General features: G+C 35.6%; 1 protein-coding gene and 1 long non-coding RNA gene across 2 annotated transcripts; one reads left to right on the plus strand and one right to left on the minus strand.

Annotated features, from left to right (window-relative positions):
* Positions 1-8144: 8144 nt before the first annotated feature.
* Positions 8145-10298, minus strand: LOC114381057. The gene is made up of 3 exons (XR_003659931.1): positions 10100-10298; positions 8988-9063; positions 8145-8461 (listed from the first exon to the last, which is right to left on the minus strand). It is a non-coding gene; the product is annotated as an uncharacterized LOC114381057 (long non-coding RNA).
* A 22812-nt stretch (positions 10299-33110) lies between these two features.
* LOC114382485 lies at positions 33111-60576 on the plus strand. Its single transcript, XM_028341950.1, has 9 exons — positions 33111-33548; positions 34299-34440; positions 34519-34800; positions 34889-35036; positions 35530-36501; positions 36635-36873; positions 36972-37045; positions 59711-59819; positions 60226-60576. Exons 1-9 carry the CDS (start codon positions 33493-33495, stop codon positions 60247-60249), a joined length of 2046 nt encoding a protein of 681 aa, XP_028197751.1. The 5' UTR covers positions 33111-33492; the 3' UTR covers positions 60250-60576.
* The last annotated feature ends 372 nt before the right edge of the window (positions 60577-60948 follow it).

Genomic DNA, 60948 nt, shown 5'->3' on the forward strand with positions numbered 1-60948 from the left:
AAATTAACAATAGTAACAAACTTATGTCTTGTAGAACTAAGACAAAACCAATGTGAATGTCCATCATATATGGGCTACAATCTTGACCTTCTATGATTGTATGTTTCATGGTGGCATCAATAATCCCTATAGGATCCTAAGATTAAAACTCTCATGAATGAATATTCAAAAAATAACAATGTAATCCTTAGAAAGCTAATTAAAGTCAACTACCTTATGCGTAACTCTCATGTCACCAAAATTGTTTGGGGTCTAACTTTTGACAATGACAACCATTAAAGGGACACGATCAAAAGTATAATCAATGGACCCTAATAGTGTCTTATGAGGTGTGTCATCAAGATTTACCAATCCTACAATTATACAAATTTAATAATCAATTGAATGTTTAGGTGTATCAAATACAATAAATGTTTTATGGTAGTTGACCTTGTGATCAAATGAAATCTAAAGCATATAACCATAGATTTCTGTTAAATTCACATTGTGTTACTTGGTGGGCACACATTATGAATTCTTGAGTTGGGAATGGCTCCCTATTGTCGATTCATCATGGCCGCTTGTATGGCCCCAGCCGGAGTAGGAATTAGTCCTGTTGGACTGGAGGATGAGTAATTAGTTAGGCGAACAAAGGATGGGAGGTCTGAGTCATCAATGTTAAGAAGCTTCCATGGATTGTTGTCCATTATGAATTATACTTTGTGAGAAAAATAAATGCTTTGAGGATGATGAGATAGGGTGAGTAGCAAACAAAGGTGTTGAGTTGTAGCTATCCCTCCTACTCTATTTATAATAGGTGATGTATTGTTTTCACGTGATTGATACCAACGGCTAAGATCGCACCGATAATATAAACAGTTTAGATTAAGTCTTAATTAATTACATTTGTTTTGTGCTATTCAAAAAAATTAGTATTTAGTCTAATCGTCTTGTAGAAAGCATTGTTTAGTTACATCGTCTCAAAACAAGCAATGTGAGATAAAAATCGTAAGGGGAAAAGCAACGTGTGGTCAGATCGTTTTTCTGGCACAAAGCTATGCAGGATTCATGACAAGTAAACAGTAACCTCATTTACGTGAATGCGTTATGGGTCATTGATTGTCGTTTGTGCAATCTCTACCACTTCTTTTCTGGCACAAAGGACAAAGCTCTGTAAGATTCCTAACTCGTGAATAATAACCTCGTTTGTGTGAATGTGTTATGGGTCGTTGATCGTTGTTGGTGCTATCTCGGCCACTTCTTTTCTGTCCCAGAAGACAAAGCTCTATAGGATTCCTAATTGGTGAACAATAATCTCATTTACGTGAATGCATTATAGGTCGTTGATTATCGTCGGTGCAATCTCGGTCACTCATTTTGTGGCACAGTGGACAAAGCTCTGTAGGATTCTTGACAAGTAAAATCTTCAAGTGTTACTAATTTTGTCTTGTTTTTGGACACTTTGTTTTAAATTATTTACTTTTTGGTTGATATATATTTATTTATAGCAAGGTATAATTTATGCCGAATTTTTTTATAGAAAAATGCATATATTTGAATACTTAATATAAATATAATTTAGTTAAATATTTTTCAAAAATACATATATTTAAGTGATCTAATTATTTTACCGAAACAAATTAAATAAATAGAATAAGTTCAATTTTGATAGTATGCATTAATTCATGTAAAACTATTATTACTTAAATAGTATTTTTTTTTAAAAAAAATAAATAATCATTAAATGAAACCAAATTTATCTAGTTTGAAGAATACAAATAAAAAAAAAAGTTATATAAATGGTGTAGATTAAATCTTAATTTATTACATTTGATTTATGCTATTCAAAAAATCAGTGTGTAGTGAAATCGTTGTTTGGAAAGCATTATGCAATCACATCATTTCAATACAAGCAACGTGGGGTCAAATTGTCTCAAAGAAATAAATTTGGAGGCAATTCATATGAAAAAAATTTAGTGCTTAGTCAATTAATTCTTGTTTATTGTTCATTCAATCAATAAGGGCAAACTGACAACAAACATATTAGGACATAATTAACCAGGGCAAGCAATTAATTTCGTCTATGTCCACCAATTCCATATATGGGTGGTTGTCTATTTCTTTTCAGTTGTCAACGTACTCAACCATGTTATTGTGGTTCAACTTGTTCATCGGCTACAACAGTTGGTTCTTCCTGCACGAAGTCATTAGCATAATAACTCTCGACAATACTTTGGTGAAAGGATGCAAATGAAGGTATGGGCATAACTCTATGTTTTGAGGTCAAAACTCATTTTTGAGGTCAAAACATTAATAAAAATAGTCCGTACTTCTATAACTTTCATTCCAAATTCGTGATAGATTTTTCATTTTACTAAAGGTTCTTAAACTTGTTTTATTTGTAACTTTTGCTAGGAAACTCCGGTTTAAGTGAAATTTAAGGCTAACTTTATGTTTTAACATGCAAATAAATCATTTTTGCATCAAAAACTCAAGGAAAACAACTTAGCACACAGATTCAGGACATGACAACAAGCTCAAAAATTTCAAAGCAACAACATGTTCAAGGAAGTTCAACAACAAGCATATGGTTCAAGAGTTGGAGAGATCCCCTTACCTCTTGTAGGCTGCACAAAATTTAGAAGGAAAAATGAGGGAGTTTAGATTCAAGTTTCCAACCTTCAATAATGAAAATAAGGTTTTGAAACTACAAGTGAAAATAGGGGAAGAAAATGAAGTGAAAATCAAGCTTATAGTTGAAAATGAAGGTCACTTACCTAAGCTTGATGGAAGAAGGGCTCAAGAACACTGATAAAACTTGGAAGAAAAAGATGGTCTTCTTTTTCTCCAAAAGCTTTAACAAAATGTGAGAACTAGCCTAGGCTTTGGCTTTTAAAAGACAACACTTATTGTAGGTGAAATGCTTGGACCAATGGAATTGCAAGGCCTAATCTTGATCTTCTTAATCTAAGCACTTTGAATGACCATTAATATGACTAATTGGAAACTTGGACAGCCCTTGATGTGCTCTCCATGAGCTCAAGCATGCCTTATATGGCTTCTTGCACTTTTCCAAAACTAACTATAAAAGGATAAAGTAGAGTTTTGCCAAAAATGGTCAAAATTGCTTTTGCTAAAACGGGTAAATTTTATCTTAATCTTCTAGATTAGTGTGATAACCTCCATTGGGATATGTGTACTTAGAGTGAACCTTGCACAGAGTCCACTCACACAGAGACAAATTACACTGCGACTCAATGCACAATGCAATCCTTGCACAGATGCAAATCTAGCTTAGACAATTTATATTTTTTTATCAAGCTTTACTAAATCAATCACACAAGCGCGCGCACACACACACACATACATAGCAAAAAATTCTATGATTAAAAACATATAACTATTGAAATTAAATTCATACATGCACAAATGACAAAACACAAAGTTTCTTCTGTCAATCGGAGTTGTAATTTTTCAGGGTGTTACAGCTCTAACTTATTTTAATTATTCTACATCATATAATTATACACTTTAATTAGTCACCAATTAATAAAACTAAAATTCTATTTTTAAACTAGTTATATAGTCATTTATGAAAATGCCCTCCACTTTAAACTCTTATGGCTTAATTATCCCTTTCTAATTCTATGGAATCTAGATCACCATTAATCAACCTTAATTATCCCCACTTAATTTCTAACTTTACTTACAGTAATTACTAATTTTCTTTCAAGCTTCTAATTCCTATTTCTAGACCAAAATCCAATTATTAACATCTAGGTCATTAATAAGTTGACCATTATTTGACTAGAGAATTTTCTTTGAATTATTCTTATTCTTTTTAGACTTTAGCTTAAAATCTTAAGAGTTTAACCATGCCTCGGTATCCTATGGTGACATCTCATTTTTTTTTTACCATTTCAATAGTCTAAAAATACTACTCAATCGCATAACAAAGCATTAACATAGTCTACCACACGCACACATGGAAAATTGGGATGTTATATTCAATTTTTCCCAGAACTAGCGAGTCGCCCGTGCCGATGCACGGGCTCATACTAATATTTGAGATTTCATAAATATAAATTATTACTACATGTACACACTTATATAATTTTGTTTATTTGGATAATAATAATGTTTAAGTATTGATAGAAAAAAAATACATTAAATAAAATATAAATTTGAAACTAATATTGAGTTACATGTAGGTAATAAAACATAATTTTAAGGTAATGTGTAAATATTATATATTGTTTGATATTGTTTGGAATAAAAGAAAAGATGTATAGTAAAAATATGTGAATCAAACGATTACATGATTGAATAATATGTACCTCATTAAGTTATGAAACATCAACAACACTAAGTCATGAAACATCAAGGAGCAGGAAAAAGAAATGATAAAAATATAAGCCAACGAAATAAATTCAGAATGAATTAAAGCAAACCATAAATTGTTCAGTTAAAATTAAAATGGAATTGAAAAATTGTTCGATACCCAAAGGTATTGAACTTACAACATTAATAAAAGTATGAGAAAAAGGCACATGAAAGAACCTTTGGAATGCACATAACTAAAATCAGACATTAGTAGTGTTAGCCCGTACCTTCAAATTGTTGGATGTATTTCTTTTTTTTTTTTTATTGAAGAACGTTTGGAATGCACATAATTAAAATAAGATATTAGTAGTGTTAGCTCATGCCTTAAAATTGTTGACTGTATTTTTTTGTCTTTTTTTATTGAAGAATATTTGGGATAGACATGACTAAAAATAGATATTAGTAGTGTTAGCCCGTGCCTTGAAATTGTTGGCTGTATTTTTTCCCTCTTTTTGATTAGAGGACCTTTGAGATGCACATAACTAAAATCAGGTATTAGTAGTGTTAGCCTGTGCCTTTAAATTGTTGACTGCATTTTTTTTTCTTCTTTTTAATTGAATCTCCTCTACCATAAATTAAAGAAAGTAATACACACACAAAAATTACAGAGCATAAATCTTTCGTCCACGTTTAATCTACAATTAAAATTCATAGAACATAACAGATGGTAACTGAAATAAGACCACACAAAGAAAAGAATGGAGATCTCATCTGGAAATACGTTTGGTTGAATAGTATGGGTTATTATAAGTCATCTTATATTGTTTTTAATTACTAAAGATAAAACAAAATAAAAAAGCAATAAGTCAACATTAAAATTGATAGTGTAATATTTAAAATTGATTGTTTAGTTCAAACTAATTAGGAATAAGTCAATGTCTAAATTATCATTATTTTGATATCCTAACAGAACATGCTTATTAAAATTGATCAAACTTTTATAAAGTTCTGGTTTTAATAATTGGTTAAAATTGATATGGTAATATTTAAAATTTATTGTTAAGAACCTACTAATTAGGAATAACTTAACTGCTAAATTATTATGTTTATTAATTAGAAAATCATGAATATTTTAATATACTAACTGAATATTTAAAACTGATTGTTAAGGACCCATTAATGGAAATGTTTAAATTGTGATTATTTACATATCTAAACAGAATATGTTTAGTAATTTGAAAATCATGATTATTTTCATATACTAACAGGAGATTTAAAATTGATTGTTAAGTACCTATTAATGGAAAGGTATTTTAGATTTTTCTAACGTTTTGTTTAATTTTTAAATTCATAAAACTAAATTTTAAATATAATTGATTGTTGAATTTGATTTATTTTGATGGTGATTGACATTAAATTATATTTATTAATTATTTATTGATTTTTCGTTTGAAACATTAATCTGATGTTAATATTAATCTTATTTTTTTAACTAACTGTATCACAATAATAATTTTTTTCACTTCCCGTGCTAGACTTTTATTATTTATTATGAATATAATGATAATCTTTTTCACTTCTAGTGCTAGACTTTTATTATGAAAATACTGTTATATATTTATCAATAGTGTTAAAATTCATTATGGAATGACTGAAAATTTAGTTTATAATAATGTTTAAGTATTGGCAGAAAAAATACATTAAATAAAATATGAATTTGAAACATGCGCCAAGGTGTAGACTTGTTAATAGTATTTTAAATGAAGTCGTTCCAATTAGTTTGAATGGTCATGGAGAATCAGAAGGAGACATACTCATTCTTGGCAATAAATGTTGATTGACATTGATGAATTTGATTTATTTTGATGATGATTGACATTAAATTATATTTATTAATTATTTATTGATTTTTCATTTGAAACATTACTCTGATGTTAACATTAATCTTATTTTTTTAACTAACTGTATCACAATGATAATTTTTTTCACTCCCCGTGCTAGACTTTTATTATTTATTATGAATATAATGATAATCTTTTTTACTTCCCGTGCTAGACTTTTATTATGAAAATATTGTTGTATATTTATCAATAGTGTTAAAATTCATTATGGAATGACTGAAAATTTAGTTTATTTGGATAATAATAATGTTTAAGTATTGATAGAAAAAAAATACATTAAATAAAATATGAATTTGAAACATGCACCAAGGTGTAGACTTGTTAATAGTATTTCAAATGAAGTTGTTCCAATTAGTTTGAATGGTCATGGAGAATCAGAAGGAAACATATTCTTGGCAATAAATGTTGATTGACATTGATGAATTTGATTTATTTTGATGATGATTGACATTAAATTATATTTATTAATTATTTATTGATTTTTCGTTTGAAACATTAATCTGATGTTAACATTAATCTTATTTTTTTAACTAACATAATTAAAATATCTAACTCTTCAATAAAAATTTGAAATATTTGCTCTTTGATTCAAGTATGAAACTTATTTTTGATTAAAAAAAACTAACTACACTTAAAGATTTTTTTTTAAATATAAATTATTTTACTCTATTAGTGTGAGTTATTCAACACTTAAAGATTTTTAATATTATAACTTATAAAAGAAATTACATGTAATTTTTCTATTAAATATTTTGACGATGTCATATGCTATTGAACTGTTAAAGTGATTGTGACACCATCAATTAACTTGTTACTCTTCAATTCACTTGTTACTCCATATTAAAGACTAAAGTTATTAGAAAAAGGAAAAATATAAGAACCAAAGATGCTAAAAAAATTGTTTATGATATAAAAGTGAAATTTGCAAAGCATAATTTTATAAAAAAAATTAAACGTAAACAAATAGTAAGTAAATATAAAAGCAATATACTGTCTATTAATTATACAAAAATTAAATCATATTAAAATTTTATAAACTCAAACTTATTGAAAAAATATTCAATATAATAGTTAGTAAATAAAAGTTAACACATATATTACCGGAGGTCGTGAAATTAATGTATGCACATTATCGTTTTTATCATGTTTTTCTTATGATATACTGATTTAATTTGAAATGAAAATAAACAAAAATAAGAAAAAAAATATTTTTATTAATTAAACATTAATTAATTGACAATAATTACGAAAAAAACAAATACAAAATTGAAGTTGGTTTTAACAATATGTTAAAATTGATACTGTGATATTTAAAATTGATTGTTAAGTACCTACTAATTATGAATAAATAATTATGATTATTTCCATATCCTAACAGAATATGGTTATTAATTTGAAAATTATGATTATTTCTATATCCTAACATAATATTTAAAATTGATTTTTAAGTATCTATTAATTTGAAAAGAAAAATAATAAATGTTAATTGACATTGACGAATTTGATTTATTTTGATGATGAATAAAGGAGAAAGAGAAAACAAAAATAGGTACAATGAAGGCTTATGATTAAAATGATAAGAGTGACTAACACATAATAATATAATATATTTTATAAAAATGGTGTGAGGTCTCAGTGCCTCCACTCAACAGGAATGTCTTGTCGAAATTTTTTGTCATTTTAATTATTTGTTTTATGTGAATAAATTAAATTTTAAAAGTTTAATTTTAATCTTCTATATTTTTAAATTATATTTATTAATTATTTATTCATTATTCGTTTCAAACATTAATGTTATGTTAACATTTAAATTTTAAAATCATTAATTTATTATAATAATGACTAAAAGCACCATGACAGGAAAGCGCATTGAAAAGGCAAGTCTTGGGAACATAAAAACGCATTGGAAAGACAAAGAAAAACGCATTGGAAAGCCAAGTCTTAGGAACAGAAAAATGCATTGGAAAGGCAAACGTCTTGGGAATAGAATACAAATAATTAATTGTTACATATTTACATTTACAATGGAAATAAATGAATAAACACATCCGGAGCAAAAGCAACACAAAAGACAAAAAGAATTAAATGCACAATAAAATTAAAATTAATAAAAAGTATTAATATTAATTAATTAATTAGTAAAAATAATAAATGGAGGTTGACACCGATGTTTCTGGGCGGAAATGAAGGCTCTTGACATTGCCAAACGTAAGCACGGTCCACATCAGCATTGTGAGCAAAGAAAACGAAGCTTTCTCCTGCAAAGAAAATGAAGCATGGTGAAAAATGTTCAAGAACACCAAAAAGGTCAACATGGTTCAGGAACAACAAAAAATTAAATCTTTTTCACTGCGAGAACAACAAAACAAAACAAAGGCAGAACAAAAGAAACACGAAATGCAAAGGAAGAACAATACTCAACTACAGTCAAATAAGACTGAGAAAAAAAAATCAATATTTTGTACTATCAGAACCCAAAAATCAAAGCTTTTTGGAGAAAAAAATCGTAGCTTTAGAAGAAACAATGAACATGTAGTGAAAAAACAAAAAACCGAAATAAAAAACGCATACAAATGCCAAAAGAGGTAAAAAGAAAACACAGAAGAAGACGGGGAGGGAAAACGAACTTGTAATCTATCCAACATACCATGATCTGTGGCTTTTGTCTTGCAAAGGAAGAAGAATACTCAACCACGGTCAAATAAGATTGAGGAACACAAAAAAATAATCTTTTGTACAAACAGAACCCAGAAATCAAAAGGAGAAATGAAATACATCACAAACCTGTCCTCCAAATGCCAGAGACTATTTGTTGTCTTCGTTATTGTTGTCGGTCACAAAGATACTCAATGCTACAGATCTGAACCCAAAATGCATGAAAATGAAGAGAAAGCAACGTCAAAGAAGGCTCAGGAACACAAAAATATTTAACCTTTGATAGAGAAAGCAAGAAAACGAACCTGTGTTGATAGAGTTTGGAGATAAAAATCGAAACTTTTTGAGATAAAAATGACAACTTTAGAAGAAACAATGAACATGCAATGAAAAAACAAAAAACCAAAAAAAAAAAACGCATACAAATACAAATAGAGGTAAAAAAAAGAAAACGTAGAAGAAGACGGGGAGGGAAAACGAAGCACATCAAAACCACATCAAGAGGGATAAAGGCAAAAATCGAAGTTTTTTGAGATAAAGCAAGAAAACGAACTTGTGTTCATGGAGTTTGGAGATAAAAATCGAAGCTTTGAGATAAAAATGATAGCTTTAGAAGAAACAATGAACATGCAGTGAAAAAACAAAAAATCGGAAAAAAAAACGCATACAAAATCGAAGCTTTTTGGAGAAATGAGATACATCACAAATGTTTAACCTTTGACAAAGAAAGCAAAAAAACGAACGTGTGTTCATGGAGTTTGGAGATAAAAATCGAAACTTTTTGAGATAAAAATGGCAACTTTAGAAGAAACAACGAACATGCAGTGAAAAAAATCGAAAAAAAGCACATGGAGAGGGAAACCGAAGCACATTCATGGAGTTTGGAGATAAAAATCGAAGCTTTTTGAGATAAAAATGGTAGCTTTAGAAGAAACAATGAACATGCTGTGAAAAAAAATCGAAAAAAAGCACATGGAGAGGGAAACCGAAGCACATTCATGGAGTTTGAAAATAAAAATCGAAGCTTTTTGAGATAAAAATGGTAGCTTTAGAAGAAACAATGAACATGTGAAAAAAATCGAAAAAAAGCACATGGAGAGGGAAAACGAAGCACATTCATAGAGTTTGGAGATAAAAATCGAAGCTTTTTGAGATAAAAATGATAGCTTTAAAAGAAACAATGAACATGCTGTGAAAAAAAATCGAAAAAAAGCACATAGAGAGGGAAAACGAAACATAACCTTTGAGTTTTTCGTTCGGCATCTCCGTCATTTCCGTCCTGCATTTGGAGAACAACAGCACCAAGGCATCGTCTTCGAATGGTGGTAGGAAAAAAAAAGAGAATGAAAGAGAGAATGAGAATGAGAAAGGGTGGAGAGAGTGAAGTAGAGAGAACGGTGGTAGGAAAAAAAAAGAGAGAATGAGAATGGGAAACGGTGGAGAGAGAATTGGAATTAATTACGGGTTTGACACTGTAGCATGAGGTGACATTTTTGGGCGGGAATTGAAACAACCACAGCTTGACACGTGTCCCTGACAGCCAATGTCAGGGCCTTGTTTGTATCATGATAGATGATTGGTTGGCCGATTAACACATATTTGTGTATGTCCTTTCAAATTTCAATCTGTCGTTGATGTTTCTCTGCCCAATTTGTGTCACTATGGCCTCTCATGTCAGTATAATTGACTTTGTCAAGATTATGCGATGGATCTAGTATATCTTGACAAAGTCCAAATTGGAGCATGACCTTGTCAGTTTGATATCATATTACCACTGGAAAATAGATTAAAGGTACTCAAGCATTCTATATTTTGGAATCTTTGTATGCATTTTCTGGTAGAAATGATTCAAAACTTCTGTAAGGCATCTAGTGGAATTGAAATATTAATTGGCATTAGTAATTTTAAAAACAATAAAATTGACGTTTGAATAAAAAAATAAAAAAAAAGGGTTCAATCTCCTCGTTACGTATGTTGTCAAATCTTGACTTGTAGTTGATGACATCACAGCATGGGATTCCAGAAAGTTGTAGGCCTCTACTTCTCCATCTAGGTTAATGTGATATGTTAATGTCAAATACATTACTGAAAAATTAGCTTTGTTTGAGTTATAATTTTTCATTTACCTATTTACAAGTGGATATGATGGCTGGCGCTCGACCTTTGCTTGAATGAACGACATGCGATACCATGCCCAAGACTGTAACAACAATGTACATCCTCCCATTTTTTGGATATGGGATAAATAGCCCTACACATTTCTCTGTACAAATGTGCTAAACATGCCGAACCCCAATTGTACCGGTCAGCCCGATCAAAATCTCCTGACAAGGGTAGATACATCAAGTGAACTCTATCCGCTGACTTGCCTGGCATCAACAACCCACAAATGAGCCCTAAAAGGTATGCCCTACGATGGTCTGCTAGTTTTTGTGGTATGGGTTCTGCTGGGAGAGTCAGCATGTGTTCTTTTAACCACTTTAGTTTAAGTGTTGATCCCACTAGTGAATTCTCTAGGGGAACAACACCTATATATTTTGCACACATTTGTTCCCAATCATAATATGTTCGGCCAGTAATTGGTCTACCATCAATGTGTAAACCTAATTGTAGAGCAACATCTTCCAAGGTGATTATGCATTCACCAACAGGAAGATACATCTTCCAAGGTGATTGTGCATTCATCAACAGGAAGATGAAACGTGTGTGACTCATGTCTCTACCTTTCAACCAAAGCAATCACAAAAGCATCGTTGATTTTAACTTGTTTGAGTTTTGCAACATCTAAAAACCTAGCTTGAACCAACAAAGGTTCAATTTTGGGATCTGGAGAGGGCATTGCTTGAGCATATGACTAGATTACATCATTTGTTACCTAAAGAAATGAAAATAATAACAACAACATCATTTCTAATTTATAACATAATTAACATTCAATTAAATAGAATGTATTACTTACTTCTCTAAATCTATGAAGGTGTTGTCTCCAAAGAAGAGGATCGGTTGTAGATGTAATTGTTTAGGCTTTGGTGTTAACATCGAGAAGAACTTAAATAGGGATATATGAGAACCAGAGAAAGTGAGTCTGTGAGTTAATGTATATGATGGTAATACATGCAATGTATCTATAGGAAAAATCTAACAATAACACAACTCATTCGATGATTGTGGCAAGTACATGACATGCATGTTGCACGATGATGAAGACTATGTTTTCCATGTTCGCAAACATCTCCAAGCTCACATGCCTGGAGTTGTATATTAGTACTACAGACCTTCCCAAATAAACATGTGCACATCCACCACCAATTTCTGCTAGCTCTTTTAGTTTTGAGGGTTTGGATCAATACCTCACTCACATAATGAACCTTGAATCGAGTTATGAAGAAAAAAAAACCCAATTTATTTGATTGCTATTTTATTATTTAATGATTTGTAGGAATCATATGTTTTTCATTTTTTTATTTTTGAGTTGTCATCATCTATGTTTTAATGCCAAAAGTTTGAAGTATTGATTGAAATCTTCAAGTGTTTGCAATTTTTTCTTCATTTTTCCCTATTTGTTGAATGCATTTAAGAGCCAAATCGATACCCGAAAATGTGTTAATGGCTTTGCTGACATCAAAACTAAGGTAATGAAACATTATTTTAACAAAAATAGTTGATACAAATTAAAATCTAAGTGTCAAAACTTGTCCTCATGGATTCAAATGTTCAACTATTAGAAATTTTTATTGTTTTTTGGCCACTTGGTTATTGTGTTTGAGGGTCAAATCGAGACCTGAAAGTTGAATTAATGGTTTTATTAACATGAAAACTATGAGAATGAATCATTATTTTAACCAAAACGCCTGATAAAAATAAAAATCTAAGTGCCCAAAGTTGTCCTCATGGATTCATATCTTGAAGTCTTAGTAATTTTTCTTATCTTTTGCCACTTCATTTGTCGTTTGAGTGTCGAATAAAGGCCCAAAAGGAAATTTATCTTAATGGGTTTATTGACATGAAAAGTATGGGAATGAAACATTATTTTAAGCAAAAAACTTATACAAATAAGAATGTGTTAACCGAATGACAAATATATCAATTTGCACAAATAGTAATTAAAACGATAAGTCTAAGTATCGTGTCCACATGGAATTTGTTTTACTTAGATGTCGTATATTCAGTGTGTAAACATTTTCAACTTTGGTAATAAAAGTAGAGAAACACATTCATGGTTCGATTTTCTTTGATTAATTCTTCTAAACTTAAACAAATGACAAAATAAACACAAAGCTGTAGAATGGAATAAATATCAAAATAAAAGCGTCGGGGAGTATTCTACTGAACTTTCTCTTGTCGTACTAAAAGGTTTTTCTCTATTCAATATTACTCTAATGTTCTTGCACCATCAATTTACTCAGACTAGGATTCCTCACATGAAAAAGCCTAACTCTCTTAGTTTTTGTTCTTGATTCCTCCATAAACACATCCTAAGGGAGCTGCACTATGCACAAGATACAATACATACTAGATTACTGCACTCTATCCTTAGATATACTGACCTCTAGCTGCTCTACCAAGTTCTAAGGATTCTAAGCATTTTCCAACACTCAAAACCTAACCAAGCATACAAATGGATGATCAAGCCACAAGTATGTAAAATAAACACAGATAGAAGCAGAGAACACTAGAAATAATATTAAATAAATAGTTAGAAGTTTTACATTAAGAGTGCTTGGTAGAAAAACTCCCCAACAATGAAGTTTTTACCCTCCATTAGCAAGGAGGACTTAGTACAAAGAGGAAATGGTACTTGAATGAAAGAAAATGGTGAAAGTATGTAGAAAATGTATTTTCTTCAGCCGTTGTGTCGTCTTCCTTTTGTCTCACGTAGTCTGTCCCTTCATCTCCTTTATTCTCAGTGTTTTTAAAGGCTTTTGGGCTTCTCAGCTTATGAAGGCCCACTCAGTGAGCATGTCTTGCTGATCGAGAGTAAGTGGTTGTGCACTAAGCGGGCCTGCACGCGCTAAGCGCGAGAAGAGACAACGTCCTCGTTGGGCGGCCTAGCTGCGCGCTAAGCGCGCTGCTCTCTGACTTAACATCCTCTAGGGTTTTGTGTTCGCTTAGCGAGCTGGCTTCCTCGCTAAGCAGATGAGCCTCGCTTAGCCAATCTGGCTCGCTGAGTGAGCCCTTCAGCAGCATTTCAACTTCTTCTCTTCTTTAGCTTAAAAACCCAATTAGGTCCAACAATAGTCAACAAAAAATGGAGTTTCCACCGTATAAATTCACACAAGAATAAATTATTTACAAATTTCGCAAAAGAAACCATAAATTAGAGGTACATTGCTACTCTTTCTCCTATTTTTAATGCAATTAAAGCTCATGAATAGCAATTAACGGAATGTAAGTGACAAAAGTTCTCTTCATGGATGGAAATCAATTTTTTGTTGTTTTTGGCCACATGGTTTATCCATTTGAGGGTTGAATCAAGACCCCAAAGTTGAATTAATGGCTTTATTGACATGAAAACTATATGAATGAAACATTATTTTAACCAAAACACCTGATACAAATAAAGATCTAAGTGCCCAAAGTTGTCCTTATGAATTGGAATGTTCAACTATTAGCAATTTTTTCTTGTTTTTGGCCACTTGGTTCATGTAGTTTTTTTGTCTCATGTTAAGGAATCCAATTTATTTTAGACCCTTATCAACTCATGTCAGGGAATCCAATTTATTTCAGACCCTCATCTCTTCACGCCAAGGAATCCAATGTATTTCAGCCCTAACTCGAACCCTACACTTAAGAGGAGACATACCCTGTTTTCTCTTACATTACTTGTGCTCTTCTTTTTCTCTTATTCACAAGGTCCAATGTATTTCATACCCTTATCCACTCACGTTACGAAATCCAATGTGTTTCAAACCCTTATCTACTCACGTTAGGGAATCCAATGTATTTCAAATCCTTATATACTCATGTCATGGAACCCAATTTATTTCAAACCTTCATCTATTCATGCCAAGGAATCCAATGCTCCAAACCCTAACCCATACCTTAGGTCGTAAACCCTTAACCCTAACCCAAACCCTACACTTAAAAGGAGATAGACCCTACTTTCTCTAATGTTACTTGTGCTCTTCTTTTCTCTCACTCACGGGTCCAATTTATTTTAGACCCTTATCTACTCATGTTAAGGAATTCAATGTATTTTAGACCCTTACCTTATCTATTCATGTCAGGGAATCCAATGTATTTCAGATCCTTATCTACTCACATCAAGGAATCCAATGTATTTCAGACCCTTATCTACCCACATCAAGGAATCCAATTTATTTCAAACCCTCAACTATTTACACCAGGGAATCCAATGGTTCAAACCCTAACCCTTACCCTAGGTCATAAACCCTTAACCCTAGCCTAGGCCCTACACTTTTGAGGAGACAAACCCTGTTTTCTCTTATGTTACTTTTGCTCTTCTTTTTCTCTCACTCACAGATCCAATTTATTTCCGACCCTTATCTACTCACGTCAGGGAATCCAATGTATTTTAGACCTTTATCTACTCATGCTAGGGAATCCAATGTATTTCATATCGTCGTCTATTCACGCCAGGGAATCCTATGCTCCAAAACCTAACCCTTACCCTAGGTTGTAAACCCTTAACCCTAACCTAGACCCTACACTTAAGAGGAGACAGACCCTATTTTCTTTGATGTTACTTGCACTTTTCTTTTTCTTTCACTCACAGGTCCAATTTATTTCAGACCCTTATTTACTCACATCAAGGAATCCAATGTATTTCATACCCTTATCTATTCACGTCAGGGAATCCAATGTATTTAGACCCTTATCTACTCACGTCGGGGAATCCAATTTATTTCAGGCTCTCATCTATTCACGCCAGGGAATCCAATGCTCCAAACCCCAACCCTTACCTTAGTTCCTAAACCCTTAACCCTAACCCGAATCGTACACTTAAGAGGAGACAAACCTTATTTTCTCTTATGTTACTTATGCTTTTCTTTTTCCTTCACTCACATATCTAATTTATTTCAAACCCTTATCTATTGAGGTTAGGGAATCTAATTTATTTTAGATAGTTATCTACTCACGTTAAGGAACCCAATGCTCCAAACCCTAACCTTTACCCTAACCCTAAGTCATAATTTCTTAACCTTGACCCCTATATATATATATATATATATAGAACTCATATCCACCTTTGTTTAACACATTCACAAAACACTTCCTTTCTCTTTTTCTTTCTTCCAAGTTTGCAAACACAACCCAGTGACATTTTTTTCTTTTAGGCATGGCAGCGGAATCCAACCCTGTGGGAACCGAATCGAACCCGCCCCGACTTTGACAGATAAAAATCGCGTTGACCGGGTTTGGGGTCAGATTCGGGTTTTCCCCCGATAACCCGAAACAAGGGTGATGGCAAGGGCGGGTATGGGATTACTGATATCCGCCCCGAACCCGACCCCCCAGAAATTATAGAGGAAGAAAAGGTGCCAATTTGGAAAACCTAACTCCTAAAACCTAATTTGCGCCACTGCAGCTCCTCAGTCCTCAATCTACCTACCTCTCTCTGTCTCTCACAAATTCACTAATTTGTGCCGCTGTAGCTCCTCAGTCCTCACTCTACCACTCTTGTACTTCGATCTCCTCTCCGATCTCAATTTCGCCCTAGACGAGGACACCAAGATTTCTCTCTCTCTCTCTCTCTCTCTCTCTCTTAACCATCCATGGCATTGCTTTGGATAATTTTATCTCCTTTTGACTTGGTTCCTTTGAACACTTTACTCTGCCCACTTGCTTTTCTTTTTCAAATCCATGATGGCAACTTTGTTCTATTTGAGCTTTGTTCAACAGAAATATAAAGGAAGGTGGAAGGAAGGCAAAAGGGTATCCTGGATCTATCATCCTTTTTGGCATGTGCTCGAGGCAAGTTTGACATGCACGGGAGTCTCTCCCAGTGAATTCTTTCCTTGTTTTTGAATATATTGTTCAAGTTCTAGTTAACTACTCATCGTGGAACTTTCTTTGTTTATAAGTATCACCCCTCTGTAGGGATTGTTAATAAATAATAGCAAAAAAAAATTTCCAGCTCTACCACTATCCTTATGCTTGGTGAACTTGTATATTCCCTTTCCATGTCTCATCTAAAAGTTCCTATTTGGCTCAAACTATACGACTGCTATGTGTGGGATGAGGTTTTCGATTGTCCTTGGGTAATATTAACTTGTATAAAGAAGGGCAAATTGCAATCGTTAGTCTGAGTGTTGTAGCTTGATAAATGTATGAGACTATTCTAGGCCATTCTATTCTTTTTATCGTGGATATTGTTGGCTGCAGTAATTTTTTATAAAAGCAAATTTGATCTAATTATAGAGGATACCTTGGGTGACAACAACTCTGAAACATACTAGCCACTACTTCAACTAATTAATTGGTAAAATCTTGCCTGATGTTCATAAGCTTGAAACTTGAGTGCTATTGATATGAATATTGTGTGGATTTGCCTCAAAATATGTCTGCAGCTTATGAAATTTTATTTCATTGGCTTCTTATGTTTTATTGTGGATCAGAATCAATTAATTATGAGTTGCTTTCGGAAATGTCTTTGTACCATTTTTCTGTTTTGTTTGAAGTGATTCTCAGCTTTTATGAGATTTAGTTTTGGTTATTGTTTAAGGTTATGTTTGATTTTTGGTTTTCTAAATTCCCTTTCATGAATGTTTGGTTACTTTGCAAGTATGTTGTATATTAAAAAAATTTCTGAAACTCAATTTTATAAAATCAAAACTTGATTTATTTTTACAATTTCAATTTACAAACTTAAGTTTAATCCAACTATGAACTTAGTTAGAAACAAATTTAAATATTTTTAGTGAGAAAAAATAGTCTATAATATCTTCATAGAAAAAAATATTACCCATTAAGATTTAAGAGGAGTACGCACTTTGTGTAACACACTTAAGATTTTTATTTTATTTTTTTGTACATGAAGAAAAAAAAAACAAAACAGAGCTACGATCTTAGAAACATATAATTTTAGCAGCCAAGAGAACTATTTTTCTTCCTTTACTGAAAGCCACAGGGCAAGCAAATTAAAATAGTTGGTTGATTCACTCCCTCATACTAAATATGGCTAAAAGTATGACGAATAATAGGGCTAGCTAAAATTCATTATAATAAAAATCAAATTGTTGAGTGTATCTTTGGCTACAAAATGAGCCTTGAAGCATTCTGTTGTACCATCTAATTTTTGTTTAATTTTGTATAACCACGTGTAATTTTTTTAAAGGCAAAGCAAAATATACTATTGATGATAAAAAGTATTGGAAGCTAAGTCACAAGCCGTGAAATGTTTCCAGTCCCACGTGGCACGTTTTACAATAAAACCCATACAAACCAAAAACCCAGCACGCCACTGATCATCATCATACATACAGTAGCACCCCACATGTAATTAATCATATTTATATCTTTGTTATATGGTACCATTAATAGGACCAGGTGCGATTAGTAAGAAATATTTCTAAGTTTTTTCAGTATTTTTTGTATTATTTTTTAAATTGATTACCAATGAATGTATTGCCTTGATTTTTTAAATAATTAGTTTACTGCATATAGTTTACTGCCATGCTGATTTTACAAACAAAGGAGTTTAATTCAGATTTTTTCATTCTAGTGTATAATTAAAAAATCTACTTGTTTATCATTCTACTTTCAGCATTTATCATACTACTTGTTTGGGAAAAACTTTTTATGATATTAGTGTTTTTTCTATTTCCAGGAAAGTAATGGAAGATATTAGTTTTTCACCATAAGGAATTTACCCTATTCCTTCACCAATTAATGAGTCTCATTCACCTTCACCAATTGATCAAACTCTTTCACCTATTCAAGTTGATCTTGCACCTTCTCCTTCACCTATTAATGTTGATCATACTCCTTCACTCATGAAGATGAAGTTAATAATATGGAGGCACAAGGAGGAATATGTAGGCTGAAAAGTAAGATTTGGCAACAGTTTAAAAAAATTAAAGTCAATGGTTTGGACAAGGCTGAATGCAAGTATTGTAAGAAACTTCTTGGTGGAAAATCAAAAAATGGAACCAAGCATTTGTGGCAGCATAATGAGATTTTTGTTCAGTATAATATTTATATGAAAGGGATGAAGGGCCAAACATTTCTTACACCTAAGGTCATGCAAGGAAAGCAAGAGTTCGGTGCGGGAACCTACGATGCAGAATGTGCAAGGGAAGAACTAGCAAAAGCAATTATTATGCATGAGTATCCACTATCAATTGTGGATCACCTTGGCTTTAGGAGATACTCTGCTGCCCTCCAACCTGTGTTTCAGGTTCGCTAGCAAAACCCCTCCAACCTTGGCTTTAGGATATATAACTATTTTTATTTCTTTCATGAACTTTTCATATGTTATATGTAACTACTACCATTTTTCCAGAAAAAAAAAATTGTTATCACTATTTTCTTTAACTATTTTTAATAAAGATAAAGACATGAAATGTCTCTTTTTCAGCTGGTATATTATAAAATAAAATATAGTGATATTTTTCAGGTTCCTACTAGAAACACAATTAAGAAGGAGATAATGAAAATCTATGAGAATGAACGAGCAACAACTTTGAAGTTGTTGGATAATCTTGATGGAAGAGTGACCATTACATCAAACATGTGGACTTCAACGAGTCAGAAGATGGGGTATATGGCTATTACAGCTCATTACGTTGATGGTTGTTGCAACTTACAAAGTCAGATTTTGAGGTAATAAAACGATTTGAACTTTTTATATTATTAGGCCTTTTATTTTATAAAATGATTGAGTATGATTATATTATATCTCTTTTTTGGTTGTTTTTATATTATATCTCTATTTTTATGTTAGGTTCATTTATGTTTCTGCTCCTCATACAAGTGATAAACTTTGCAAAGTATTGACTGACTGTTTGATGGATTGGAATATTGACACAGAATTTTCCACTATCACCCTAGATAATTGTACCACAAATGATGCTATGATTGATAAAATTAAGGGTAAATTACACTTGGGTAGTTTGCTTAGGGATGGGTCTTTACTTCACATGCGTTGTTGTGCTCACATCCTTAATTTGATAGTAAAAGATGCGTTGGAAGTGGTGAAAGAAGGTGTAGAAAATATTTGAGATGGTGTGGCATATTGGACAACAACACCTAAGAGGAAGGAAAAATTTGAGGAAACGGCTAAACAGTTGAGAATCCCTTATACTAAGAATTTGGCATTAGACTGTCCAACTAGATGGAACTCAACTTACAAAATGCTTGAAATTGTCATAGGATATGAGGATGTATTTTGTCGATTAAAGCAATGAGAGTCTCAATATAATTGTATGCCAAGTACTTTACAGTGGCAATTTGCAAAGGATGTTTGTGGGAGATTGAAGTTGTTCAATACTATCATTAAATTATTTTCTTCTACTAAACATCCAACTGCTAATTTGTATTTTCCAAATATATGTGAGATTAATTTGGCAATCAAACAATGGATTACCTCTCCTAACCCAATGATTCAACAAATGGCAAAAAATATGATGATCAAATTTGATAAATATTGGGGTGTGATTCATAATGTGATGGGAGTTGCCATTGTTTTAGATCCTAGGTTCAAGATGGAGTTGCTCGAGTATTATTATGAAAAGTTGTATGAACATGACTCTTTTACTCAAGTGAGGTGCATTCAACAATTGTGTTATGACTTAGTTTCTACTCAAGTGAGGTGCATTCAACAATTGTGTTATGACTTAGTTTCTGATTACCAAATGAAAATGAACAAAGACTCTTTTGGTAGTAATGTTGGTGATGTTACTGGTAGTGAAGTTGTTGGTGATGCATTATCTGAGTATGATAGATTTATTATAAGGAAAAAAAGGGCTAGAAGTTCTTATGGTAAATCAGAGTTAGACCATTATTTAGAAGAAGAGGTTTTACCAAGAGCTGTTGACTTTGATATTTTAATGTGGTGAAAGTTTAATGGTGTCAAGTATCCAACACTTCAAGCAATTGCTAAGGATATATTAGCTATTCTGGTATCTATCGTAGCTTCAAAATCCGCATTTAGCACGGGTGGTCAAATATTAAGCCCACATCGTAGTCGACTTCAATGGACTACTTTAGAGGCTTTAATGTGCGCTAGAAATTGGTTGTGGAGTGCTGAAAATAATGGTAAAGTTTTATTCATATATGTTGTTAAATTGATATTTGTGTTTATTCAAGAATTAATACTTGTAATGTATTTTTATAGGTTCTATGAGCTATAAAGTTGTTGATGAATGTGCTACTGTAATGAATGAAATAGTTTCAAATGATGAAGGTAAATAATGTTCTAAATTTTATTTTTTTGTTATTATATAATATAAGCTTTTGTTCTAATTTTTATTTCTTTTATGCAGGTGGAATGATGGGTGCTGGAGTCACTAATTTGGAGGAATGATTAACATTTATTTGCTGAATAATTTAAGTTGTTTCTTTTTTTATTATGTAATTTGAAAGAATGAAACATGTTTAAGTTGTTGAACAAAATCATATGCTAAACAGAATGAAACATGTTGAAGGACAACCAACATAGTATATTAGTATCTCTTTTTTTGCTAAACAGAATCATATGCTACTTATTATTGGGACAACATATATTTAGATGGTACTGTATTTTGGGGGAAAATAAATATGCATGTCATTAATTCCTCATGCAATACCCAAATTTTATGATTCTAATTGAATTGATTGATTTGCTTTAGTAATTTTTTAAATTATGATAATGATCCCATATTTTAATTTGGCTTTGTTATTGTTTTTTTGCTACGTAACTGCATTTTTTTCCATTTTTTTCAATAAGTTACAATATTTTTTCTCTTTTTTTTTTAAATTTTAATCAATACTAGCGGGGGCAGGGCGAGGCGGGAAACCCGACCCCTAATGGGGACAGGGATGGGTACGTATTTTTTAATCTCGGCGAGGATCGGGGTCGGGGTCGGGGATCGGTTACCAAGTCGGGGGCGGGGTGGGAAATGCAATACCCGTCCTTGTTTCACCCCGTTGCCATGCCTAGTTTCTTTGTTCTTTGTTTATTACACAATATGTCTTCCTCAACTGTTAAATGGTTAGTGCCTTACGATGGTGAAATAATCAAAACAAATGAAGGAGATACTTTTCAAAGCCCTAACCCTTTGTTCTTTGAAACAAAGCGAGGCCTCACACTTGAGGCCTTTGAAAACAAAAATCCTCCAACGCCTCTATCTTCAACCATTGGACCAAGTATGCAATATTTTATTCTGATACCCACAAGCAGTGAGCCGTGGAATGTTGAAAGGTATGATTTTAGTTATTCGTCAAACTGAGATTCTTCAATACTATGAATTGTATGCAAACATCGACCGCAATACAGTTCCCACCCCAAACCCTGAACCAATACCTTCTCAACCATAATATTATCCTCAGTCCCATTATTCACAATTAAACGATGCAACCCAAGACACTTTTTCTTTAACCCAACTAGAACAAACTATATTTAAACCAAACACATCTTCTTTTACCGGACTTCTTTTTGTACCATTTTCCACCAATTTTTTGAGTCACAACCATGTGATTCTACTGAGGATCATCCTCACTTGCACATCAGTACCTGATGCAATCCTACCCTGCAAGGGCATTGGATAGAAGACTCCAAGAAGATTGGGCCAGAGATGCAAGAGAATGCCTTAGGATTCTCATGAGCCTTAGGGTAGATTTCGGGCTCATGGGCTAAATATGAGCCCGCTTATCTTTGTACATATTAGATTAAGGTTTCATTATTTTTTGGCCTTGTATTTAGGGCTCCATAATATAGGTAAGGTACCCTAGAAATGTAAGATTTTTCAGCCCTTGTATTTTAGGGCACCTAGACTAGTTTTTGTATTAGGGGTAGTTTTATAATTTCACATGCATTAAGTGAATATTTGATGTGTGTGGTTGGAAATAAATTTAATTTAATTGGGAGAAGCCCAATCCAATTAAATTTTAGAGGGGGAGGTGAGCATTTGCTTGCTACACCCCATTGCCACATCATATAGTCACACTTTGTGCATATCCTTCATGCTTTACATGTCTCATGACACCTAAGCACACTTAGTGGAGAATCTTGGACTTGATCTTGGATTAGTGGGTTGAACCATAGCTAAAATTAACTAATCATAATTAGTGAAATTTTGGCTCCACAAATTCAAGTGAAATTTGAATAGAAATTCAAATTTTCCTCCAATTTTGTGTGACACTTAGGCTATAAATAGAGGCCATGTGTGTGCATTTTTTTAACTTTGATCATTTAAAAATTAAACTTTAGATTTCAGAGCTCTTTTAGAGCACAAAATTTCGTGTTCTTCTCTTCCTCTCCCTTCATTCATCTCCTTCTTCCTCCAAGCTTTTATCCATGGCTTCCTATGGTGGTGAGCTTCTTCTAGAGTCATCTTCTCCTTGAAGTGGCGTCTCCTCTCTCTCTTCCTTCTCCATTCTGCTGCCATTCATCTTCCAAGAAGCAAAGGAATCCATTGATGAAGAAGATCCTAGGCCTACGAGCTCCAATGGAGCTACATCATGTGGTATCAAGAGCATCTTCATCTAGGTGATGTTCTTTTGCTTCCTCTATCTTTTTGTTTGGTGAATTCTCTTTAATTCCTTGTTCTTCATCTTATTCTCCATATATATCCTCCATTGTCTTGTGGTTTGGTGCTGTTTAGAGTAGATTCAAAAAAAAATAAACCGATTAAATCTTAGATCTATACTTGTTCTTGCATTTCTATGATTCAAATTTTGTAGATCTACTCTTGAATCATGTTTTTGTGTTGATTTTAGGTTCTATCTTTTTTCATTCATAATATTCTTGTGCTGAACCTTTAGATCTAAATTTTCTTCCAAAATATTGATTAGAAAAAAACACAAATATCTAAGTGTAAATCACTTAATCCATGTTGTCTTAGAGTCATGTTTAGTCATAGTAATTGTCACATTATGTTCTACGTTTGTGTTGAATTTTTATTTTGTTGATTGAATTCAAGATACATTTGTTCATGTATTCTTGTCATTCTTAGCCTATCTTTTGAATTTTGATTCTAATTCATGCATGTTATTTAGTTCATAACATGTTTTAAATCAATTCCTAGAAGTAGTCTTGTTGTTGAACACTTTTTTTTGTTTTCTAAGTTTCCTACATGATGCATATGATGAAGTTGAGTTGTGGTGCTGAGTTGTGGCTGGACTTGTGAATCAAAATAAGTCTTAAGCTCTCTTGAATTGTGTTATTCAAGATAATTGAGCATAAGCAAACACAAATTGTAACTATCCAAGCCTTAAGCAACATAAACACTACTATTGATTTCTAGGTTGAAATCGCTGGTGCTAACAGTTTGAACATACGAACTTGTATAAATTACTGGGAATTGGTCACTATGTATTTTGAGCTAAAATTTTTACTGAATTTTCTAGACATCTGGAAAAAAATTATGAAAAAAGAACCAAGCGATTTTGATTAAAGGAAAAAAATAAGAAAAATCACACAAGTTGGCAGAAAAATCAGTGTCCAGGAAAAAAAAGTGAAAGGGAAGTGTGCTTGTTGTTTTGGATCAAAATTTGGTGTCTATTTTATACCAATCCTAGTTCTGAAATTTCAATTGAAAATTAGTGTGAAAAAAAAGTTCCCAAACTAGAGGTTTCTTGAGTCTTTTTATTTTGATTTTTTTACTCTACTCTAGAGCCATTCTAAGTTTCTCTTTGAGTCCTAGTTTGCTTTTATGTGCTTTTCATTGCTTTAATTGTTGAAAAATCCCTGAAAATTTGTCTTGTTAAAACTCTATTGGTTTAGCTTTCATTTCACTTTTTGGGTCTTTGATTATTACTTGTCTCTTTGTTTCCTTGTTTGTGAGTTGCCATATAGGGAATTGGAAAGGAGGATTGGTGCCATCCCATGAAGAATTTGAGTCAAAAAGCAAGGGGAAAACCACCTTAGGAGCTATTGGACTAAGAAGCACTCCAAATTGAGTGAATCACCAAAGAGAGAACAATCACCAAAAATTGAGGACCTTTTTTTAATTTTTTTAATTGAGAATTTACTTTTCATTGCTTTCAAATTTTGTAACAAAAAGGCCTTTCATTGGAAGTAAGTTGGGAGCCTCCAATAGGTCACCCTACTTCCATTTGTGTGTAATAATTTTAGGCAATTTTTTCTTAGGATAGTGAGTGTTTTGTTGGGAACCTTAAATTAGGTCATACAAACACTCTTAGGATCTACCTAGTTTACATTTCTTTCACTTTAATTTCTTGCTTACTTTCATAGTTTATTTTCTTTACTAGCCACACCTAGTTTATCTTGTTATTGCATAGTACTTTCTTATTTCTTATCTCGCTTATCTTGAGTTCTTTTGGAACCTTAGCTTTTACCTTTTTTTACAAACCCCCAACAAGAAAGAACTACAACTTAGGAACCAACATGAGTCATCATTTATCTAGTGTTAATGGCAAGGGTACTAGTCATAATGACCCTCTATCTAGAATCTTAGATGAGTTGAGTTCCCTCAAGTTATGGAAAGAAAAACTAGAAAGAAAAGAAAAAGGAAAAGAGAGGGTAAAAATAAATCAAGATGAGAGGGGGCAAATAAGGGAAGAAGAAAGAAGGAAAATACTAAAAGAATTAAGAAAAGAAAAACATGCCTCCTATAGTAGTCATAACTCTTGCAAGAGCCTAAGTGAAGAACTTTGTGACTATTATGAAGGAAGGCATAGGTCACATCTTAGACCTCACTCCCATATGAGAGAAAAGGAAAGAAAGCCTCAAGAGGCTAACATTAACCTCTCATACTTCCATGGGAAGGACAATGTAGAGGCTAACTTAGATTGGGAAATAAGGGTAGAGCAACAACTTAAAAGGAAGTCTACTTCAAAATCTTATGGCTCTCACTCTTATCCAAAGAAAGGCCAAGGTTAAGGCATATTAGGGGTGACACTTCTAAGCCCAAAGATGATAAGGGGAAGACAATAGAAAGGTAACCCCTTAAGGCTAGTATGCAAGAGAAGACTAGATTTATAAAGTGCTTTAAATGTCTTGGAAGAGGACACATTACTTATCAATGCCCAACCAAGAAAACCATGATTATGAGGGGCCAAGACATTTATAGTAGCCAAGATGAGGCTACTACTTTTCCTTCCTCTAGTGAAAATGAAGAAGCAAAAGGGGAAGAATCTAGTGAAGAGATCTACCCACAAGAAGAAGGACAACCTTTAATGGTTAAGGAGAAGTGTAAGGAGGCAAGTGTCTCCTCCAAGAGGTTAGCTAAGAAGGAAAGGAATTTTGAAATAAATACAAATATTAAAGTTATTTCCCCTCTTAGAGAACCTCCACATTTTCTCCTTTGTGAAAAGACACTTGTTAGCATTGCCACACCTCTTAGGCTTGAGTTTATTCCTCAAGTAAAGGAGTTGTTGGATGAGGGTTTGGTTCGCAATAGCTTAAATCCTTGTGCTTTGTTGGTGCCCAAAATAGGTATTATTAGGCATCAAATCCCTAAAATAGGCGGTATGATGAATGTTTTGAGTGGTGCAACCCTCTTTTGTAAAATCACTCGTGCACCCAACATCTTCATGATTTGTGTACATAGGGACTCATTAGGTAGGTTTGTTCTTATTTTTAGTTTCAATACAAACTTAGGTACTTACATGGGACACCTTAGGTTTGTCATACTTTTTGGTAGGAATAATCAACATGAAAATACAGAAAAATGTATGTTTTATTGCATTACTTTTCTTAATTTTTTAAATAGTGATCAAGGGGTTCCCATGAACCCTAAGAGAATAAAGGTCATTCATGAGTGGCCCACTTCACCAAGTATAAGAAAAATTTGGGGCTTCCATGACTTAACAAACATTTACAAAAGGTTTATCCCATATTTTTCTATACTTGTAGCACCACTCATTGAGTTGGTGATGAACCAAGTTCCTTCATGGGAAAATGCCCAAGAAATGGGTTTTCAGACCTTACCTTATTTCAACATACCAAACACCACTAATACATATGTTTTTGTTCTTTTTACAGGTGTTGAGGAAAAAAGCCCAGAGTTTCAAAAACCTCGGGATTTGAGGTCAAATCCTTTTCAAGGGGGAGTGAATGATGCAATCCTACCCCGCAAGGGCATTGGATAGAAGACTCCAAGAAGATTGGGCCAGAGATGCAAGAGAATGCCTTAGGATTCTCATGAGCCTTAGGGTAGATTTCGGACCCATGGGCTAAGTATGAGCCCGCTTATCTTTGTACATATTAGATTAAGGTTTCATTATTTTTTGGCCTTGTATTTAGGACTCCATAATATAGGTAAGGTGCCCTAGAAATGTAGGATTTTTCAGCCCTTGTATTTTAGGGCACCTAGACTAGTTTTTGTATTATGGGTAGTTTTGTAATTTCACATGCATTAAGTGAATATTTGATGTGTGTGGTTGGAAATAAATTTAATTTAATTGGGAGAAGCCCAATCCAATTAAATTTTAGAGGGGGAGGTGAGCATTTGCTTGCTACACCCCATTGCCACATCATATAGTCACACTTTGTGCATGTCCTTCATGTTTTACATGTCTCATGACACCTAAGCACACTTAGTGGAGAATCTGGGACTTAATCTTGGATTAGTGGGATGAACCATAGCTAAAATTCACTAATCATAATTAGTGAAATTTTGGCTCCAAAATTTGGCTCCACAAATTCAATTTCAAATTCAAGTGAAATTTGAATAGAAATTCAAATTTCCCTCCAATTTTGTGCGACACTGAGGCTATAAATAGAGGCCATGTGTATGCAAAATTTTAAAGAATCCTATTTTCAAGATTTTGAATAGAGGCATAGCTTGGATGACGAAGGAAGTCCAACATCCAATGGGAACTCCTTCAAAGGAATGTGTTTCCTGACAAAACAAGACGTACAAAATGCTTTGTAGTTGTATCATGTGAGTAAAGAAGCTAACGATAAGACACATCTATCAAACCCAACAAAGCTAATTGTCATTTGTAATGATGATAGTTGTGCTTGGAGGTGCAGGGCATCATTCATCCTTGAGTCCAAGCAGTGGGAAATAAGAAATCTTTGTGAACCCTATTCAAATCCTTCAATCTCACAAGATCGTGCAAAACTGTCATATTTGCTAATTAGTAAAAGCATCCATAACTTGATCGAAAATGATCCATCAACTTCAGTGCCAACCTTGATAACACATATCAAAAGAACTGAAGGATACACTACCACATACCACAAAGCATGGTTAGCAAAGCAAAAGGCTATTAAAGGCATCTACGACGACTGGGAAAGATCGTACCACAATCTACCGAGATTGTTGCAGGCTATGCAACAATTTTTTCTTGGTTGGTGGTGGAGAAGGAAACACTGCTAATGCCACCACAAGGAGGTCAACCAATAGAGGGTTTCATCATGTTCTATTGTCTTTTTTGAGGTTTCATACCGTGTATCGATGAGTTTCAATATTGCAAACACATAGTTTAGGTCAATGGAACATGGTTGTACGGTAAGTACAGGGGAGCCCTCCTTGTGGTAGTTGCCCAAGATGGCAACAATAAAATCCTTCTAATAGTCATTGTTGTTGTCAAGAGAGAATCAGCAAGAGCATGGCTGTTCTTTCTCGAAAATCTAAAAAGGCATGTCACCCCACAACATGGTCTGTGTTTGATTTCAAATAGGCACGAGTCAATCAAAAGTGCCTACTCAAGACATGATAGTAGGTGGATAACGCAAAACTCTGTGCATGTGTTTTGTATTCGACACATTGCGCAAAATTACATGAGGTACAAGAACAATTACATCAAAAAATTAATTATCAATGTGGGTGAGTGCCAAACTTCTTTCTCTTCATATTTAATGTCACTTCATTTTATATTATTCACAATAATAAAATTCTGTTTATAACTACTCAACATATGCAAAGATGGAGCCTATGTTCAATTACTACTACAACATGCTGAGGGAGGAAGTAGATGTTGACCGAGCAATTAATTGGCTCAGTGAGATTTTGTGAGAAAAATAGATTCTTGCGTGGGATGGTGGCCAACACTAGGGGCACATGACACCAATCAAGAAATTAAGAAATCTGCCAATAGGTGCGCTAGTAAAATCCACATATGTAAGGTGTAATGCATTGTTCAACAAAAGAGGGAGAGAAGCCGCAACAATGCTTGCATCTAGCCAAGTTTATAAGGAAGTACTAAACAAGGCCATCCAAGACGACTTAGAAAGGCAAACACTCACAATGTTCTTGAGTTCGATCAACACGACACATGATTCTTAGTCTAAGAGGCAATAAACCCGAGAAAGGTTTGGCCCGCTGGAGATTTCACGGTTAGGTTGGATGAAAGGTGGTGTGGCTGTGGAAAATTCTAGAAGTTGCACATGCCTTGTTCTCATGTGTTGTTATTGCTTGTAAGCATGCTCATCATGATTACAAAAACTACATACGTCTTGTGTATACGTTAGAAAGTGTCTCCAACATATACAGATGATTGTTTGGAGAATTGCACAACGAAGCCTATTGGCCACCGTGTCACAAGCCAATGATCTCCCTCGATCTAGAAAAGAAAACAAGTACTAAGGGTCATCTTGTCTTCACTCATATCCACACCGAAATGGATATCCGAGAACCGGGTCAACCAAAGTGATGTTTTGTGTGTCTCATCATAGGTCATTCAAAGAAAAATTTCCCTCACCATGTAGACTCAAGCCAACAACATTGAATGTATGTCATATTATTTGTATTTGTGAAATTTTGTTGTATTAATTCAAATTTATATTTATTTTGTTCTATTGTTGGTAATTTTAAAATATTTTGTATGTCATTAGTTACATGTGTTTTTTTTTAATTTCAAATATGTTTTATAATAATCAAATAAAATGAAAATGCAAAGGAATAAAAACACTCTCGTGGTTAGTGTGTTGTGTTGAGGGAGAAATTCACATGTGATCCCTAATTGACTTGTAGTTGCAGTTGTGGGAACTATTGTTACATGCTTTATGGTAGAAAAAAGGCCAACCTACTATTATCAACGTTCAATTCCAATGAAACTAGCTAATACTTATCGATTTATACGAATAACAAAATCCAAAAACGCTACACATGTTCGGTCCCACCGCACATGTGCGTGCAAACTTGTATCAATGAACCTGCTAGTGCATTGATTGAATACAGCTCCCAACCTTTGCGAACCGAGAGATTCCCGAGCAAATTGAGCCAAAAAAAAACTTTTGGAAAAGTTCACTTCAACTTATATTTAAATAAATAAATTATATTTTCATTTTATAATCAAGAATTAAAATTTATATATAAATTTAAAGATAAAAATAAAAATAAACAAGTGATTTAAAAGAGATAGACATACATTAAGATTATGAATGTGCAAAAAATTAGTTTAAAAAGTTCTATTAATTGTTATAGATTTTATTTTTAAGTTTCATTTAATTTATTCAAAAGTTTAATTTGGTCTATTAATCTATTTACAAATTTATTTTATATTAAAGTTTTTATATAATTCTAATTTTTCTTTATATTGGACAATAAGACTCATAAATAATTGAGAAAAATCTATGTTAAACAAACTATAATCTATAAAAATTAAAATTATCATTACTTAAAACGTGATAAAGATAAAAATACATAAAAATAAAAAATATATATATAGTAAAGTATCATCTTAAAAAAAATTTAACAACACTTTCTCTTAAATCAATTTTATTTAATTTTAAACAACAAATAAAATTAAAAATATCAAAAATAGTACAAAGTATTTTCAAACTAAAAATTATTTTCAGTTTAAAAAATTTAAATATAAATATAATTAATTAAAAAGAAAAAAAATAAAAACAATTTACAAAAACAAACAAATAAAACTACGTTATCAATCTTAACGAGATCGACAGCTCGCGCACAATTTATTAGGAAAAAACAAATTCACATGAACCAGTAATATTCTCCTCTTAATAATTGAATCCACGTTGACAATAATTTCTCAAAGACAACCTAATAAATAAACAGCAAAATTTCGATCAATAATTCCTGCGGGACCCACGACAATCCCCAATTCCCCATCCCATGCCATGCCCCTGCCACTTCCCAGCCTCATGCTCACGCTTCCCATGTTTTCAATGTATTCCATTTTTCTTTCCTTTGTCTTAAAATATTTCCGGGTTTTTTTTATTTCTATCTCAAATTATCATAAATTTATTATTTTACCCTCTTCTCCGCCGCCTTACTAAATATACATCATTTTAAAGTTTATATATCTTAAAATAAATGTCGTATTTAAAAACAAATTCTCAAAATAAGTAGTTTTTAACTTTTAAATATAATATTAATTATTTTTTTATTAATATACCTAATGCTGTGACTTTAGTTTTTTAATGTAATATTGATAACATCATTTTACATTGAGTGCGATGGATCTTTGCAAATGATTATGAAGGGAATTTGATACTACAAATAAAATGTTTTTAAACTTTCATATTTTTCACATATAAGGTGAAATCTTTTCTTAATCTGCATTTCTAATTTTTGTTTCCATTGAGTAGGTTGCTTAATGATGTGCATGTAGTGGTTTTCTACATTTAGGTTTAGTTATTGATAGGTTTTTAAGAATTTAGGCATTTGTGGTGTGCATTTGCTTGTGAGTTTGGTTGTAACTCAAAAGATTATAGTGAAAAAATCCTAGTAGGTTATTATGGATCAACTAGATGTAGATTTCCTAAAAATCGAACTAGTATAAATTTTGTGTACATCCTTTTCTCTATTCCTTCAACTTTTTATTACTTATTGGTTAAGGTTCTTAATACTTGGTTTTTTATATTTGTTTGGTATCTTTGTTTAAACCATAATTTGTTAAAAGAAAATATAAGGGTGTTTACAACGTATCTTACTCTCTTGGATTAATGGAAAAGGTTTTGCGAAAAACTTTGATTTTGATTTAAATTGTTTTAAAACTAATTCACCCTATATTGATTTGTGGTTTTATGTGTAGTTATTTCTAACAATTTTTTTTAGATATTTTCAAATTTCCACTTTTGATACCCATCATTAGTCTAAGTCCTATAAGTGATGATGTGAAACTCTATTAGCTTGTCACATCACTGCCTAACTGATAATATCACGTAGTAAAATAAAAAAATAAATAATAAATCAAACATAAGATATATTATATGTATAAAAAACATATTAAATCTAAATTTGATGTCGCAAGATATATAATCATTTATAGATTAATAAATAATAAATAACTTACTGCATGAAGTAAACCAAACTCATAAGCGTATATTAAAATCAAGTTTACACTTTTCTTGGACACAGTCAATCAATTTCATTTCTAAGGAATTAGTTTTCTTTTTAAATAGTTTTTAAAATAAATAAGTTATCTAAATAATCTCTTTAATATATTATAAATCATATTAAATAATTTTTCAAGTATTTAAAAGTTCTTTAAATTAATAGTTAAATATTACTAAAACATATCGACATAGGGATTAAAATAATTGTTATTTTAAAAATTATTTAAGTTAAATGGGTTTACTCATATTACATGTGGATCACTCTCAAATTAATAGAATAATACGCCGTTTGATCAATTATAAGTAAAAAAAATATATTTCATAATTATTAAAAAATTAATTAACTTCATTAAGTAGTATCATTTTTAAGTTATTGTTTGTTAAAATTTGATATTAACCATAAACAGTCCTTTCCCCTCTTAAAACAAGAGTATTTTGAAGAGAATCTCATTAAATAAAATATAAATAATTAAGATTTATTTATATTTGAAAAAAAAAGAAATTTTTATTGTTTATATTCAAGATTAAAAGATGCAGACAACATAACATTATTGAGATAATTGATAAATGAGCTTAAAAGTAAAAAGAGAAATAAAAAGGTTGAGAGTTTAAATTGTCCAACAACTTTTTTTAATAAGATAAAATTAATAAATTAAAATTTATTGAAAAAAGGTTTAATTATCAAATGAGTGTGTAAACTTGTTTTAATGTAACTGCATGACCATTTTTCTAAAAATAAAAATCAAAATCAAAATCAATAGGATAACACGCGTATGTGAAAGCAAAAAACCCATTTTATCCCAACACGACACAAGCACTGAATTCTCGACTCCTTCCTATTTTTAAGGTTTTAATTAACAGCACATGCCACATACAAACAAAACATTCCATAAAAAAAAAAAAGGGAACATGTTCGTTCCTGACGAGTTCAACTACTTTCTCTCTCTGCTTCTCCTTTCATTCTCTCTGTCTCTGCGCTAAACCAAATTGAAATTAGTAATTAGCAATTAGCATCATCGCCAACAGAAAACCTCTCTGTACAAATCCGCATTTATTTATGCACTCTTCTCCTCCCTCCCTTTAACTCTCTTTCTTTCTGTTTTATATTCTTTGTTATGAAGTTACTCGCTCCGTGTTCCATTGCCTTTCGTTCTTCTTCGTTTTCATGGAACACCCATTTCTCAGGTGCTAGTGGGAATTTTGGAGAAGCAGGTTTTGGTGATAAGAAGGGGTTTGAGGGTGTTGTTTTTCTTAATGGGGAAAGGTGACGATGGACGCTGCATTTTTCCTCTTACGAGTTTGCAAATTGGGTATGTTGTTATTCTTCTTCTTTTCTTTTTCCTTTTTGTATTTATGATTAGCTTTAATGGCTTGTTTGATCACATGGTTATTGAATTCATGGTGGATGGAATGTATTTATTTGTTTACTTTTTTGGTGAAAGGGTTGGGTAGGTTTGATTTTAAATTTTGAGTTCACGGATACTGTTTTATCGCCAATATCTGCAAATGGTAACCGTGTTTATTTTTTTTAAAAAAAAATGGTAATATTCTGAATTCTCCATGTAGCCGACCTCACCTAGTGAGATAAAGCTTTGTTGTTGTTGTATTCTGAACTCTGTTACTTTTTCACCTGCATTGATTAAAATCGGTTGAAAATTTATGAACTGAACCGTGTTTTCTGGTTGACTGAAATTGAGGGCGTTTTCTGGTTTCTGAAGATGTAATTGATCAGTAACATTGTTGGCTTTGGTCTTCATTTAACTTTCAGTTCTAGCTGCTTGTAGATTGCAAGTCACTTTTTGCATTATCTTGTATATATATATCGGGTGGAAGACTATTGGAAATTTGGAAGTGCAACTGTTATTCCTTCCACTTACCTTTCAGTTACAGTGATTTAATGATTTGGCACATCAACTTTTTAAAAAATTTCTTTGACTAGCCAAAAAATTTCTGTCTCGTCTGGTTGGTTGTTATCTACTGTATTTAAATAGATCAAGAGTTATTTTGTATTTCTGTTTTTGTAATGCTCACTTATTTTGTCTTTGTGGTGTATTTTGCAGAGACTTGCAATCTTATTTTGCAGATCTTAGCCTTTTTCTCGCAAATGATAGCAAAAAAATGTATATTTTGGTTGACAACAGACCATGGTTGAGTGACCTTGGTTCACGGGGAGTACACATTTGGCAATTGATGGTTACTAAGGTTGGTAAACTCAACTATTTGATTTGCATGTAATTGTTGTCTTAGAATAAGAGTTATACCCTTTTTATTTTATTTCAGTCAAGGCTTTCTCCATTTGCATATTCCAAATCTCGAAGAGAGAGGAAGGAAGGCAAGGAGGTTTGTCCTCAATCAAGCTCTAGCAAACCAAAGAAATTTATGAGATGGTTCTCGTTGATTGAAGCAGTGATGTTATCAAGAAAGAAAGTTTTGTTGCCTGTGAAAAACCTAAGGAATTCTTTACAATTGAGCAGTGAATTGCATAGAACTCTGTATGGCTTTATTGTATTTGAAGTTGCATGGACCAGTGTTCGTGGTATTAACTACTATAATGAGCTTCAGGTATTTGATCTCTTTGGCACGTTTCTTGTTATTTTCTCAGATTACTGTCTACACTATCATTTATTGAGTTATTTCGTTTGTTTTGCAGACTGATACATCACTGGCTATAGAAGCTAAACTGATGAAAAGATGGGAATTTGACAGTATAGCTCAAGCTGCAGACTGTATGTCTTCATGGTTCTCAGGAACACCTTCTGAAAAGTTGCTTCTGAAAGAACACCTGGATTCCGCCTCAGGTGTTAACAGCAATTCTCATCATTGCCTTCAGACCTAGTGTGCATAATACATATGAATTTAGGATAGCCTTGATGTCTATAGCATTTGTATTTCATTTGAGTTGAAATATACTTATGTAGGAAGAGATGCATGCATCTATTTGTATTTTATGCAGGTAGAAATATACTTATGTATGGAGATGTGCAATGCATCTCTTGACACAGGCACTCACATATCTGATAGAAAATTGCTACATATAATTTACTTAACACTGGTTTATGTTGATAATAGGACCCTGAGTATGTAGAGATATTACCATGTTTGAAGGGTTATAAAATTTAGAAAATAAAGGGAAAGGAGGGACCTTATTCCCACCTAATCTTTCCTCTATGTATCCAATTTTATTTTCCGTTTTTATGTTGTGTGTGTGTGTGTTTGGGGCGGGGGGGTTGGAATGGCGAGATTTTCATGTAAAAGCTTTTAACCTTGCTTCTTTGTCTGCAATTTTAACAGGGGACACATTTTATGATGCTAGTGAAGATTTTTCTGGCACTGTATCCGTTGATGATGGTGATGATAATGTCTGCAGAATTCTGACTGTTGAAGATAGTTTGGGTACCAAAGTTGGAGTATATTCTGATGATACAGAAGAAACAACAGACATGCTACACACACCTCCTCCTTCTGGACCTAACAAGAGAAGAAAATTAATGAATTTCTTTAGTGCTGGAGTTGAAGTTGGTAGCTACTCGGCAGCTGAAATTGATAACTCATTGGATTATTCTCAGACCTTTAGCTGTGTTTCTGATGATACAGTTGAAACCACTCAAGATGATACAGTTGAAGCAACACAATATAGTGATGTTCTACTGTCATTTAGGTTTAATGATCATGACCTCCCATTTAAATTCAGGGAAGTCATAGTATCTGATCTGCGATTGCTTACTTTGTTGGAGGCTGGTCTTCCATCTTGGGTCATCTTCCTTCAGTCATATCCAGTGTTATGCAATCTTTATCGTCCTTGGATGTGCCCACTTGCAAGACTTTTATATTTTTTGATCTCATTTGTTACTGTCCTCATTGGATTCTATGATTTATACAAAAATGTTCCTGTTCTCAAGGCAACTGCATCTCGTATATGTGGGCCTCTTCTTGATTGGATTGAAACTTGGGAGATGGTTTCAAGGGTCAAATACTTAGGCACAATGCTGTTTCTACATAACTTCCAGAAGGCTGTTAGGTGGTTTCTTGCCTTTACACATACCATGCGATCATTTTTTTCCTTTCTTGTTCAACCTCTTGTAGAGTCATTGGTGGAGATTTTTGGATTTCTTCTCCCAAGCTTCAAGTTTTTGTTTGAATTAGCTGAAAGCATCTTTTCTGTCATTTGGCTCGTAGTGGATACTTCTTTTGATATAGTGGGAAATGTACTGGAGCTGCTCTTTTCACCATTTTGGTTTGTCCTCAATGTTGTTTGGAGCATTGGTAAGTCATCATATGTTTTAGTTTTCTGGTCATGTTTGTTAATTGTTAAATTTAGCCTTGTTTTTGCCAACATAAATTGTCATATGATATTCTACTAATTGCTTGCTTTTACTCTTTCTGATATATACTGCAGCTACTTGTATCTTATATCCTTTATTTTGGGTTCTCTGGGAATTCCTATATGCTCCTGTTCGTCTTGTCCTGGTGATATTCGGTTTTGTGGCTTCCATATGTTCACACATTTGTAATATGCTTGGCAACACGTGGCAGTTTGTTAGTAGGATTTTCCAGTTTGCAGCATCTTCTGAAGCAACAGTCAGTGCTTCTGAAGTTTCTATGTGGCGAACTCTTTGGAATGACCTTTTTTCCCAGGTTGTAAGATGGTATATCAATAGTATTTTGGATGTCAGTGATTTCATTAAAGACTTTCCTGATTGTTAGGTTTTTTTTTTTTCTATTTCCTTTTCCAGATTTTCCGTGCTCTCAAGAGCATACTCTATGGGTTTGTTGCCTTCTTCACAGCCTGCAATAGGCATCGACTAAGGTATGTTTATATTCTGTTTATAACTTGAAAGAAAATAAAATGACATTTCAAGTAAAATGTTGGTCGTGTGATGGTAGAATATATCTATTACAGCTTAAAAGACAGTGCTTAGTAGACATTTCTTGAGAAATTGCACTTTCCGTTGGTAATTTTAGTAAGGTGTTGATGGTGAACTGTCAATATTGTTGACGTGTAGTTATTCAATTCAATTTCAAGGAAAACCTTGTCACTTTTGGTAGAATGAAAAAAAAGGTATTGGAAATGAAGCTAGTCATTTCTTTTAGGTGTAGGAATTTAGTTAAAATAAGGCACATACTTCTGCTAAGTGTAAGAACTGTGAAATCCAAATCTGTATGCTACGGTACAGAGATGCCAAATTTCTAAATTGAAGAAAGTATTGTGTTAAAAGTTTTAGAGTAGGAAAATAAAAAAGAAGATAAAGGGTAGAGTATTTATTTGGTAAGAAAGAAAAGAAAGTTAGATAGATGATTTTTTTTTAAAAAATTTTATAGAAGTTCAGTAAGATAAAAGAAGAAATTAAAATGAGTTTGATGAATTTGCTTTACATTGAATGTAAGCCCCCCTAAAATGACCATATGCTTTACATTGAGTGGAAGCCAAATACTTAACCTGTTTCAAATCAGCTGTTTTGCCAAAGAAACCTCCTTTATGATTTCATTGTTATGCTCTCTTAGAATGTGGGTTTGGACCTAACTCAACCTCAAAAGCTAGCTCATGGGGTGAGGGTTTCCTCCCACTTATATATTCTATTGTGGCTTTTTAATGGATCTAGGATAAACTCTAATACCATCTTAGAATGTGGGTTTAGACTCAACTTTGTAGAGTTGAGTTAGGCTCATAATCTGCTTTTTGAGATGGTATCGTATTAGAGTATATGAATGTAAAACTGTTCAAACGGTTTAGTTAGAGTTGTTAGCCTTTGCTAACAGCAGCTTCTACTTAGGGAATGTACAGCTATTGACAGCTGTACTACTCTTAGTTTAGAAAGCTATAAATATCTCTTTTGTAACTAACTTTCTTTCAAGTTAATGAAATGAGATTCATTCATTCTATTACGCAAATTCTCTCTCTCTCTCTCTCATATTATCTTAGATGGTATCTAGAGCCATTTTTCGAAGCTTTTCCCCTCTTCAAAATTTCTGGGTCTTCTTCTCCACAAAGCTTCTAATCTTCTCGTCCATGGCTTCCATGTCTCAGAACTCTGTTTCTCAGTCATTTCCTAACTCCATTGCTGAGAGTGAGAAGCTCGATGATTCGAACTATCTCCACTGGAGATAGCATGTTGAGCCTATGATCAAGTCGCACAAGCTGCAACAATTTGTGGTGAATCCGGTTGTTCCGCTGCAATATCTCACCAAAGAAGATCGTGAAGCTGATAAAGTCAATCCTGCGTATGAAGTGTGGGAAGTTTAGGACCAAACGCTACTTGTTTGGCTCCAATCAACACTTTCGAAGTCTGTTCTACCACGAGTGCTTGGATCGAACCACTCCTATGAAATTTGGGAGAAGATTCACGAGTACTTCAATCTTCAGACGAAGTCTTGTGCGTGCCAATTGCAAACTGTGATGTGCACGGTTATGCTCAAAGGAAAGACAATTGAAGAATATTTGCGCTAGATCAAAGGATTTGTTGATGAGCTCACCAGTGTTGGAGGGCCGGTTGGTCACGAAGAGTACGTCGATGCGCTTCTTGAAGGACTTCCTTCCGATTATGCGCTGATTGTCTCTGTTATTGAGAGCAAGAAGCGCACGCCTTCCATTGCCGAAATTGAGGCACTACTCTACTACAGTCATGAGACTCGCCTTGTTCGTTACAACAAGGAAACTCAATGTCTTAGTTCTCCTTCACTGAACTATACTCAGGGATATTCGAACCCTAATTCATACAAATCTGCTGATTCCGGTGGTTTTTGTAGTTCGTATGGTTGCAGCGGTGGTAACCATGGTGGTTTTAGTGACTACTGTGGCATTAGTGGTGGCTTTGGTCGCAGTGGTGGTAGTTCCAGAAAAGGTCATGGTGGTGGCTGATTTGCCAACTTTCAGTGCCAGATTGTCTTAAGTATGGTCACACTGAATGTTTGCCATTTCTGTTCTGACATGAGTTATCAACCTCACGAATCCTTCATCTTCTTTGATCCAACTACACTTCAATCTATTCCCTACACCTCTGGATCTGTCAGAACCTCTAACACTTGGATCAATCCCAATTCAAAGTCTGGAACTGCTGCTCAAGCTTCAACACAGCCAAGTGCAATGAATACTAATTCCAGATCTCAAGGCAATGCCAACTCCACTTTGATTCCGGATTCTGGTGCTAGTTTCCATGTGACTGGTGAACTTCAGAATATCAAACACTTTAGTCACTTTGATGGACCAAATCAAGGCCGCTGCATCGCCGCCCGGATGTAGTGAAAAGTAAGCAAGGGTTCCCACATTTTCGTGAACGGGTGTGGGTAAAGAAGCTAGTTCATGACAGGAGGATTCGCTTTGGTACATGGAATATAGGCACACTTACTGGAAAATCTATGGAAATAGTGGATGTTATGGTGAGGAGGAAGATCAATTTTATGTGCTTACAAGAAACTAAGTGGACAAGTGAAAAAGCGAAAGAATTAGACAACTCGGGATTTAAGCTGTGGTATACCGAAAAAATCAGATCAAGAAATGGGGTAGGGATTATTGTGGACAAGGAGTGGAAGAATGATGTCGTGGATGTAAGAAGAGTAGGAGATCGTATCATAGTCTTAAAATTGGTAGTGGGACATGATACCTTTAATGTTATTAGTGGGTACGCACCTCAGGTTGGGTTAGCAGAACACTTTAAGGTAAAATTTTGGGAGGATCTAGAAGGGGTACTTCAGGATATACCCCAAGGAGAGAAAGTTTTCCTAGGAGGGGATCTCAATGGACATGTAGGTAGCGTGGCTAGAGGTTTTGAGGGGGTGCATGGGGGTTTTGGCCTAGGGGAGATGAATGGGGAGGGTAAATCCATCTTGGAGTTTTCGGAGGCTTTGGATCTTTCTATAGCCAATACATGGTTTAAGAAAAGAGAGGAACATCTTATCACTTACAAAAGTGGAGGGACATGTTCTCAGATAGATTTCTTCCTTATCAGGGAGTCTGATAGGAAGTATTGCTTGAACTGTAAAGTTATCCCGGGAGAGAGCTTGACTACCCAACATAGAGTTTTGGTTATGGATGTAAGAATTAGAGATAGGGCAAAGAGAAGAAGTCCTCTGGTAGCACCAAGGATCAAATGGTGGCACTTGAAGGGTGAGAAACAAGGAATCTTCCAACAAAAGATATGGGAGGGTTGGTGTGGACAATCACAAGGAAGTGCAAATGATATGTGGAACAAGATGTCCCAAGAGATTATTAAAGTGGCTAAAGAGACGTTGGGTGAGTCTAGAGGTTTTGGACCTAGGGGTAAAGAATCGTGGTGGTGGAATGAAAATGTTCAGAGCAAAGTTAGAGTAAAAAAGGAGTGTTTCAAGGAGTGGTCTAGGTGTAGAAATTCTGAAACTTGGGATAAGTATAAGATAGCTAGAAATGAAACCAAAAAGGCGGTGAGTGAGGCAAGAGCCCAAGCTTTTGACGGACTATACCAAGCTCTAGGAACCAGGGACGGAGAAAGATCTATATATAGGCTTGCTAAGGGTAGAGAGAGGAAGACTAGAGATTTGGATCAAGTAAAGTGTGTTAAGGATGAAGAAGGCAAAGTCTTAGTGCATGAAAAAGATATCAAGGAAAGGTGGAAGGCGTATTTCCACAACTTATTTAATGATGGATATGGATATGACTCTAGCAGTCTAGACACAAGAGAAGAGGACCGGAACTATAAGTACTATCGTCGGATTCAGAAACAGGAAGTAAAGGAAGCGTTGAAAAGAATGAGTAATGGTAAGGCGGTGGGGCCAGACAACATACCTATTGAAGTGTGGAAAACTCTTGGAGATAGAGGTCTTGAGTGGCTCACCGAACTCTTTAACGAAATTATGAGGTCAAAACGCATGCCGGAGGAATGGAGGAGAAGCACGTTAGTGCCAATCTATAAGAACAAGGGGGATATACAAAATTGTGCAAATTATAGGGGAATCAAGCTCATGAGTCATACCATGAAATTATGGGAAAGAGTGATCGAACGGAGATTAAGAAAGGAGACTCAAGTTACTGAGAATCAATTTGGTTTCATGCCGGGAAGGTCGACCATGGAAGCGATTTATTTATTACGGCGGGTGATGGAGCAATATCGCATGGCCCAACAAGACTTGCACTTGATTTTTATTGACTTGGAGAAAGCGTATGATAGAGTGCCTAGAGAGATTTTGTGGAAAGCTCTAGAGAAGAAAGGGGTTAGGGTTGCATATATTCGAGCTATCCAAGATATGTATGATAGGGTATCGACTAGTGTTAGGACACAGGGTGGAGAGTCAGACGATTTTCCCATCACAATTGGTTTACATCAAGGGTCAACCCTTAGCCCCTACCTTTTTACCTTAATTCTGGATGTCCTCACGAAACAAATCCAAGAGATAGCGCCGAGATGCATGCTTTTTGCAGATGACATAGTCCTCCTTGGAGAGTCGAGGGAGGAGTTGAATGAGAGGTTGGAAACTTGGAGACGAGCTCTAGAAACACATGGCTTTCGCCTAAGCAGAAGCAAATCGGAGTATATGGAATGTAAGTTCAACAAAAGAAGGAGGGTTTCTAACTCAGAGGTGAAAATAGGAGACCATATTATCCCTCAAGTCACACGGTTTAAATATCTTGGGTCTATAATACAGGATGATGGGGAAATTGAAGGGGATGTGAATCATCGCATTCAAGCAGGATGGATGAAATGGAGAAAAGCATCGGGGGTGTTATGTGATGCAAAGGTACCGATCAAGCTAAAGGGAAAGTTTTATCGGACTGCGGTAAGACCGGCGATTTTGTACGGAACAGAATGTTGGGCGGTCAAGAGCCAACATGAGAATAAAGTAGGTGTAGCGGAGATGAGGATGTTGCGGTGGATGTGTGGTAAGACTCGACAGGATAAAATTAGAAACGAAGCTATTAGAGAGAGGGTTGGAGTAGCGCCTATTGTAGAGAAGATGGTGGAAAATAGACTTAGGTGGTTTGGGCATGTAGAGAGAAGACCGGTAGACTCTGTAGTGAGGAGAGTAGACCAGATGGAGAGAAGACAAACAATTCGAGGCAGAGGAAGACCCAAAAAGACTATAAGAGAGGTTATCAAAAAGGATCTCGAAATTAATGGTTTGGATAGAAGTATGGTACTTGATAGAACATTATGGCGGAAGTTGATCCATGTAGCCGACCCTACCTAGTGGGATAAGGCGTTGTTGTTGTTGTTGTTGTTGTTGATGGACCAAATCAAATTTTAATAGGAAATGATGAAGGTGTAAGTATTTCTGCTGCTGGTTCCTCTTCCTTTGTATCACCTAATGACTCTAAAATTACCTTTAGAAAGTTGGCTATGAAAGAAAAGGTGGATATGCTCTTTTTACAGGAAACCAAAAGGGATAGGTTAGAAAAACATGTTTGTCAATTACTGTGGGGGGATCAGGATGTCATGTGGGCTGAGTGTCCAGCAGTTAACAGTGCAGGGGGGATTTTATGCGTGTGGAGTGATGCGACTTTTACGGAGGAAAGGAGAATAATTGGTAATGGTTTTATTCTACTAGAAGGTTTTAGGAGGGGTGAAGGGGAGAGAATTACGTTGGTTAATATTTACTTGCCATGTGACAGCGAGTAAGAGGATCCATGTGGTGCCTTGCGGGAGACTACAATAGTGTTAGGAGGCAGACTGAAAGAGTTGGCATCAGTCAAAGGGAGAATGGGGGGAGTGAAGCAAGAGAGTTTAATACTGGGATAGCTGACATGTGGGTCGAAGATGTTCCGTGTTTGGGCCAGGCCATAAATACACTCAGACCTAATGGGCAGGCGAGGAGCAGACTTGACAGGGTAATGTGGCTGAAACAAGGTGACTGTAATTCAAAATATTACCACATGGTGGTAAATTGGAAGCGGTGTTCCAACATGTTGAGAGGAGTTCATGTTAATGGGGTTTGGATGGATGACCCAGCCAATGTGAAAGATGAAGTGCTGAACTTTTTCAGGAATAGATTCTTAGAGCCTTCAGAGGTGAGACCAGGGCTGGATGGAGTTGTTTTTAATGTTATTGATGAGGGGCTTAATTTGGTTTTGGTAGCTCTGTTTGAGGAGACTGAAGTGAGGGCAGCTGTGTGGGACTGTAGCAGTTCGAAGAGTCCAGGGCCAGATGACTGAATTTCAAATTCATAAAAGAATTTTGGTCTGTTATAAAGACAGACGTGCTTTGTTTTCTTGGGGAGTTCCACTCAAATGGGATTTTCCCAAAGGGCAGTAACGCCTCTTTCTTGGCAATGATTCCTAAAGTTAATGACCCGCAAAGCCTAAATGAATATAGGCCTATATCTTTAGTAGGCTGTGTGTATAAAATTGTAGCCAAAATTCTTTCACAGAGGCTCAAGAAGGTGATGCCGGCTCTTATAGATGAAAGAAAAAGTGCTTTCATAGATGGAAGATATCTATTGCACAGTGTTGTCATTGCTAATGAGGTTGTAGAAGAAGCTAGAAGGTGCAAAAAGAACTGTTTAATTTTTAAAGTAGATTATGAGAAGGCTTACGATTCTGTATGTTGGGAGTTCCTTCTGTACATGATGAGACGTATGGGTTTCTATGCTAAGTGGGTTAGCTGGATTGAGAGGTGCCTCAAACTTCCTCAGTCTCAGTCCTTGTAAATGGGAGTCCTACTGATTAGTTCTCACCCCAAAGGGGACTCCAACAGGGGGGACCCATTAGCCCCTTTCCTTTTTAATATTTTAGTTTAGGGTTTGACAGGTCTGATGAGGGAGGCGCAGAAAAAAAAATCTGTACAAAGGTTTCTTGGTGGGAAGAAACAAAGTGGAGATCAGTATCCTCCAGTATGCAGATGATACTATTTTCTTTGGTGATGCAACAATACAAAATGTTATTGCCATTAAAACTATGTTGAGAAGCTTTTAGATGGTCTCCGACTTGAAGATTAATTTCGCAAAAAGTTACTTTGGGGCTTTTGGGATGTCGGATGAGTGGGTGCAACATGCTTCTACAGCTTTGAATTACAGATTGTTTTTTTTTTTTTTTGAACGGCCAAAAATATAATATATTAATTTAAAGATAGAAGATACAAAGTACCAGAGGTACTATAACAAACCACAGGAGTTAGAGCCTCCTGAAACAAACCGCAAAAACCAGAAGCTACCAACCCAACAAAAACCAAACAACCCATCCCAACAAGACAAACATTACTTAAAAGCTACTGCCATAGCTGAGGACCATTGGTGAAAAGGAACATGAAAATCCTTTTCCCACCCCCTCATCCAGGACCAAGAGAGGAAAATTGTATTATCCACCAATTTAGAGATGACAAAAGGCTGATTGTTGAAGATAATGTCATTTCTAAGATTCCATATTGATGTTGTAGCTGCTATCCACCAGATTTTCCACTTTCTGTTGGTGTCTTTCAGTCCTGCCGTAGAGAAATGCTGGATGAAGTTATCCAAAGGTCTCCAATGAAGCACTCTAGGTTCCTTTACCCATGAGCTGAATTCCCACCATAGAGGCATAACTTTAGGACACAAGAAGAATAGGTGGGAGGCAGATTCAGTTTTGTTCTGACAAAAAGGGCACAGGTCATTATCAATAGTGACATTCCTCCTAAGTAGATTATCCTTAGTGGGCAATCTGTCCCATAGAAGCCTCCAAGCAAATACTAGGGCTCTAGGAGGGATTTTGATGTTCCATAAGTGCTGGAAACCAAGACATTGATCTTCATTAAGATGATCAGCTTTAATATAAAGGTAGGCAGAATTAGTGGAAAAAATTCCTTTTGAGTCAGCTCCCCATAACCAAGAATCTTTTAAAGCTGTAGAAGGCCTAATTGCAGCAGTTTGATCAATAAACTCAGGCTCTTCCCATTTCACTATCAAACAGATTTCGCCTCCAAGAAAAGCTCCATTCCCACCCAGATTCACAGAAGGTTCCCATAGTTGCCACTGTGTGAAATTTCTGAGATGAGAGATGGTATAATTCCGGGAACTTATCTTTTAACCTAATCCCTCTTTCCACCCAAGAGTCCTCCCAAAAGAGAATTTGATCACCCCTACCCAGCTTCCAAATGAATTGGCTGGACACATCTGTCATACTGCTGTGATTAATTGTAGACCTTAAATCAGACCACCAGCAAGAGAAATGCTTCCTTGTGGGCCCCTCCTTCTAAACCTCTCCATCCCCCATATTTGGAAGTTAAAATTCTGTTCCACAATTGATCTGGATAGTGAAACATCATCCATTTCCATTTGATTAAGAGGGCTTTGTTAAAAGCTGTAATGTCTTTAACTCCAAGACCTCCCCTCTCTTTAGCTGCACACACTTGACTCCAAGCCACCCAAGCTATCTTCCTCCCTTCTTGATTATCACCCCAAAGAAACTTTCTTTGAATGGAGATGAGTTTGTTGATCACTGTTGAAGGAGTCCTGAAAAAAGACATGTAAAACAATGGCAGAGCTGTTAGGACAGCATTAATTAGGGTGATTCTACCAGCCATGGATATGCTTCTCTGCCTCCATTTGTTCAGTCTAGCCTCAAATTTGTTGATGATAGGTTCCCACACCATCTTCCTTCTCGGATTGACACCTATAGGCAGCCCTAGGTAGCAGAAAGGAAGCTGCAGGGGACCACAATTTAGGAGATCAGCAGCAGATCTGATCCACTGATCAGATTGACCAATTGCTCCCAGCTGGCTCTTGGCAAAGTTGATCCTCAGACCAGAGACTATCTCAAAGCTTCTAAGAATAGCCTTGATAACACTAACATTATCCATAGAAGCTTCCCCAAAAAAGATTGTATCATCCGCAAACTGAAGCATGTTCACTGGGACTTTATTCTTCCCTACCAAAAAGCTGTGAAAGAAGTTTCTAGAGACTGCTTCCCTCATCAAACCTGATAACCCTTCAGCAGCCAAAACAAATAAAAAAGGGGCCAAAGGATCCCCTTGCCTCAAACCTCTTTGAGGCTTAAATTCCTCAGTCGGACTACCATTTACAAGGATGGATATTGAAGCTGAAGAAAGGCAGCCTTTAACCCAACCAATCCACCTTTCATGGAACCCCATTCTCCTCATCATATAAAAAATGAATTGCCAGGACACAGAGTCATAAGTTTTCTCAAAGTCCACTTTAAGCACTAAGCAAGATTTCTTTTGCTCCTAGCCTCCTCAACTACCTCACTAGCAATCAGAACTCCATGTAACAGCTGACGACCCTTAACAAAAGCTGACTGTCTTTCATCCACAAGGTGATCCAGAACCTTACTTAGCCTATTAGAAAGGATTTTTGCAACAATCTTGTAAACACATCCTATGAGGGATATAGGTCTAAAGTGATTAATAGATTGAGGGTCCTTGATCTTAGGGATAAGAGCAATGAAAGAAGAATTGAGGCCCTTAGGAAAAGTAGCATTCACATGAAATTCTGCTAGAAACCTTAAGAAATCAGGTTTCAGCTCTTTCCAAAACTGCTTTATAAATCTAAAGTTCAGCCCATCAGGCCCTGGGCTTTTATCATTGCCACAAGCCCACACTGCAGAATATATCTCCTCTTCTCTAAAAGGTTCCACCATCAGATCCCTCTGAAATGGGTCCAGGACAGAAAAAACAACTCCATCTAAATTGGGTCTAAGCAAAAGAGGCTCAGAAAATCTGCTCTGGAAGTGATGCAATACTTCAGCCTTAATTCTATTAGGGTTTTCTACCCAAGAACCTTCAATTGATGACTCTGTGAAAAAAAGCTGAGTTGCTGTCTCCCTCTTTAATCCACTTGCTTCTAGACTTCTGTCTTACAAAAGACTCATGAATAGTAGCCTTCTCCCACAGCTCTGCTTGAGTCTTCTTGAGATCCTGAATTTGCTGAGCAGAGGGTTGTGCTGAAAGAGAATTTTCCAGATCATTTAGCTTCAGCTGAATCTGCTTAACTTTATTACCCATATCTCGATAGTTATCTTTGCTCCAATTTCTCAGTCTTTGCTTAAGGTTCTGCAGTTTACATTTCAGCACATATCCACCCCACCCAATAGGCTGAGCTTCAGACCAGCAGTCCCTCACAACCTTGAAAAATTCTTTATCCAATAGCCAACCATCAAACACCTTAAAAGGCTTAGGGCCCCAATCAATACTTTTAGATTGTAAAAATATAGGACAATGATCAGAATAATTTCTTTGAAGGATGAATTGAGAAGAGTCCTGCCACTTAGATAACTAAGCATCAGAGATCAGCACCCTATCCAATTTGCTTCTACAGGTGCCATTTGGCCTAAACCATGTAAAGTGCTTGCCCACACAGGGGATATCATCAACCTCCATGTCATGAAGCCAATCATTGAACTCAGTTATCAGATTAGAATCTGAGTTACTATGATTGCTACCCATTCGCTCAGAGGGGTGTCTAATGCAATTAAAATCCCCTACAAGACACCAATACTCCACCTGAGATTGAAGCTTCCTTGTGCTCAAAGACTGCCAAAGCTGTCTCTTACCTTCTAAATCACAGGGAGCATAAATATTAGCCACGACCACTCTTGTCAACTCAGCCAACCAAACCCCTTCCAGCAGAATCAACCCCTTTTCTGAAAATCTATAATCAACCTTGAAATTGTTATTATTCCAAATGCATAACATCCCCCCAGCAGTGTTCACAGCTGGGAACCATTCCCAAGCAAAATCTGGGTCTCCCCACAAGGCCTGAACAGCTGCCTTATCCAGAGAATCCCTCTTAGTTTCCTGCAAACAAAGAAGATTCACCTTATGCTTCCCAACTAAATTCCTGATAGAGGCCCATTTAATGCCTCTACCCAACCCTCTGATGTTATAGGATAAAATATTCATCTATGGGTTGTCCTATTTCCCAACTCCATAGCTTCCTTTTGATCATTGGATTCCATATCAGCATAGTGTTGAATGAAAACAGAGTGGTCTGTTTCAGCCTCCATGCCTAAACTTTGTCCAACCTCCCATAATTGATGGGCCTCCTCCATCACCTCTGTGTTACCTGTGATCTTGCTTTTTAGCTTGTTATTTGACTCAAGCTGGCTCGGGTTATGTGTTTTAATGCAGTTATGAATGATAGTCTCCCTGTCCTTGTCTGCTTTTTGAACTTGGGACTGCTTTTCCACAGATTGCAAGTTGCTGGGTTTATTTGGGGGGTATTTTTGTCTAACGTAGACTCTGGAATATTTGTCCACTATCTGTATAGAGGGTTGGGCTGTAGGGCCGAATGTATGAGTAGGCCCAACACCTTCAGAAATCTGATTGGGGCTCAAATCCGAATGAGGTTGAAAACACCTTATTTCTCCCTCTGCTTCCCCATAATAATAGCCTTCAGAACTCACTTTATCACTTTCGTTCAAATAATTTCCTTCTAGGATGTTTTCTTTTAAGGCAGCAGTCTGAGCCACGTTGCAGGCTACCATCTTCATGCAATCCTTCTGGGTATCCGCTACTGCCCTGCTAAGTTCAAGGTCAACCTTTGCCAAAACGAGTTCACTGCTCTGTTTGTCGGTGCTTTCTGCCTCTTCCCGATGGTTAACACGATATTGAGTATTACCCATTGGATCGCGGCAATACCCAACTGGCTCTTCCCCTGACCAGCGGTTAAAGGCAAGACCCGTCTTAGTGGATAACTCCGGCGAGGAGGAAAAGTTGGTTTCCTTATCATCGTCGTCGGCGCCGCCAGATTCTCCTCCGTCGTCCGAGGTTATCACCTCCGACCACTCGTCGGACGGAGACATACCATTCCGCTTCAGCCCATCAAATGACCCTATCTCCTCCACGAGCCGCACCCGATATTCGAAACCACCCACCCGCACAACAACCTCGCTCCTTATGGACGGTGGGAGGGGTGTCCTCACCAGCATCCGTGCTCGGTCAAGTCTTCGTCGGTCCTCTGTGTCATCATCCAGCTCAATGACGTCGCCAATGGAGGAGACAGCTTTCTTGAAGTGTACGAGTTCCCAGACCTCCAACGGAAAGCCCCATGCTTGAATCCAAACCACCCTATTGTTAGACCGGCACCCCGGTTTTCATTTCTCCAACGCGTAGAAGAGTGAGTTGCCGTCTTCTTTCTCCGTTTGGATGATGAGTTCAGCTTTATCGTCCGATAACCCAGAGAGGAGAATCATGTCGTCTCCAAGAAATCTGGTACGAACATTGTACCCCAACTCCCAGGCGACACGATCCTCTATGGTATCAACTGCCATAAACTCCTTTAACTTCCCCACCCATGAATCCTTACACCAAAGTCCCGTACCTGCAGACGGGGTAATCGTTATAGTAGGTACAACGCTTGCTTTGCTCGTCATATGTCCTGAAGACTTCCCATTAGACACCACGTACGATCTCCGGCTGGGATCGATAGGTTCAACGCAAAATTTAGAAGTGGTAGTATTGATGTTTCTTCCAAAGCCAGTGTTTTGCTGCTTCCCTTCAGTCTGAGCTGACCTCGTGAACCTGGGTAAGTTGACAAACAATTTGTGTTCATTGATGAAAATGTTGTCCAGCTTCACCTCCAACCCTCTTGCGTCCGAAACTCCCTTGAACCGCATAAAACCATATCTTCTACCCTCCCTATTGCGCCTTTTCGCTATATAGACTTCTCTCACATCACCCCATTTTTTAAAGTGCTTCCACAGTAACCCTTCATCAGCTTCCTCTGGAAAATGGGTGAAGTAGTATGACGTAATGTCCTCCTTGTCCCTCCAGTTCAGATAGAAACGTGTATGTTGGCCCCTAACCACTTGGTTTTGCGTCGGATTGTCAACCTTCAGGGTCTTCTTCATATCTTTCGTAGTCTTTTTACTAACCACCTTTGTCCATGCTCCTTCTTCATCACCAGCATTGTCCCGCTTACAGTTATTGAAGTGCATCCCGAAAGATGATTTTTCCTTTCGACCCTTGCTTTGCCACCTTCTTGTCCATCTTCTATGTGGTTTAGGAGAGGCTCTGCCTCTGGTCCTATCACCAAGATCCCTATGACGACGCGTATACTCTCTAGGATAGTGCTTTCCCCTCTCCCTCGTTCTCCCAAAGTCATAGCCTCTCCCTCTCCCTCTTTCATGCTCTCTGTGTGTATCTCTCTCACGAGACCTCTCTCTCTCTCTCACTCTGTGTCTCCCTCTCTCACGAGATCTCTCTCTCTCTATCTCTCATTCTCTCTTCTCTCTCTTACAGATTGTTGTTGATGCCTTTCTCCTATTTGGGGCTTCCAATTGGAGCCAATCCAAGGCGAAGTGAGACGTGGGACCCGATTGTTGACAAGTGAGAGAGGAGACTAAATAGACGGAAACAAAGATTTTCATCCTTCGGGGGAAGGGTGATTTTGATAAAGTCAGTCCTAAACTCGATTCCTATTTTTTTCTTTTCTTTTTTCAGGGTTCCAAATATGGTGGTGACAAAATTGGAGGAATTACAATGAAGGTTTTTGTGGGGAGGGAGAGGGCAATTGGAAGAGAGGAAGATACCTTGCGTCAATTGGGAGATGATTTGCTTACCAAAGGAGAAGGGTGGTTTGGGGGTTTGGGTTTTGAAGAAGTTTAACCTTGCTCTGGTCAGAAAGTGGCGTTGGAATTTATTCCATCACCAAGGGGAATTATGGGCTAGAATTTTATATTCAAAGTATGGTGGGAGGAGGAATTTGGATGAGGAACGGTGAAGTAACAAGGAATCTTTTTGGTGGAGGGATTTAAGTGCTATTTGTGGAGCTGGTGAGGATGGAAGGTGGTTTAAAGAGGGGATTAAGTGGAAAATTGGTAGCGGATTGAGGGTGAGGTTTTGGGAAGATGGCTGGTTGGAGGGTGGAGTGTCGTTTAGAGATAAATATACTAGATTATATTGTATGTCAATGCAATAGCAGCAGTATATTCAGTATATGGGGGCCTTAATTGATGGGAAATGGGAATGAAACTTATTGTGGAGGAGAAATCTCATGGAGGGGGAGGCGGGAGCGGCATCAAACTTTTTGAGTGATGTGGAGCAAATTCAAATTGCACCACATCAGCAGGACAGGTGGTTGTGGCTTGGAGACTCTTGCGGTGAATACAGAGTCAGTAGTGCGTATTACTCTATGTGCGAGGATTTAAACGATCAGAATGATGATGATGACGTTTTGTTCAGCAAACTGTGGAAAACCAAGATCCCTAGCAAGGTTGCAAATTTCTTATGGAGGCTAATTAGAGACGGATTTACCTACCAGATGTAATCTCCGGAGAAGGAACATAACCTTAGATGACTACCAATGTCCGCTTTGTTCAGAACGGGAAGAGGATGCATCACACTTACTTTTTGGGTGTCAAAAGGTGACGCCTTTGTGATGGGAGTCTTTCCTGGCTGGAGGTGTCCACTGCACTACCAGCAACACTGAGAGGGAATTTTCTCTAAATTTCGTATGGCAACATGGCTGGAGTTTTTCAGGAAAGATGGCACACTATATGGGCCGCTTTAACTTGGCATGTATGGAATCATAGGAATAGAGTTTGCTTCTCTAACCATGTTTTTGAGGGTCAGCAAGTACTGGAGGAGGCAATATATTTTGCTTGGTTGTGGCTTAGAAATTTAGAAATTTAGAAAAAGACTTTGAATTACTATACCACATTTGGACCAGCAATATTAGTGCAGGTCTCATGTATAGGGGGGGATGTGGTTGATTTTTGTTGTTTGTTGATGGCTTACCCTCTTGCTTTCTTCCCACTCTTCTACTGCACCAAGTGTTCCCCCTGGTTTTTCTCCCATTCCTGTCAACTCTCCTTCAGTATCAAATCCTGTTTCTCAACATTCCGAATCCTCAAGTTCACACCCTCACACTTTTGAGTCATCTACTTTGCAACCTCAGACTTCAGAATCCTCCACCTCACCACTACCATCTTCTGAGTCTGTCTCTATCTCTAATCCTGCACCAGTTATTGACACTCATCCTATGCAGACCGGGTCCAAGTCTGGGATTCACAATCCTAGACTTCATCCCTCATTGTTTCTCACTCAATTCTGAACCTAAGACTGTAAAGCAGGATTGGGAATTCTAATTGGTGTGCTGCAATGCAGCTAGAGTATGATGCTCTTCTGAAAAACAAAACTTGGGATTTAGTCCTTTTTTTTTTTTTTTTGCTCAGCAAAAATATGTATATTGTATTAATACTGGGAGTACCAGAGGTACTAAAAGTACAAGCAGTGGTTATGTGACCAGCTGGTTCAGAGGTGAATACAAGGACCCAAACCAGCTCCACAAACCCTGTTACAAAAATCCAGTCCCTACCCTTCCATCCTAGGTTCAGAACCCTACACTTAGGTTAGAGGACCATTGATTGAAATGCAATACAAAATCTTTTTCCATTACTTTTAGCCACGTCCAAATTAGCAGTAAAGCATCATCCAACACTTTGCTTCCATTGAACGTTTCATTTTGGAAAACAATCTTGTTTCTCTGCTGCTATATGGTTCATGTTAAAGCAACCCACCAGCATTTCCACCTTGTAGATTTTATTCCAGCCACGATCTGATTTCCATGTTGCATAAAGTGGTCTCGAGGGTTTTGCGGGAGTGCAGTCACTATTTTAAGGCAAGATAGTGACTCCCACCACAGGGGTAAGATTTTACTGCAACTGAAAAAAAAGGTGGGCAGCCTCCTCCTCATGATTACTGCAGAATGGGCATAGCGTATCAGTCACCTCCACTTGTCTCCTTCTAAGGTTCAGCTTTGTTGGTAATCTATCATTGATTAATCTCCATGCAAACATTGATGATTTAGGTGGAATTTTCATAGTTCCTCAAAAACAGCATCCTGTTGTTCCCCCATTAACTCTCCCCATAACATATCATACGCGCTTTTTGATGAGTAATGTCCACTTGGCTTGGGTTTCCAAACCCAAGAGTCTGCTCTAACTGGATGGATTTGTTGCGATGCTATCTCCCCAAGGAAATCATCAGCCATTATAATTAGGGGTGGGTAAACGGGCTGGCCCGCCCCGCGTAAGGCCCGCCCGCATAAGTCCGCATTGGCAGCGAACCGGGCCAGTCCGCCCCGCTTCTTACACAGGCCAAATAAATTGGTCCACCCCCGCCTCGTGGACCCCGCAGATCAAACGAGCCGGTCCGCGGGCCTAGTTTTAAAAGAATTTTAATTTTAATAAAAATACAATATAATCAAATTAAATTCAATACAAATGTAAATAAAATCTCAATAATTAGTCAATTACATCAATAAAATAAATAATGTCTTAACAAAAGAAAATCCAAGCAATAAATCTAAAATATGAAATTTAAATATTTCCAACAACAAATGATTTCATATTTGAAGTAACTTGAGTCTTCTCCATGTGAGTCGCGTTTTATTTTTCTTATAAGGAAAAAAGTCATATGACTTGTGCGCGTGCGTGACTATGTGGTGGAGAAAAAGTGTTTTTAGCCTGCTACAATAATAAATGCTAAATATGATGTGAGCTATTTTTTATAATAAAAATATATTGAAATATCTTTAAAATATTTATTTAACAATTATTTTTAGCTTAAATGATAAGAATTGATTTTTTATTATTTATGGCTTACAGATATGAAAATGATAAATTAAAAGAAAAAAAATCGAGAAAATATCAAAAAGGAAGATTTTTATCATGTTATCACTTATCTTTTTTTATCTTAATCTTTTATTTTTGTTATCTTATCCTTTTTTTATCTTTATCATCTTTTAATTTAAATCTTTTATTTTTATTTTTAAATCTTTATTTTATCTAATATATTTCTTTGTGTTATTTTAAAAGAAAAGTTTAAAGTGAAAAAGAGAAAATCAAACGTAATATAATTAGGTCAGGATCACACAAATCAAATCTAATGCGGGCTGCGGGCAACCCGCAGATCCTGCGGGCCAAACCCGCAAAGTCCGCGGGTTAAGCGGGGCGGACCCAAAAATATGACATAACCATGAACCGTTTAAAAAAATGGTCCGTAACCCGTGCGAACCGCGGGTCCCGCGGACCAGTTCATGGACCTGGGTCTGTTTACTCACCCCTAATTATAATCTCGCTGTCAAATAAAGATTTCCTCCAATTGAAGTGCCATTCCCAATCTGAACTAGTATTGCTCCCCAACTGCATCCAACAGACAGGCTATTGGGTGCAAGTGGGTCTTTAGAGTAAAGGAGAATGCTGATGGCTCCATTAACAAGTTTAAAGCTCAGTTGGTGGCAAAGGGCTTCCACCAAGTCCATGGTTTTAATTTCCATGACTTTTTCCCTTGTTGTGAAGCCTATCACATTCAGGGTTATTCTCACTCTTTCTCTCACACATGGTTGGGAGTTGTTTCAGCTGGATGTGAATAATGCCTTTTTAAATGGATTACTTGAAGAAAGAGTGTTTATGACACAGCCTCCTGGTTTTAAAGTTGGGGACAGGTCTCTTGTTTGCCGCAAACTGAACAAGGCTGGTTTAAAACAAGCCCCAAGGCAGTGGTTTGATAGGTTGAAGTCTGCTCTTCTTCAGTTTGGTTTTGTGGGCAGTAAATGTGATTCTTCCCTGTTTATCTTCAAGCATCAGTCTCATATTGTTTATGTGCTAGTTTATGTGGATGACATTATCATCACATGTAGCTCCACTCCTCTCATCCAGCAGTTAACTACTAAACTTAATGTTGTCTTCTCTCTCAAGCAACTTGGCCACTTGGATTATTTCTTGGGCCTAGAGATAAAGTATCTACCTGATAACTCCTTAGTTATGACTCAAAGCAAGTACATACGTGATTTACTTCACAAGACACACATGGAAGAACACATTATATCCCCTCTCCCATGGTCTCTAATTGTAAATTGTCCAAGTTTGGTGCTGGTTTATTTCAAGATCCAACTTCATATAGATCAATGGTGGGTGCACTACAATATGTCACTTTAACTGGACCTGGAATCAATTTTGCCGTTCATAAAGTTTGTCAGTTTATAGCTCAGCCTCTTGAATCTCATTGGGCAGTAGTCAAAAGGATTTTAAGGTATCTCAAAGGTACCTTGTCTCATGGTTTACATCTAAAGCCTGCTTCTCTTGCCTAGCCTTTGTCACTTAAAGGTCACTGCACGATCTAGCACTCAAGCCGAGTACCGTAGATTGGCTCAAACCTCTACTGAGCTGATCTTGGCTGACAGAGTTACAAGTTCCTTTTACCACTCCTGTTCTCCTCTGTGACAATTAGAGTGCAGTGTCAATCACTCATAATCCAGTGTTCCATAGTTGCACCAAACATATGGAAATTGATGTCTTCTTTGTCTGAGAAAAAGTTCTGGCCAACAGCTTTTCATCTATTATATTTCAGCTCTGGATCAATGGGCAGATGTACTGACCAAGCCCCTTTCTTCATCATGTTTTGAGTTTCTCAGGGGCAAACTCAATGTGAAGTGATTTTCCTCTGAAAACTCTTCCCCCTGAGTTTGAGGGGGCTATTAGAGTATATGAATGTAAAATTGTTCAAACAGTTTAGTTAGAGTTGTTAGCCTTTGCTAACAGCAGCTTCTACTTAGGGAATTTACAACTATTGATAGTTGTACTACTCTTAGTTTAGAAAGCTATAAATATCTCTTTTGTAACTAACTTTCTTTCAAGTTAATGAAAAGAGGTTCATTCATTCTGTTACACAAATTCTCTCTCTGAAGCCAAATACTTAACCTGTCCCAAATCAGTTGTTTTGCCAAAGAAACCTCCTTTTTGATTTCATTGTTATGCTCTCTTAGAATGTGAATTTGGACCTAACTTAATCCCAAAAGCTAGCTCATGGGGTAAGGGTTGCCTCTCACTTATATGTTGGACAAGTGACCTCAATAACTTAAACTTAAGAAGGGGGGAGGGGGTGAATTAAGTTTCAAAATTTCCCACTAACAAACTTTTAACCCCCTTCTAAATGATAGACTCAAAATGCAGAAGAAGAAGCATCATTCAATTTAATAATGTTCTTTAAACATGCAAGATAAAATTGATTGCAATAACATATATGAGATAAGGGAAGAGAGAAATGCAAACTCGATTTATACTAGTTCAGCCACTTATCATGCCTACGTCCAGTCCTCAAGTAACCCACTTGAGATTTTTCACTATCTCTGTAAATCCTTTATAGACTTTGAACACACCTTGGGATCCCCCACCCTTGTGTTCAAAGATTCTCCAAGAGACAACTCGTCTCTTGATTACAATTCTCACAATTCAAGAGACAACTAGTCTCTTGATTACAACTGACTTTCTGAGATGAACAAAAAGATTTCTCTCCTTTAGAGTAGATGGTACAAATTGAAGTTCCTAGAGGAATTTCTCTCTTTTAGAGATGATAATACAATTTGAAGTTCCTAGATGAATTCTCAATAGATTTTCAAGTGTTTGCCCAAGAGTTGTTGAGAGAGCATTTGACAATGAAGTTCTCTTAGAATATCCCTCTCTCACTTTTTAAAGTCAGACAAACATATATATAGGTCTTTCATACCTTTTCAAAAATGGTTTGAAGAGATGTGCCTTTTCAAATTTTTTTTTCTGAAATTCTTCATTGGTAATCGATTACAGGTTTCTAGTAATCGATTACACAGTTATATTTTGAAGGGTCACGACTTTTTAAAGTGTTTTCTGAAGTGTCGTTGTTGGTAATCGATTACAAGCATCTGATAATCGATTACATGATTCAAAATTCAAATTCAAAACCCTTTTTAAAAGCTGTTTTTCAAATTTGTCTTCTGGTAATCGATTACACTGCCTGGTAATCGATTACCAGAGCCTTGATCTCTTGGAAACACTTGTTCTGAGGCAAAAGCTTGATCTTGAATTAATCTTGAAGCAATGCTTGTTTGTTGAAGCAACCTTGTATTAATCTTGAAGCAATACTTAACCTTTGAATGTTTGTTGAAGTAATCTTGAAAGCAACCTTGTTTGATTATTCTTTGGCATCATCAAAACCATGTATTCATACATTCACATTCTCCCCTTTTTTTATGATGACAATCATTATCAAATGAATTTTTTCTGGCATCATCAAAACCTGAAATCTACATGATTCACATTATATATTCTATTGTGGCCTTTTAATGGATTTAGGATAAACTCTAATACTATCTTAGAATGTGGTTTTGGATCTAACTTTGTAGAATTGTGTTAGGCTCATAATATGCTTTTTGAGATGGTATCAAAGTCTATCCTAGATCCATTCAAAGGGCCTCCCACCATGCTATTCACGCGTCAAGCTCAAAAGTGTTGGGCATGAGCGGTGTATTGGGAAAAATCAAGTTTCACATTGGCTAGAGATAAGGTCAAGATAAAGTGTATAAGTGGCAGCAACCGGCACCTTTTGGGGTGGAGTAGGCCCAAACCCACATTTTAAGATGGTATCAGAGCCATAGCCCATCTTTGTTCTCGTCTATTCTAGTAGACTCGCCTGTTCTGGCAGGCATTTGTGGAGGGGCGGGATGTGTTAGGAAGTCCCACATTCGTTGCCTCAATTCTTACGTTATATATCTGTTGGATAACTTTACTTAGTGTCAATTGATTTTAAGCTGAAATCTAACATGCGTACCCCAAGTGTAGCATATATTGCACAATGCCATTAAATATAGTCTCTTCTACCAAAACCAACAAAGCTAACTAAAGAATTTATGAATTGTGTGTCTGGTCAAGATCACACAAAGCTCTCTCTATATAATATATTTGCAGTAAATACTAATAAATGGAATGATGATTCTAAGGCTAATCAGCTATTAATTAGGGATTCTATCACTAATTCTAACACTCCCCCTCTAGTTGAAAGATATATATCATATGCACCAAGCTTGTTACATATAGTTTCAACCTGAGGTCCTTTAAAGACTTAGTAAAAATATCAGCCAAGTGCTACGAGATCTATCTCTATGTGTTTAGTATGTTCATGGAAGACTAAATTAGATGCAATGTGAAGAGAGCAACTTGATTTTCACAAATAAGCTTAGTGTCTTGAGTGTCTCCAAACTTTAATTGTTGGAGAAGTTGCCTAAGCCATGTAATTTCGCATGCAACTTCTGTCATGGTATAGTATTCAACTTCAGCGCTGGATCTCGCAACTATATTTTGCTTCTTGCTTCTCCATGAGATCAAATTCCCTCCAAGCAGAACACAATAGCCTGAGGTAGAACTCCTGTCCAATCAGCACTAGAGTAACAAACAATTTTGACATTGTCTTCGTCTTCATATAGAAATCCGTGGCCTGGTGCGTTCTTGATATATCTGAGAATGCGCATGACAACATTCCAATGGCTATCACAAGGGGCATTGAGCAATTGACTTAACACTCTGCAAAAGTGATGTCTGGTCTGGTGACACTGAGGTAACTGAGTCTGCCAACAAGTTTGTGATATCTTCTTGGGTCTTTTAGTGGCTCTAGTGGTGCTCATGATTTGGGTATTTTCATAACTATAACCATAACTAATAAATAACTAGATTATAAGTGGGTATTATAACTATAACCATAACTTGTTTTATATAACAGTTATAATTTGATATAAAACCACTTATGCAAGCAGTTTTAGGGAGTTGTAGATTTATGGGAGAGACCAGGATCTTGAAGACCTGGGCAGTTATGGTTATAGTTATGTACACACTCTTTCTTTGGGAACTTTTAGATAATAGCTGAGGAAAATTTTATCTCGATTAGAAACAATAGTGGAAGGGAAACCGTGCAACCGTACTACCTATTGGATGAAGTATTTTGCTACCTCTCTAGCTGTAAATGGGTGGTTAAGGGGGATAAAATGGGTATACTTGGTTAACCGATTCACCTCAACAAGGATGGTGTCCTTACCCTCTGATTTAGGAAGACCTTCAAAAAAATCTTATGAAATGTCACTCCAAACTTGTGAGGGTATCAGTAATGGCTGCAATAAACCTGCGGGGGTAATGATTCATACTTATTTCGTTGGCAGGTATCACAGGTGGCCACAAAAAACACTGGATATCCTTCTTCATCCCCTCTCATTATACCAACCCAGCTAGTCTTTGATAAGTTCTAAAGAAGCCGGAGTGAACACCCTATGCTGAGTTATGAAAATCAGCTAAGAGCAATGGAATCCCAGTCTTTGGTAGCACCAGTGTATTCTTATACAACAATTTATTACCTTGTAAGATGTAGCCTGGATGAGAATCTGAATTTAGCATTAAATCCTGAACAATGACTCTTAATTTGTCCTCTTTGTTGTTGAGGCCGGTGCAATGCTAATATGAATATCTTCTATGTTGGAGGATATGTTCTATAGCAATATTATATTATGATATATGCTGACATTCAGCTTATATGATAGTATGTAGGAGTTTATATGGACACTATATTGTCTTGAACAGGTGATTGCGATTTTACCTTTTCTTAGGAAGACGCTCCTAATGTTGTTTGAATCATAACAGTGTTACTAGATGTTGGATTGGCTCTTGACAATTGTGTGCTTCACATGCAACTAATTATGAGGAATACTTATCATTCTGTACAGTCTATCAATCAAGCAAGTAATATCTGGTGCTAACCCTGATTCGACGTGACTATCTATGCAGCATTTATAATCATGTACAGGAGTTCGTCCAAAGATTATATGGTACGTGCCAAAGATCAAGGCAAGACGACTCTAGAGACAATGGAAAAACTTGCTTGCCGCTGAATTTGGTGAGAACTCTCAAATTGAGTATGATGCAATCAGCTTTGTGACTTTTCAAAGTTCTTGTTCCCTGTTATTTGATATTTATTTCAGAAGTTAGGCGATGAATAAGATTTGAGAACAACTATCTAATGAATGATTTTAAAATGGGATTTTGTTTAAAACTGCATAAAACAAATAAACATGTTGCTCGTGAAATGTAGTTGCTTCTCAAGTGCACTGCTCCCTGTTACTTGTTATTGGTTTCTTTATTTTGTACATTCAAAATGCTAATTGTGTAATATTTTTGCTCTTGTATTTTGTCCTAATGTGTTTGATAGCATTGCTTGGTACTTTTATGTTGCTTTTGAGTGGAAATAAACTATCATTGAAAACTTGTTAATCATTAAGCTTATCTTTGACTTCAATTTGCAGACGGAAGAAAAGAAGAACGTTTGATTGTATTGTGTCTTTTCAGAGACAGCACTCTGTATTGGAAAACAAATTTGGTAACTTTTACAAATCTAACATCAACACGTCATTTTCAGCAAACTCAATTCGATTACCGTTGCAATTTTAAGATTATTTCTCTGTAACAAATTTTGATTTTACCTTTTCCCCTCTCTTTAGTTCCCCAAGTTTACTTCTCACAGTTGTCTATTTATGATGAGTTTTATAGTCCAATATGTACAAAGTATGTACAGTACACTTGTAAATTTCCTCAATGTATATTCAAAATTGAACAATTGTAAAATGCACCAGTTTTGTACAATTTACAGTCACTAATTTTAAAATTACTTACGGGCATAATTTCATTTAGTCTCTGAACTTTAAGCCTATATGCGATTTTGATCTTTCCAATTTTATTTGTGCTCACATTTTTAAGTCTTTCATAATTTATTGAAGACTTGATATTTAATTTGGTCCTCTAATTATATTTAAATGTTCAATTCAATCTTGATATTTTAAAAAGCTTCAATCAAGTCCTTTAATTTTTAAAATTGTCTCAATAAGGTCTTTTTCATCTAATTATACCGAACCGTTAAAATTATGAATTTTGACGATTTTTGTTTATGAATAGTGACAATTTTAACTATCACTATATTAATTATTGTTAAAAATTAAAAAAATTATTTGAAAAATAAAATTTTTAAAAAA

Source organism: Glycine soja, chromosome 13, assembly GCF_004193775.1.
Source record: "Glycine soja cultivar W05 chromosome 13, ASM419377v2, whole genome shotgun sequence".
NCBI lineage: Eukaryota > Viridiplantae > Streptophyta > Magnoliopsida > Fabales > Fabaceae > Glycine > Glycine soja.

Bases quoted from the DNA above. Each gene is read 5' to 3' on its own strand.
- LOC114382485 (XM_028341950.1), top strand. From the start codon at position 33,493: ATGGGGAAAGGTGACGATGGACGCTGCATTTTTCCTCTTACGAGTTTG. The intron at 34,441-34,518 runs GTTGGTAAACTC...ATTTTATTTCAG, and splicing joins GGCAATTGATGGTTACTAAG to TCAAGGCTTTCTCCATTTGC. The intron at 37,046-59,710 runs GTATGTTTATAT...CTATCTATGCAG, and splicing joins TGCAATAGGCATCGACTAAG to CATTTATAATCATGTACAGG.